General features: G+C 34.3%; 5 protein-coding genes across 5 annotated transcripts; 3 read left to right on the top strand and 2 right to left on the bottom strand.

Moving 5' to 3' along the window:
• The first annotated feature begins 22,234 nt into the window (after positions 1-22,234).
• On the top strand, positions 22,235-29,713 carry LOC133329368 (fibrinogen alpha chain-like). The gene is made up of 7 exons (XM_061537847.1): positions 22,235-23,196; positions 26,018-26,218; positions 26,363-26,534; positions 28,807-28,938; positions 29,001-29,188; positions 29,252-29,438; positions 29,501-29,713. The coding sequence occupies exons 1-7, from the start codon at positions 22,250-22,252 to the stop codon at positions 29,711-29,713; spliced, it is 2,040 nt and encodes a 679-aa protein (XP_061393831.1). The 5' UTR covers positions 22,235-22,249.
• A 4,078-nt stretch (positions 29,714-33,791) lies between these two features.
• On the bottom strand, positions 33,792-34,985 carry LOC133329320 (nuclear pore glycoprotein p62-like). Its single transcript, XM_061537812.1, has one exon. The coding sequence runs from the start codon at positions 34,983-34,985 to the stop codon at positions 33,792-33,794; it is 1,194 nt and encodes a 397-aa protein (XP_061393796.1).
• A 792-nt stretch (positions 34,986-35,777) lies between these two features.
• Positions 35,778-37,620, top strand: LOC133329308 (protein O-glucosyltransferase 2-like). Its single transcript, XM_061537801.1, has 4 exons — positions 35,778-35,924; positions 35,971-36,921; positions 37,141-37,440; positions 37,504-37,620. The coding sequence occupies exons 1-4, from the start codon at positions 35,778-35,780 to the stop codon at positions 37,612-37,614; spliced, it is 1,509 nt and encodes a 502-aa protein (XP_061393785.1). The 3' UTR covers positions 37,615-37,620.
• A 706-nt stretch (positions 37,621-38,326) lies between these two features.
• LOC133329297 (U3 small nucleolar RNA-associated protein 18 homolog) lies at positions 38,327-39,913 on the bottom strand. Its single transcript, XM_061537790.1, has one exon. It carries the CDS (start codon positions 39,911-39,913, stop codon positions 38,327-38,329), a length of 1,587 nt encoding a protein of 528 aa, XP_061393774.1.
• Positions 39,914-42,257: 2,344 nt separating this feature from the next.
• LOC133329356 (kinesin heavy chain) lies at positions 42,258-63,670 on the top strand. The gene is made up of 4 exons (XM_061537836.1): positions 42,258-42,498; positions 59,971-60,430; positions 60,506-62,385; positions 63,153-63,670. Exons 1-4 carry the CDS (start codon positions 42,352-42,354, stop codon positions 63,591-63,593), a joined length of 2,928 nt encoding a protein of 975 aa, XP_061393820.1. The 5' UTR covers positions 42,258-42,351; the 3' UTR covers positions 63,594-63,670.
• The last annotated feature ends 8,419 nt before the right edge of the window (positions 63,671-72,089 follow it).

The following is a 72,089-nucleotide window of genomic DNA, read 5'->3' as shown; positions in this document are numbered from 1 at the left end:
CGAAATTTTGTACAGCGTACTAAATTAAGCCTTGAATAATGTGTGCTAAGTTTCGTGAAAATCGGTTCAGATTTAGATATAGCTCCCATATATATTTTCGTCCGATTTCAGGTAAATAGTGCACCAAGGTCCCTATATATCTTTCGATTTGCACGAAATTCGGTATAGCGTACTGAATTAGGTCTGGAATGATGTGTCTTACGATTCCAGAAAATCGGTTCAGATTTACTCCCATATATATTTTCGTCCGATTTTAGGTAAATAGTACACCAAAGTCCCTTTAAATGCTTCGATTTGCACACAATTTGGCATAGCGTACTAAATTGAGTCTAGAATGAAGAGTGGTGAGTTTTGGGAAAATCGGTTCAGATTTCGATATAGCTCCCATATATATATTCGTCCGATTTTATGTAAATGGTGCACCAAGGTCCGTATACATATCCTTCGATTTTCACGAAATTTGGCACAGCGTACTCAATTAAGTCTAAAACGATGTGTGTTAAATTTTGTGGAAATCGGTTCAGATTTAGATATAGCTCGCATATATATTTTCGTCCGATTTTCGGTAAATAGTGCACCAAAGTCCCTTTGTATCCTTCGATTTGCACGAAATTTCGCATAACGTGCTGAATTATGTCTAGAACGATGTGTGTTAAATTTCGTGAAAATCGGTTGAGATTTAGATATAGCTCTCATGAATTGAGTCTAGAATGATGAGAGGTGAGTTTCGGGAAAATCGATTTAGATTTCGACATATCTCCCATATATATTTTCGTCCGATTTTATGTAAATGATGCACCAAGGTCCCTATATATCCCTCGATTTGCACGAAATTTGGCATAGCGTAGTGAATTAAGTCTAGAAAGATGTTTGTTAATTTTCGTGAAAATCGGTTCAGATTTAGATATAGCTCCCACATATAGATTATATTTTTAACAACGCGGCGTACCGAATAGCGTGTATATATTTTGCTATAAATCGTTTACCATAAATTTTCCCATGTTTCGCAGACGGCTCTAAAACTGCTCGAATGAAATTAAAGTTAGGATAGGTTGGATAAAGAGGGAACATAGACATGTAATTGTTTGGATACATATGTACAATATACCTAAGGGTCCTTTTCTTATTGGTCCTCAAGTTTCTCATGAGGCGTGGATTTTTAAAATAATTTTTTTCAAGGTTCCCATGAGGCGTGGATTTTTAAAATAATTTTTTTCAAGGTTCCCATGAGGCGTGGATTTTTAAAATAATTTTTTTCAAGGTTCCCATGAGGCGTGGATTTTTAAAATAATTTTTTTCAAGGTTCCCATGAGGCGTGGATTTTTAAAATAATTTTTTTCAAGGTTCCCATGAGGCGTGGATTTTTAAAATAATTTTTTTCAAGGTTCCCATGAAGCGTGGATTTTTAAAATAATTTTTTTCAAGGTTCCCATGAGGCGTGGATTTTTAAAATAATTTTTTTCAAGGTTCCCATGAGGCGTGGATTTTTAAAATAATTTTTTTCAAGGTTCCCATGAGGCGTGGATTTTTAAAATAATTTTTTTCAAGGTTCCCATGAGGCGTGGATTTTTAAAATAATTTTTTTCAAGGTTCCCATGAGGCGTGGATTTTTAAAATAATTTTTTTCAAGGTTCCCATGAGGCGTGGATTTTTAAAATAATTTTTTTCAAGGTTCCCATGAGGCGTGGATTTTTAAAATAATTTTTTTCAAGGTTCCCATGAGGCGTGGATTTTTAAAATAATTTTTTTCAAGGTTCCCATGAGGCGTGGATTTTTAAAATAATTTTTTTCAAGGTTCCCATGAGGCGTGGATTTTTAAAATAATTTTTTTCAAGGTTCCCATGAGGCGTGGATTTTTAAAATAATTTTTTTCAAGGTTCCCATGAGGCGTGGATTTTTAAAATAATTTTTTTCAAGGTTCCCATGAGGCGTGGATTTTTAAAATAATTTTTTTCAAGGTTCCCATGAGGCGTGGATTTTTAAAATAATTTTTTTCAAGGTTCCCATGAGGCGTGGATTTTTAAAATAATTTTTTTCAAGGTTCCCATGAGGCGTGGATTTTTAAAATAATTTTTTTCAAGGTTCCCATGAGGCGTGGATTTTTAAAATAATTTTTTTCAAGGTTCCCATGAGGCGTGGATTTTTAAAATAATTTTTTTCAAGGTTCCCATGAGGCGTGGATTTTTAAAATAATTTTTTTCAAGGTTCCCATGAGGCGTGGATTTTTAAAATAATTTTTTTCAAGGTTCCCATGAGGCGTGGATTTTTAAAATAATTTTTTTCAAGGTTCCCATGAGGCGTGGATTTTTAAAATAATTTTTTTCAAGGTTCCCATGAGGCGTGGATTTTTAAAATAATTTTTTTCAAGGTTCCCATGAGGCGTGGATTTTTAAAATAATTTTTTTCAAGGTTCCCATGAGGCGTGGATTTTTAAAATAATTTTTTTCAAGGTTCCCATGAGGCGTGGATTTTTAAAATAATTTTTTTCAAGGTTCCCATGAGGCGTGGATTTTTAAAATAATTTTTTTCAAGGTTCCCATGAGGCGTGGATTTTTAAAATAATTTTTTTCAAGGTTCCCATGAGGCGTGGATTTTTAAAATAATTTTTTTCAAGGTTCCCATGAGGCGTGGATTTTTAAAATAATTTTTTTCAAGGTTCCCATGAGGCGTGGATTTTTAAAATAATTTTTTTCAAGGTTCCCATGAGGCGTGGATTTTTAAAATAATTTTTTTCAAGGTTCCCATGAGGCGTGGATTTTTAAAATAATTTTTTTCAAGGTTCCCATGAGGCGTGGATTTTTAAAATAATTTTTTTCAAGGTTCCCATGAGGCGTGGATTTTTAAAATAATTTTTTTCAAGGTTCCCATGAGGCGTGGATTTTTAAAATAATTTGTTTTTTTTTGTTCAAGTTGCTAAAAGGCTGTTTTAACGTTTATACTAATTGTGTAATTCTTTTATATATTTTTAGGTAATTAAAATTCGTTCTTATGTTGTGTAAGTAGACTTATCTCCTGAACATTTTTCTTTAAAAATGTATACATATTTTCAAGTTCGTTTCTTAAGTCTTTTGTTTTGTTTCAATGACAACATCATAACATCCAGATTCTGTAAGCCATGGCATCATCCATCTAATCATATTTAATTAATGTTTTTTTCGACATTTTATCTTAGCCATAGATCTTGCTTAGCCATGTTCTAAGCAGTTCTTAGTGTACCACAAAAGAGACACAACTCTAATCATCAATCTTATTATCAGTGCGATGCAGTGCAATTCTGCCAAACAAGGGGCTCAACTCAAAATGCTACGCACGAGGCACATCCATCCATCCGATATTTAATTAATAATTATTTACGCCACAACAACAACCAGCCCCATGCCACCACACCACAGCAGCAAAGAGATTATTGTGGCTGTGGAGCTGACTAAGCGGCTGGCAGGTTGGCTTGTTAGCACTAGGCTAGTGGATCAGACTTTGCTTTGCATATCAGCACAGAGGCCCATACAAGTCAAACAAACACATGTTGTTGTTGTTATTGTTGCCGTTTTTGTTGTATTCTCTAACGCACATTTGATTTCTTTGAAGGCCTTAAAAAAAGCTGCACCACTTTTAATATGCAACGCTGTGCCGCCACAGACAACAGCCGAACATACAACGAACTTATCGCGATTGAAGATTTTGATTTAGAGGCTTCAGCAACAACAACAACCACAAAAAAAGAGTGCAACTTTTTTTTTTGTGCAAAAACAAACAAACTTACGCATTCATTGACTGACTACGAGCAGAATGCAAAAATGTCAGATATCCTCCTCCCCTTTTTTTGTGGCTCACATGAGCCGAATGGCAAAGCGTTAAAATAGCGAGGAATATTTGCTTAGCAAGTAATCAGACAACAACTACAACAACAACTCCAGCAACAGCTATAAAATTGATTTATCACCTCAGTTGAAATTATGCAAAATTGTAGAGTCGTCTGGATGGAAAAAAGAGCAGCCGAACAATATTTTTCCATTTTATTTAATGTAGCTGCTGTTTTGAGAGAGGATCGGTAGGGAATTAGGAGAAAATTTTTAATTCAAAAATATTATTCAACCGTAAAACCCCGTGTGGCTACTTATACCCTACAAAACTATGTTGTCAGGGTATTATAGCTTTGTGCAGCACCAATAGTTTGTAACGCCGCAAAATATCCTAGACCCACCTTTAAGTATACCAATAGTCATATCTTGACTAGCTGAGTCAATCTAGACATGTGTGTACGGCCGTACTGGCCACAGTCATGGACCAATCTTCCCGAAATTTTGCATGTAGTATGGGTTCTGCCCAATGTTTTTGGTAAAGATCGGTTAATATTTAGGGGGCGAAAGGGGCCAAATATTTAATTTTTGTCGGTTTTTCTGGTCGTTCCAGAGGCCGCAATTACGGCTCAAACATCGCGATTTATATGCATAAGGGTATCGGGCGAAAGAATAAGCAAAGTTACACGTAAATATTTACAGGTGCTTACGTATTCACATATTATTTAGTAACCTATTACCACACTAGAGGGTGGAAATATAGAGCTGATCACTTTCAAATTTGCCATGAGGATCCAGGTATGGTCAAGGAAAACGCCTATATTTTTCGGTTGATGATCAGATAATAATTTGGGGGTGAAGTGGACAGAAAACTTACTTTTTTGTGTTTTTTCGAGTCGATCTATAGGCCAAAATTGTAAGCCGAACATCACTACACAACCCTCGGTAAAGGGAATCTGGCTGTACTGAATATTAGTAATATTTGTTGGCCTCTGGTTGGTCAAGAGGGTGCAAATATCGCGAATTATTGCCCAAGCTAAGAATGTAGTACCACAGAATCTTAGATTTTCGTGGAAGTTGTGTAGGGAATCATATGGTCAGCTCCGTCCGAATATACTGCTCCGCTCACTGGTTTTTAAAATAGTTTTCCCCAGGCCATAAAAGGCATAGGTTTTAAAATATTTTTTTTCAAGTCCCATATAAGGCGAGGATTTTTTAAATATATTTTTTTAAGTCCCATATAAGGCGTGGATTTTTTGATGAATTTTTTTTCAAACGTGGATTTTTTTTCACTATTTTTTTTCCTTTTTCTTCCATACTCCCCTCTTATATACCTAATCATATCTCTAGTTTTCCGCCGAATATAAATATCGATGTTGTTGTGTGTATACATTTTCCACAGCTCATATAGGTAACACTAAAGTATTACTTGCATCTTTTCACGCCTCTGATAGCTTTGATATTTACCGCCTCACTATTTTTCGTCTTCTTCGTCGTTTTTTCTTGCAATAGATTGTTGGTGTTCGATTTCAGCAACAACAAAAACAACCTGTATAACAGGAGGAAAAAAAGCAAGCCAAAGCAATCGATAAGATCTTTAGAGCACAGGTTCAATTTTTATATCGGCTTTGGTGATAGATGCTAACCGACATCATCTCGGTGGTGGATGGTAATGCTGTGAATTTATTTGGAATTGATAAATAATGGTATTGGCGTCGCAAGGCGGGATTAAACCACCAAAAAAAGAGTGTGTGTGTGTGTGCTCCGAAAGAAAAATATAAAACATTGCTACAGATTCCTGCAGCTCCTTTTCATCTGAATAAAGTGCGTGGGGATTTTGGTGTTAATTGTAAAAAATGAATTTTCATATGCGATGTTATGAATTTCTAAGTATATTTTGAAGAAAATTTTTGTTTTGGCTACATAAATATTAATTGCATGTGCCTTCGAATCCAATGCATTGATGCACGTTTCTTGATAAATTTGTAAAGTTTTGTTAATTTTCAAAAACAGCTTTGTTTTGTTTTTTAATTAAAAACAAATTGTCAATTTAGCTGCTGTGTTTTTTTTTTCTAAAAGTATTTAATAAACTCTATTCAAGTTCATACCAGTATGACATCATTAATCATTTACTATCCGTGATCAATTAGCAAATTTACGCAAGAATCGTGAACTCAGCGTGATAAAAAATATGTCTATGGAAATAATCAAAGAAAAAAGTCGTAAAAATTCCATTTGCAGCACAAACAAATATTATTGTTGTATTTGAAAAAATATTCTTTTATAAATCCACGCCTTGTGGAAGGCTTGAAAAAATAATCTTTTATAAATCCACGCCTTGTGGAAGGCTTGAAAAAATAATCTTTTATAAATCCACGCCTTGTGGAAGGCTTGAAAAAATAATCTTTTATAAATCCACGCCTTGTGGAAGGCTTGAAAAAATATTCTTTTATAAATCCACGCCTTGTGGAAGGCTTGAAAAAATATTCTTTTATAAATCCACGCCTTGTGGAAGGCTTGAAAAAATATTCTTTTATAAATCCACGCCTCAGTTGGCCCTTGAAAAATATTCTTTTATAAATCCACGCCTCAGTTGGCCCTTGAAAAATATTCTTTTATAAATCCACGCCTCAGTTGGCCCTTGAAAAATATTCTTTTATAAATCCACGCCTCAGTTGGCCCTTGAAAAATATTCTTTTATAAATCCACGCCTCAGTTGGCCCTTGAAAAATATTCTTTTATAAATCCACGCCTCAGTTGGCCCTTGAAAAATATTCTTTTATAAATCCACGCCTCAGTTGGCCCTTGAAAAATATTCTTTTATAAATCCACGCCTCAGTTGGCCCTTGAAAAATATTCTTTTATAAATCCACGCCTCAGTTGGCCCTTGAAAAATATTCTTGTATAAATCCACGCCTCAGTTGGCCCTTGAAAAATATTCTTTTATAAATCCACGCCTCAGTTGGCCCTTGAAAAATATTCTTTTATAAATCCACGCCTCAGTTGGCCCTTGAAAAATATTCTTTTATAAATCCACGCCTCAGTTGGCCCTTGAAAAATATTCTTTTATAAATCCACGCCTCAGTTGGCCCTTGAAAAATATTCTTTTATAAATCCACGCCTCATCATAGGCTTGAAAAATATTCCTTTATAAATCCACGCCTTGTGGGAGACTTGAAAAAATATTCCTTTATAAATCCACGCCTTGTGGGAGACTTGAAAAAATATTCCTTTATAAATCCACGCCTTGTGGGAGACTTGAAAAAATATTCCTTTATAAATCCACGCCTTGTGGGAGACTTGAAAAAATATTCCTTTATAAATCCACGCCTCATCATAGGCTTGAAAAATATTCTTTTATAAATCCACGCCTCAGTTGGCCCTTGAAAAATATTCTTTTATAAATCCACGCCTCAGTTGGCCCTTGAAAAATATTCTTTTATAAATCCACGCCTCAGTTGGCCCTTGAAAAATATTCTTTTATAAATCCACGCTTCAGTTGGCCCTTGAAAAATATTCTTTTATAAATCCACGCCTCAGTTGGCCCTTGAAAAATATTCTTTTATAAATCCACGCCTCAGTTGGCCCTTGAAAAATATTCTTTTATAAATCCACGCCTCAGTTGGCCTTTGAAAAATATTCTTTTATAAATCCACGCCTCATCATAGACTTGAAAAATATTCCTTTATAAATCCACGCCTTGTGGGAGACTTGAAAAAATATTCCTTTATAAATCCACGCCTTGTGGGAGACTTGAAAAAATATTCCTTTATAAATCCACGCCTTGTGGGAGACTTGAAAAAATATTCCTTTATAAATCCACGCCTTGTGGGAGACTTGAAAAAATATTCCTTTATAAATCCACGCCTCATCATAGGCTTGAAAAATATTCTTTTATAAATCCACGCCTCAGTTGGCCCTTGAAAAATATTCTTTTATAAATCCACGCCTCAGTTGGCCCTTGAAAAATATTCTTTTATAAATCCACGCCTCAGTTGGCCCTTGAAAAATATTCTTTTATAAATCCACGCCTCAGTTGGCCCTTGAAAAATATTCTTTTATAAATCCACGCCTCAGTTGGCCCTTGAAAAATATTCTTTTATAAATCCACGCCTCAGTTGGCCCTTGAAAAATATTCTTTTATAAATCCACGCCTCAGTTGGCCCTTGAAAAATATTCTTTTATAAATCCACGCCTCAGTTGGCCCTTGAAAAATATTCTTTTATAAATCCACGCCTCAGTTGGCCCTTGAAAAATATTCTTTTATAAATCCACGCCTCAGTTGGCCCTTGAAAAATATTCTTTTATAAATCCACGCCTCATCATAGGCTTGAAAAATATTCTTTTATAAATCCACGCCTCATCATAGGCTTGAAAAATATTCTTTTATAAATCCACGCCTCAGTTGGCCCTTGAAAAATATTCTTTTATAAATCCACGCCTCAGTTGGCCCTTGAAAAATATTCTTTTATAAATCCACGCCTCAGTTGGCCCTTGAAAAATATTCTTTTATAAATCCACGCCTCAGTTGGCCCTTGAAAAATATTCTTTTATAAATCCACGCCTCATCATAGGCTTGAAAAATATTCCTTTATAAATCCACGCCTTGTGGGAGACTTGAAAAAATATTCCTTTATAAATCCACGCCTTGTGGGAGACTTGAAAAAATATTCCTTTATAAATCCACGCCTTGTGGGAGACTTGAAAAAATATTCCTTTATAAATCCACGCCTTGTGGGAGACTTGAAAAAATATTCCTTTATAAATCCACGCCTCATCATAGGCTTGAAAAATATTCTTTTATAAATCCACGCCTCAGTTGGCCCTTGAAAAATATTCTTTTATAAATCCACGCCTCAGTTGGCCCTTGAAAAATATTCTTTTATAAATCCACGCCTCAGTTGGCCCTTGAAAAATATTCTTTTATAAATCCACGCCTCAGTTGGCCCTTGAAAAATATTCTTTTATAAATCCACGCCTCAGTTGGCCCTTGAAAAATATTCTTTTATAAATCCACGCCTCATCATAGGCTTGAAAAATATTCCTTTATAAATCCACGCCTTATCATAGGCTTGAAAAATATTCTTTTATAAATCCACGCCTCAGTTGGCCCTTGAAAAATATTCTTTTATAAATCCACGCCTCAGTTGGCCCTTGAAAAATATTCTTTTATAAATCCACGCCTCAGTTGGCCCTTGAAAAATATTCTTTTATAAATCCACGCCTCATCATAGGCTTGAAAAATATTCCTTTATAAATCCACGCCTTGTGGGAGACTTGAAAAAATATTCCTTTATAAATCCACGCCTTGTGGGAGACTTGAAAAAATATTCCTTTATAAATCCACGCCTCATCATAGGCTTGAAAAATATTCTTTTATAAATCCACGCCTCAGTTGGCCCTTGAAAAATATTCTTTTATAAATCCACGCCTCAGTTGGCCCTTGAAAAATATTCTTTTATAAATCCACGCCTCAGTTGGCCCTTGAAAAATATTCTTTTATAAATCCACGCCTCAGTTGGCCCTTGAAAAATATTCTTTTATAAATCCACGCCTCAGTTGGCCCTTGAAAAATTATTCTTTTATAAATCCACGCCTCAGTTGGCCCTTGAAAAATATTCTTTTATAAATCCACGCCTCAGTTGGCCCTTGAAAAATATTCTTTTATAAATCCACGCCTCAGTTGGCCCTTGAAAAATATTCTTTTATAAATCCACGCCTCAGTTGGCCCTTGAAAAATATTCTTTTATAAATCCACGCCTCAGTTGGCCCTTGAAAAATTTTCTTTTATAAATCCACGCCTCAGTTGGCCCTTGAAAAATATTCTTTTATAAATCCACGCCTCAGTTGGCCCTTGAAAAATATTCTTTTATAAATCCACGCCTCAGTTGGCCCTTGAAAAATATTCTTTTATAAATCCACGCCTCATCATAGGCTTGAAAAATATTCCTTTATAAATCCACGCCTTGTGGGAGACTTGAAAAAATATTCCTTTATAAATCCACGCCTTGTGGGAGACTTGAAAAAATATTCCTTTATAAATCCACGCCTTGTGGGAGACTTGAAAAAATATTCCTTTATAAATCCACGCCTTGTGGGAGACTTGAAAAAATATTCCTTTATAAATCCACGCCTTGTGGGAGACTTGAAAAAATATTCCTTTATAAATCCACGCCTTGTGGGAGACTTGAAAAAATATTCCTTTATAAATCCACGCCTCATCAGAGGCTTGAAAAAATATTCCTTTATAAATCCACGCCTTGTGGGAGACTTGAAAAAATATTCCTTTATAAATCCACGCCTTGTGGGAGACTTGAAAAAATATTTTTTAAAAAATCCACGCCTTGTGGAAGAAGGCTTGAAAAAATATTCTTTTAAAAATCCACGCCTTGTGGAAGAAGGCTTGAAAAAATATTCCTTTATAAATCCACGCCTTGAGGAAGGAGGCTTGAAAAAATATTCTTTAAAAAATCCACCCCTTGTGGAAGGAGGCTTGAAAAAATATTCTTTAAAAAATCCACGCCTCATCATAGGCTTGAAAAAATATTCTTTAAAAAATCCACGCCTCATCATAGGCTTGAAAAAATATTCTTTAAAAAATCCACGCCTTGTGGAAGGAGGCTTGAAAAAATATTCTTTAAAAAATCCACGCCTTGTGGAAGGAGGCTTGAAAAAATATTCTTTAAAAAATCCACGCCTTGTGGAAGAAGGCTTGAAAAAAAATTCTTTGAACCATCCACGCCTTGTGGAAGGAGGCTGAAAAATAATCTTTAAAAAATCCACCCCTTGTGGAAGGAGGCTTGAAAAAATATTCTTTAAAAAATCCACGCCTGTGGGAGGCCTGAATAAAATATCCTTTTAGAAATCCACTCCTTGTTGGAGGCTTAAAAAATGTCTTTTATAAATCCACGCCTTGTGGAGGACTTTAAAGAATATTGTTTTATAAATCCTCGACTTGTGGGAGGCTTGAAAAAATATTCTTTAAGAAATCAAAATCTTTTTTAGATTTTTTTTTTAGTTTCTTGTCAAAACAAATTCAAAACACGTTGTTTTAAGCCAACACAGTCTGTCTGTCTCTAAAAATCTAGAATTATTGAGTAATCTCTCGCGAGAAATCTAGATACTTGTCTAACAACAGCCGGCAGCCGGACAGCATGGAAATTGAGGTGAACATATTAAAAGCATATTTTTATGTAATATGACAAACATTTATTTGCTTAAATTATGGCATAAAAATACTGACAGCAACAAAAATAATAACAACAACAACGACAACAGTTGTATTAACAAATTTTCATTAATTTTTAATTATTTTAATTGAGTAGCAGCAGTCGGATTGGCAGACAGCAAAAAAATGAAAAAAAATCGAAAATCACACATCTATTCATCCATTGCCACTGATAAGACAAAAATTGACACTCACAAACACATGAACACGATGTAAACAAACATTCCAGTACGTGTATATACTCATATAAGTGTTTGTGTGTGTTGGTAATTAGTAATCATGGCAATTTTTCCATGGAATGATTTTTCGTCAATTTTCATTATCTCACCGCCTATATGAAAATGTTATGGCAAGCCATTGAGCGCTAGCAAGCAAATGTCCAAAATGAGAACTGTCAGAGAGTGGATGTGTGTGTATGAGTCAGTGAATGAGTGTGTATCTATGTGTGTGCTTTGACTGAAATCTCCGTATCTTTATTTCCGTCAATTTTCCATTCATTTGAAATTTCCTGCATCTGCAGCACTTTTGCACGCTTAGCCACTAATGTGGCATTTAAGCCGAAAATTAGCTGCAACTGTGTAATTTGCATAATTGTTGATTTGTTTAGTGTTGTTGTTGTTGCTGAAAAACATGCATAGAAAATATGTTTGCTTGGCTACTTCTGAGAATTTTTTTTTGGTTGCAGATTTTTTTATCAAATTTCTTGTGAAAAGAGATCTTAAAGAGGTACAACGAGGTCCTTGGGTCCAATTTGGAATTTCTTCAGCACAATTGGACATTACACATTATCAAACGTGACAATTTAAGAAAAATCTATAACTCAGTTTGAAAAAAAGAAAATTTCAAACAAAAGACTTAAGACACAAACTTCACAATAAAGTTTGTATCTTAAGTCTTTCATTGTTATAGATTCTCTACAACAATTAACATGAAATAATTGTTTTTTTTTTTTTTTTTTGAAGCAGACAAGTGGTAGTATGTTTGTATGTCGTCTTACAAAACATTGTAACACATAAAATTTACAAAATAATTTCTTGTCCAATTCCATGTATTTCAACTGTGCAGACAGACTGTCTGTCTTGCTATCTATCTATCTGCCTATCTATGTCGAACAATCTCCCTCCGAAACGAAATCATGATATTCTATTTCAAATTACCAACAACAGTTTGAATATTTTATTTGTTTGGACGTTAGACTGTGTCAGTTACTTCGTTGTTGTTGTTGTCACAAATTAATCTAAATTGAAATTGCGAAAATCAAAATACTGTTTTGAAAATGAATGGCAATTAAAGAAGCATAAATGTTGTGGACTAAAACAGAAGTAACTCAATTGTTACTAATAAATTTGAAAGAACAAAGGCATAGATTTTAAAAAGAAATATTTTTTGAAATCTCCCACAATCCACATCTTTAAATCTCCCACAAGACGTTGTTTTTTTAAATAATATTTTTTCAAGCCTAACACAAGACATCGTTTTTTTAAAAAAATCTTTCTTTCAAGGCTCCCACAAGACATCGTTTTTATACCCTTCATCACACTGTGGTACAGGGTGTTATATCTTTGTGCATATGTTTGTAACAGGCAAAAATAATCGAGATAGACCCATGGTTCCTTTTGAGAATATGCACCGAATCACTTTCTGAGTCGATTTACGCATGTCCGTCCGTCTGTCCGTCCGTCCATATATTTTTGTGAAAAAAGTATAGGTCGCATTTATGATCCGAATTGGATGAAATTTGGCACAGCTCATTTGTTTGGCCCAAAGACGAACCCTATTGAAATTGGGAAAATCGGTTCATATTTAGATATAGCTCCCATATATATCTTCGTCCGATTTAAGGTAAATGGTGTACCAAAGTCCCTATATATCTTTCGATTTGCACGAAATTTGGAATAGGGTAGTGAATAAAATCTAGAAAGATGTGTGCAAAGTTTCGTGAAAATAGGTTCAGATTTAGATATAGCTCCCATATATAGTTTCGACCGATTTTAGGTAAATAGTCCACTAAAGTCCCTGGAAATATTTTGATTTGCACAGATTTTGGCATATCGTACTGAATTATATCATGAATGATGTGTGCAAAGTTTCGTGAAAATCGGTTCAGATTTAGATATAGCTCCCATATATTTTTTCATCCGATTTAAGGTAAATGGTGTACCAAAGTCCCTATATATCTTTCGATTTGCACGAAATTTGGAATAGCGTACTGAATTAAGTCTAGAATGATGTGTGCATAGTTTCGTGAAAATCGGTTCGGATTTAGATATAGCTCCCATATATAGTTTCACCCGATTTTATGTAAATGGTGCACCAAAGTCCCTGGAAATCTTTTCATATGTACGAATTTTGGCATAGCGTACTGAATTAAGTATAGAATGATGTGTGCAAAGTTTCGTGAAAATCGGTTCATATTTAGATATAGCTCCCATATATATTTGCATCCGATTTTAGGTAATTGGTGCATCAAAGTCTCTAAAAATCATTCGATTTGCACGAAATTTGTCATAGCGTACTGAATTAAGTCTAGAATGGCGTGTGCAAAGTTTCGTGAAAATCGGTTCAGATTTAGATATATCTCCCATATATATTTTCATCCGATTTAAGGTAATTGGTGCACCAAACACCCTATATATCTTTCGATTTGAACGAAATTTGGCATAGAGTACTGAATTGATTATATAATAATATGTGCTAAGTTTCATGAAAATCGGTTCAGATTTAGATATAGCTCCCATATATAGTTTCACCCGATTTTATGTAAATGGTGCACCAAAGTCCCTGGAAATCTTTTCATATGTACGAATTTTGGCATAGCGTACTGAATTGAGTATAGAATGATGTGTGTAAAGTTTCGTGAAAATTGGTTCAGATTTAGATATAGCTCCCATATATATTTGCATCCGATTTTAGGTAATTGGTGCATCAAAGTCTCTAAAAATCTTTCGTTTTGCACGAAATTTGTCATTGCGTACTGAATTAAGTCTAGAATGACGTGTGCTAAGTTTCGTGAAAATCGGTTCAGATTTAGATATAGCTTCCATATATATTTTCGTTCGATTTTATGTAATTTGGGTCACCAAAGTCCCTATATATCTTTCGATTTGCACGAATTTTGGTATAAGGTATAAAGTGTGGATTAATTAAAGATCATTTTTCAAGACTCCCACAAGGCGTGGATTTTTTAAAGAATATTTTTTCAAGACTCCCACAAAGCGTATATTTTTCCAAATATTTTTTTTTAATAATTGAGACTCTATCATATTTTTCTTAGCACTTCAAATAAGTAATAATTAATTGATCCAATTAAAAAATTAACACCTTTATTCCGACATCTTCATCTTTCAAATGCAGATCTTAATGTAATTCGCGACTAATCTTGTTAGAGTGTGTAAAAAAAAAAAAAAAATCCGCCTGACTGATATTTGGATATGGAAATGAAATTTGACACCATGGCTGTTGGTGGATTGGCAAGTCGCGGTGTTCAATGCGGGGTGTTGTTGTTTTTATCCATAAAAAAATCTTGATAAATTAATAGAAATCAATTCGAATCACAAAAGATTTCAAATTTCCAGATTTGTTCGATTACAAATCGCAACTGACAGCTGAATGAGGATTAACGTGAACGTATTACACGCGCAAACAAATTAATCTTCATTAAGACCAGAGAGACCGGGAGAGAGGGTGGGAGAGCAAAAAAAGAAATTGCACAATTTGTTAGTTAAGTCAGTTTGGTTGAAACAATAAATCAAGTTGGCGACTTATAATGCTATGGATGTTTTTTTTTTTTTTTTTTTTTTGAAGATTTTCAAGATAGCATTGAGTGAAAAAAACAGCTACAAAAATTTTATGAACGATACAGTAATTTGAAATTGGAACCATATTGACTTGTAAATTAGGTCATAAGGTCAACATTTGATTTTATTTGGAGTGTGACGGAACAGAAGTCTATCAAATATCATTAACTTAGATTCAGTTCAAGATTTCAACAGACATTTATCTGTCCACTTTCAAATCAATATCCTTTCATTATTTAATTTCAAAATTTGCACTTGAAACTCAGCTTTCCTCTTAACCCCATGCCAGTACTTCAACATCTCATTACTTTATTATTTCATGATCATTATTGTCTGCTCCGTTATAAATATACATATGTCTATGTGTGTGTGTGTGCACATTGATGTTTATTTATAACACATCATTAATCATCGTTTCATCGTTAACAAATTAATTTATTAACAAATTAGCAATTTGTCAAAGTTAGACGGACAGTCTTAACTATGGAGCTACAGCTGCATTGCACCCCAAGCGATAACACAGATACGCACTTTACACACACACACACGCGTGCACACTTACTCGAATCCATAGCCATGAATTGATAATAAGAGTAATTGAAGTTGGTCTTTGATTACTCGGTCAGAAAGCCACAATCGATGATGTTGTTGTTGGTGTTGTCGATTATAAACAATTTAGGTTAACACAATTTAATAGAAAGGCGAACAACAACTACAAGCCAACTAAATTATATATTCCAACATCAAATTACAACACTTGACCATTACTAAGAATTGTGTTTTGGTGTTAAAGACATTGGACAAAAACACTAACGGGACATGGCATTTTATGTACTGGATATGGTAATTGATATGTTATAGGGTTGCCAGGATTTCAATTTTCAAGGTTTGCACCCGTCTTAATGTAGCAGCAAAGGTACGATCTAATGTAACACGGAAACTCGACGTCGAAAAGCTGCAAACACTACAGGCAGCAGAGGCCTACTCCGCTCAACTTACCCACCTGCTTGACGAAAGCACTTCATGTCCCGATAGTATAGTATAGAAGCACAATGGCAAAGAATTGCCCACTCCCTACAAACTGCAGCAAAATCAACACTTGGGTACCAAAAACCACCATCAAGAAATCCATGCTACGATCAGAAGTGGCGTAATGCTACTGATGTGAAAAACGCAACACTGCAGACAGTAGCAACACGTAATGCGATGGAGAATTATCGAGAGAAAAGGAGAGAGATGAAACGTGTTTTCAGAAAAAAAGAAGAATGAACAAGAAAAACGTGAGCGTGAACAAATCGAGATGTACAGGAGTCAGAATGAAGTCCGAAAATTTTACCAACGAGTAAAACACCAAACCGAATGCTTTGGTGCAGGCACATCCTCCTGTAGAGATGAAGAAGGCAACCTGGTGACAGATACAGACAGAGTGCTGAGGATCTGGATGGATAATTTTAAAAAACTTCTGGTATCAAATAGTTGCGGCAAAGAGGATACCCCAGAACCAATAATAGATAACGGTATAGAGTGTATACCACCTAGCCAAGATGAGGTCAGAATAGCAATCAATCGGCTGAAAAATAATAAAGCAGCAGGTGGCGATAGGTTACAAGCCGAACTATTCAAGACTGGTAGTCAGATACTGGTAATTAGCATGCACCAGCTGATTAGTACAATTTGGCTAGAGGAATGCATGCCCAATGATTGGAACCTCAGCATCCTTTGTCCGGTGCACAAAAAAGGAGACAAGGCGATATGTGCCAACTATATAGAGAAATAAGTCTCCTTGCCATCGCATATAAAGTGCTATCCAGTGTGCTGTGTGAACGAAAGAAGCCAATGGTCAATGACATTATTGGATCATACCAGTGTGGTATGATCTGCGCCAAATTCTGGAAAAAACCCACGAAAAACACATCGACACATTTCACCAATTCGTCGACTATAAAGCCGCATTCGACAACCCTATCCGTTCAGAGGTGTATAAGGCCATGTCTGCATTTGGCATTCCTGCAAAATTAATACGGCTATGCAGGATAACTTTAACTATCACAAGATCAGCAGTTAATGTGGGAAAGGACCTATCGGAGCCCTTCAATACCGAACGAGGATTCAGACAAGGTGACAGTTTGTCGTGTGATCTTTTTAACATCCTGCTGGAAAAGGTCATACGAGAGGCAAAGGTGAACAGAAATGGCACTCTGTACACCGAACAACAGATGTTACTCGCCTAGGCCAATGACATCGACATAATGGTTCGAATGGATTGAGAGCGGTAACAGTCACCTTTCAACAAATTGAGAAGGAGTCTGCCAAAGTGGATCTGGCAGTAAACGGCGAGAAGACCAAGTTGATGGTATCAACGCGCAAGACGTGTAGTAGACTCAGACCAACTGTGGAACTACAGCTTCGAGGTAGTCAAAGATTTTATATACATCAGTTTTGAAATTCGGAGAAGGATAGTGTTGGCCAACAGAAGATGCTACTATGGACTGAGTAAGCAACTCAAAAGCATGGCCACCTCCCGCCAGACCAAACTCACACTATGAAATACGCTGATACCACCCGTGCTATTATATGGATCTGAAGCGTGGGTACTTACGCAAACAGATGAGGCAGCTCTTGGAGTGTTTGGGAGAAATGTTCTCCGAAAGATCTCTGGGCCGATCTGCGTTAACGGTGAATATCGCCGTCGAATGAAACATGAGCTGTACGAGCTATTTTCGGACATCGGCATTGTTAGACGTATTGAGCTGCAGCGACAACGTTGGCTAGGTCATGAAGATGCCCCAACCCAAAAGGCATATAAAAGCGAACCAGCTGATGGCTCACGCAGAAGAAGAAGGCCACGAATAAAATGGAAAGATCAAGTGGAAGAAAACTTTGCGGAATACGATCTTTCAAACTGGAAAAACTACACAAAAGACCGACGCGCCTGGAAATCTTAATACACTTCACCACACTGTGGTGCAGGGTATTATGTCTTTGTACATATGTTTGTAACAGGCAAATAGAAGCGAGACAGACCCATGGTTCCTTTTGAGAATATGCATAGAATCACTTTCTAAGTCGATATATGCATGACCGCCCGTCCGTCCGTCTATTCGTCTGTCCTTACGTCCATGTATTTTTGTGAACAAAGTACAGGTCGCATTTATGATCCGATTTTGATGAAATTTGGAACATGTCACTTATTTGGCCCAAGGACGAACCCTATTGAAAATCGGTTCAGATTTAGATATAGCTCCCATATACAGTTTCGTCCGATTTTTTGTAAATGGTGCATCAAACTCACAATATTGGTCCGATTGGGACAAAATTTTGCACAGAGTACGAAATTAGGCCCAGATTGATATATGCCAAGGTTTGGTGAAATCGGTTCAGATTTAGATATAGCACCCATATATAGTCTCGTCCGATTTTAGGTAAATAGAGCACCATACTGCCAATATTGGTTCGATTAAGACAAAATTTTGCACAGAGTACTTAATTAGGTCTGGATTGGTGTATGCAAAATTTTGTTGAAATCGGTTCAGATTTAGATATAGCTCCCATATATAATTTCTTCCGATTTTTTGTAAATGGTGCACCAAACTCCTAATATTGGTCCAATTAAGTCAACATTTTGCACAGTGTACTGAATAAGGTCCAAATTGATGTATCCGAAATTTTGTTGAAATCGGTTCAGGTTTATTTATAGCTCCCATATATAGTTTCGCCCGATTTTAGGTAAATGGTGCACTCAAATCCCAATATTGGTCCGTTTGTGACAAACGGACATATCAATCTGGACTTAATAAAGTCCAGATTGATATGTGCGAAGATTTTTGGAATCGGTTTAGATGACTACCAAGGGGGGGTAATTTTTAATGGTCCTTCGATGTTAATTAATTTTTTTTATCTTAGTGCTAGCATTTAATCCTTTAACACCTGGCAACTCTTCCTTTCACTCTTGTTCCATATTTCTGCATTCGATAACAACAACAAAATAATCCATAAGCCCCTTTCGCACCACAACAAAAACAAATCCGATGTTGCAATTACAACATGTGAATTTGGTTGATAGCTTAATTGGATGGTGGAGGCTTTATTGGCCAATAAAAAACAATGTAAAACCATGATTACACGACATGCCACCAACAAACTAACAGCAACAATATATTGCAAAAGACCATATTTTATATTGAGGGGGCCTGATCCACAAGAAAAAAATTGTATTATTAATTACTCCGATAACAAGTGGTTAATGAAAGTGGAGTAGCTGTGCACCATACCGCACCAGCACATCTGGTGCGGACCTGCCGAAATCAATCAATTGTTAATTAAATTGTATGAACAGCACACACGAGTGTCCGTGTGTGCGTTTGTGTGAGTGCGTACTCCTCCTGTCTATGCTGTCCGAAAAATGTAATTGTTTAATAATTTCATAAATATTGAACGATCATAAAACGATAGCAAATGGCAGCAACAACTACATTCAAACACCTTGTGCTGAAAAATGTGTTAAATTTGCAACACAGCTGTGTCTAAATTACCCCAAAATGATAAGTCCGAAAATTGTAATACCCAAAAATAAAAAAAAAATAAAAAAACCGAAATAAAATTGAGATTGGCCAATCTTTAAATGCTATGCACTGGTCTAATGTGCTTCATATCCACCAGTTCGCCTGAAGGCAATTTTGAAGAGGAAACAAGTCATTTGTATGGAAATTATAATTGAAATGCCAAGAGATAATTATGAGATTTGTTTCTTGGAACAATTTGTATTTGTTTTTTTTTTTTTTTTTTTTTTTTTGAATTGGTTAATATTTGTAACACTTATTAACAAATATTTAACAATTGCAATAATTCATTCAGAGTATTTCTCTATAACAACTCTATTATGGATATTATGAAGAGGTTGCTTTATCTTGTGAGGCTTTATGTTTGAACTGAAGGTCCGCAAAAACAATTGTTGGTCCTTGAATTACCACTGTCATGAAAAAATATTATTTAATAAATCCACACACCTTCCTTGGCTTGAAAAATCATTAAAAAATATTGAAAAAAATGTTTAAAGCAATTTATTCACTTTTAATGAAGGTGTGTATGGTGCCGTATAAGTCACTGCAATACGTATACGCAACATATAACCTCTATAATTATTAGACCCTTCACCACATTGTGGTACAGGGTATTATGTCTTTGTGCATATGTTCGTAACAGGCAAAATGAAACGAGATAGACACATGGTTCCTTTTGAGAATATGCATAGAATCACTTTTTAAATCGATTTGTGCATGCCCGTCCGTCCGTCTGTCTGTCCATGTTAAATTGTAAACAAAGTACAGGTCGCATTTTTGATACGAATTGGATGAAATTTGGCACAGCTCATTTATTTGGCTCAAGGACAAACCCTGTTGAAATTGGAAAAAATCGATTCAGATTTAGATATAGCTCCCAAAAAGATTTTCGTCCGGTTTAAGGGAAATGGTGCACCAAAGTCCCTTAAATCTTCCGATTTGCACGAAATTTGGCACAGCGTAGTGTATTAAGCCTAGAATGATGTGTGCTAAGTTTCGTGAATATCGGTTCAGATTTAGATATAGCTCCCATATATATTTTCGTCCGATTTCATGTAAATGGCGCACCAAAGTCCCTATATATCTTTGGATTTGCACGAAATTTGGTATAACGTAGTGAATTGAGCCTGGAATGATGCCTGCCAAGTTTCGAGAAAATCGGTCCAGATTTATATATAGATCCCATATATAGTTTCTTCCGATTTCATGTAAATGGTGCACCAAAGTCCCTATATATTTTTCGATTTGCACGAAATTTGGCATAACGTACTGAATTGAGCCTAGAGTTATGTCTCTCAAGTTTCGTGAAAATCGGTCAAGATTTAGATATAGCTTTCATATATAGTTTCATCCGATTTTATGTAAATGGTGTACCAATGGCCCTATATATCTTTCGATTTGAACGAAATTTGGCACAGCGTACGGAATTAAGTCTAGAGTGATGTGTGCTTAGTTTCGTGAAAATCGGTTCAGATTTAGATATAGCTCCCATATATATTTTCGTCCGATTTAAGGTAAATGGTGCTCCAAAGTCGCTACATATCCCACGATTTGCACGAAATTTGGCACAACGTAGTGAATTAAGCCTAGAATAATGTGTGCTAAGTTTCGTGAAAATCGGTTCAGATTTAGATATAGCTCCCATATATATTTTCGTCCGATTTAAGGTAAATGGTGCACCAAAGTCCATATATATCTTTCGATTTGCACGAAATTTGGTACAGCGTAATGAATTAGGCCTAGAATAATGTGTGTTAAGTTTCCTGAAAATCGGTTCACATTTAGATATAGCTCCCATATATATTTTCGTCCGATTTCAGGTAAATTGTGTACCAAAGTGTCTATATATCTTTCGATTTGCACGAAATTTGGCACAGCATACTGAATTAAGCTAGAATGATGTGTGCTAAGTTACGTGAAAATCGGTTCAGAGTTAGATATAGGTCCCATATATAGTTTCGTACGATTTAAGGTAAATGGTGCAGCAAAGTCTCTATAAATAATCCGATTTGTACGAAATTTGGCACAGCGTACTGAATTCAGCCTAGACTGATGTGTACAAAGTTTCGTAAAAATCGGTTCAGATTTAGATATAGCTCCCATTTATATTTTCGTACGATTTAAGGTAAATGGTGCACCAAAGTCGCTACATATACCTCGATTTGCACGAAATTTAGCACAGCTTAGTGAATTAAGCCTAGAATGACGTGTGCCAAGTTTCGAGAAAATCGGGTCAAATTTAGATATAGCGCCCATATAATTTTTCGTCCGAGTTAAGGTAAATGGGGCACCAAAGTCCCTATATATCTTCCGATTTGCACGAAATTCGGCATAGGGTACTGAATTGGGCCCAGAATGATGTGTGTTAAGTTTCGTGAAAATCGGTTCAGATTTACATATAGCTCCCATATATAATTTCGTCCGATTTTTGGTAAATGGTGCACCAAACTCCTAATATTTGTCCGATTGACACGAAAGTTTGACGACTCTAAATCTGCCTTAATGAAATGAAACACAGCATAGGTTACAGAATATATGTACGGATTGATGTTAGTCGGTTCACATATAGATAAAGATGACATATTTAAGTTCGTTCAATTTTATGTCAATATGCCTTCGAAAGATGACGACTATTATGATATATATGTAGAATATACCAAATTGGTGAAGGGTATCATATAGTCGGCCCAGTCTGACATTACTACTTTCCTTACTGGTTTTTATTACTGAATTATTTGTTTAAATTATAATTTTATTTATTTTCTTTCTTCCAGAGAACAACAACTCCTCAACATCTTTGAGGTTATCATCAACACATTGGAAGGAAAATTAAAGCGCATCGATAATCTGGATAAATCTGTTGAACATATGATGAGACGTATGGAAATTTTGGATAATCGTGTATCGGATAATTTAATAAAAACCGATTCGGTGATATCGAAATTACGCTCCTTAGATGTGAAAATATCCAATGATATAATTGATTCAGCCACAGCTGCAGCATTAAATACCGAAACAAATCGTAGAACAGGAAGTAGTGGTCGTTCGGCTCGTACCTCTTCAGCATCGTCGACCATTCAATTAGACTCTCGTCTTGTATTGTTGGATCAAAAAGTCAGTGACATTGATTCGAAATTGGAGGGATTGAAAAATCAAATTGACAATAATCTGCTACAAGTTGATGAATTTAATGCCGAGGCTAGCGAAAAGAAACCGATTAGCATGAATGTCATTGAAATTACCAAGGCCATGAATGCCGAAGTGATGTCACATGTCTCGAATGAATTAAGTGAACTACGCGACACCACCGATAATATTGATAAAAAATTACAATTTCACATAAATATTGTATCGGAAAATGTTGGCCGTATGCTGCGTATGGTGGGTGATATTCACGAAGCTGTTGTCGATCATCATGCCGAATATAATAATGTAAATGCCACCACCACAGCTATGCCTTTGATTAAGTCAAGTAAAATTGATGCTCTTGTCAAGAAAATAAGTCCAATGGTATCGGTATCGGAAAAAATGGATGAAGTATGGGATGTTGTAGTGGGCACCAAGTCATCAGTTGATCATTTACTACCCAAATCGGATGCTTTGCTGACGCAGACACAACGTCAGGAACGCGCCATCGGTGAGATACATCAAGATCTGAAAACGAAGACAAATTTAATTATCAATAATTTGGATATGGTTGAGAAACGTTTGAAGAAACAAGAAGATGATGTTCAGTTGCTGGCTCAACGTCCGGTGCCAGCTGAATTGCTGATGGATCCAACAATTGATCGTTTGGTGGAATATGATCCGAATAGGTGGGTTTGTCTGTTTTTTTTTTTAATTTATTTTTTATTTAGGTTTTGGTTTAAACAAAGGTTGGTTGAATTGGTAAAAAAAACGAAATTGGAAAGTCTGGGGAAAGTTCGAATAAAGTACTGAGAAGTCTTTGGTTTATACTTTAAAATTGAAAATATGTTTTAGAAGGAATATATCTGAATTAACTTATAAAGGAAGCCTTAACATATCCTCATTAAAATCCATGAAAATTAAATAAGTTCACCTATGAAGATCAGCTGTTTCTTAAAGTTCCTCTCAAAATGTATTATTTTGAATTGAATTCACAGTATAAAAATGAAAACATACAAGCGAAATGCGTAATAGGGTTACCCAATAAAATACACTATTGTGAATTGAATTCGCAGTAATAACAGCTGATTATTATCAGGATCTATTAATAAGTTCATCCAGCTAAAAACATTCAGCTGTTTTTCTCAAATCTAATGTCAACAAGTTTGGACTTTGTTTACGTTTTTTAATGGAAGTCAATTCACAATAATGGAATTTGACAGCCAACTTGAAAGGCAGTTGATATCCAGCTGATCTCTCTGGATGACCTTATTTATATGTCTTGATTATTATAATAAGCCTCCTTATTATAATCCAAGGCCTATAAACTATCCCTGAAAGTTCAGCTGTTTTTCACGTTTACTGTCAAAAATCATTATTTTGAATTGAATCACAGAATGAAATGAATGGAAACAACAAAGTGAGACCTGTTGATAGCCTTACACCTTTTTATATGGCAAATTCTTGACATTAAACATGAGACCAAAAAGCTGCTTTTATAATTCCTAGATGACCTTATTAATAGTCCTTGACACAAATAATGAGGCCAGCTGTTCCTCAAGTTGCCTGTCAAAATAATTTATTGTGCATTGTTACTCCATAAAAAGACCAGTTCTATAAAGTGTGCAATTGGTCTTTTCCAAAAAGTCTAGCTAGTCTTCTATAAAATATTCTGTTTTGTCACCCAGGAAGTTCCGATATTTCTCAAGTTTACTGTCTGAATTTATTATTGTGAATTGAATTCACAGTATGAAAGAGTAAACAATCAAATAAGGTCTAATAATAGGCTCACACCAAGGCATATTAAAAAGGTCACCCTGGAAGATCAACTGCTTCTCAAGTTTGCCAAATTGTTGGCCCAAAATTTGAGAATGAACTGTTGTTTTCGCTTCCTGGTTGACCTTATTAATAGACCTTGACTCAAACAACAAGATCAGTTGCTTCTAAAGTTTTCTGTCAAAATATACTATTCTGAATTTAATGCACTAGGCCTATTAATAAGGTCATCCTAGAAGATCAACGGCTTCTGAAGTTAGCCAAATTGTTGGCATTAAACTTCAGAAAAAGCTGTCGAAGACCAGTTGGTCGTCTATTTGAAGATCTATTTAATCGTATATTAGAGTTGATCCTCTATTAGAAACCTAATTGATCTTCTATTAGAAGTCCAGTTGCTCCTCTATTAGACATCAGATTAATCGTCTATTTGAAATCCAATCAGTCGTCTATTAGAAAATTATTCTATTAGAGTTATGTCGTCCGTCTTTCAATCCCAGCTAGTCTTCAGTTATAAGTTCAATTGTTTGTTTATTGGAATCTATTAGAGAAGTCCTGTTGTTTTCTAATGTAAGTCCAGTAAGTCTTCCATATGAAGCCCAAATGATATTCCATAGCAAGCTCGTTGACCTTCTATTAGTACTCCATTCAGATCCTTTATTATTAGGCCCTCGATAACTATAAATCAATACCTATTAGTAAGGTCCAAAGCCTACTAATAGACCAGCTGGATATCAGCTGACTTTTAAGTTTGCTGTCAAAAAGTCATTATTGTGAATTGGCTTCCTTTATGAAAACGTAAACAAAAGCCAAATTTTTGACATTAGACTTGAAAGGAAACAGCTGACTTTTGTTAGCTGGTTGACCATATTAATAGATCTTGGTCCAAATTTTTGACATTAGACTTGAGAAAAACATCTGACCAATGCCTATAAATAAGATCGTTTTCTAATGTAAGTCTAATGGGTCTGCCATAAGAAGCCCAAAGGATATTCCTTGTTTAATATAAATTATCAACCATTCACAATAACACATGAGAAAATGTATTAATTCACAATATACATTTCAAAGATTTAAAACTCTAATTACTTGAAAGAAAACAGCTGACATTCGTTAACTGGTTGACCATATAAATATATCTTGGTCCAATTGTATGACATTAGACTTGAGAAAAACAACTGACCAAGACCTATAAATAAGGTCGTCCAGGGAGACCAATTGGATATCAGTTGACTCTAAAGTTTACTCTCAAAATTCAATATTATGAATTGATTTCCAATATCAAAACGTAAACAGAAGCCAAATTGTTGACATTAGACTTGAAAGAAAAGAGCTGACTTTCGTTAGCTGGTTGACCATATTAATAGATCTTGATAAGGTCACCCTGGATGACCTTATTATTTATTAACTAAAAGCCTTGCCCAGAAGCAGCTGTTCTTCCTCGATTAGCTTATTAATAGGCCTTGAGCTTTCAAAAAAATCTGTCTTAATCTGAAATAAGAATCTCTTTTTTACTCATTCATATTTGACTTTATTCGAATTTTCCTTTATTACTCTGAAAAAAAATTCCAAAAATGTTACCCCTACACAAATCTCTTTTCTACCTCTACCCTAAACCTTGTTTTTTTGGGGTAACTATCGGTCAAAACAACATACCTACCTACCTTTAAACCACAATTTATACACAACAAATAACTGTATTTACATTTTGATCCAAAAATACCTATCCTATCGTAGATACTCCGTCATAGATGATTATACCGTACAAAGTAGTAGTTCCACAACAACAACATCAGCTCAAACAACACCCTCAACTGCTTCATTGGGAGCAACAACACCCACACCAACCTCAACACATTCTTCTTCTTCATCATCGTCCTCCTCGTCTTCTACTTCCTCTTCCTCCTCCTCCTCCTCTTCTATTTCTTCTTCGTCCTCATCGGTAATTACCACACCCTCTGTAGTATTGGCTTCTTCCTATCAATCCTCGGGTACATTTGCCTCTACCACCCCAATACCCACAACAAATGCTGCAGGTGTTAATTTTAATCAAACTTCGTCATCCTCTGCTTCTTCATCGACAACCACGGCAAGCAGTACATCATCATCTTCATCGTCAACATCGCAAACGACTTCGTCATCTTCAAAACCTCTGTCGCGTAAAGGTGGCATCATATTCCCCAGTGTCAAGAACAAACCATCGGTGGTGAATAATACATTCACCACAGATATATTAACCATAAAGGATGTTAAGGTGAGTTGAAAAAAAATATATATTTTTTTTAATTTAAGGGATTTCCAAAAAATATATATTAAAAATTCTATTCTATTGGGTGCAATTTTTACCAAAATTCCAGTTGGTATTTTATAAAAAACCAGCCCTCTTGGTATTCTATAAAGAAGCTAATAGATCATCTGGTATCTCATATTGCCTACTTTGACTTCCTCCATAGTCCTCTATGGGAATCCATGTTGGCCTTCTTCTTTATTAGGAACCCATTTTACACTCCCATTAGAATCCCAATCGGTGTTAAAATCATAATGCAATTGTTCTTCTATTTATGATATCCTATTTGAATCCTAGTTGGACTCTTATTTGAATCTCAGTTGGTATTTTGTTAGAAGTCAATTTGGTTTCCTATTAGATGTTTGGTTTGTCTTCTCTAGAAGTCCTTTTTATCCTTTATTAGGAACCATTTGGTGGTTCAATTGACCTTCTATTAGAATTCCATTTAGAGTCCCATTAGAATCCCAATCGGTCTTATACTCGTAATGCAATTGATCTTCTAGTTTTGATATTCTATTGGAATCCTAGTTGGACTTTTATTGGAATCTGAGTTGGTATTTTATTAGAAGCCAAGATAGTTTCCTATTAGACGGCTATTATCATTTCTCTAGAAGTCGATTTGATCCTCTATTAGAAACCTATTTATGTATCTATGAACAGCTCAACTGGTCTTCTATTAGAATTCCATTTAGTCTCCTATTAGAAGCTCAGTTGGTAATTTATATCAAATCCAATTTGCCATCTATTTGAGTCCCACTTGGTCTGCTATTAAAAGTCCAGATGGTATTTTATAAGGAGTTCAATTGGTAATCTATTTAAGTCCCAGTTCATATCCTATAAGAAATCCAGTTGCTCTCTTATTAGAATTACATTTGATCTCCTATTAGAAGCCCTGTTATATTCTATTAAAAGCCCAGTTGGTATTCTATAAGAAATCCAATTGATCATATATTTAAGTCCTAGTTCATCTCCTATTAGAATTCCAGTTGTTTCTATAAGGAATCCAATTAGTCATATATTTAAGTCTCAGTTGATCTATTACATTTCCAGTTGGTATTCTTTAAGGAATCCAATTGATCATCTATTTCAGTCCTAGTTTATTTCCTATTAGAACAATTGTGGATCTCTTTTTGGTACTTTATATGGAATCTTGGTCATCTATTTGAGTTCCAATTGATCTGCTATTAGAAGCCCAATTGATATTTTATGAGGAATTCAATTGGCAATCTATTTAAGTCCCTGTTCATATCCTATTAGAAACCCAGTTGCTCTTATATTAGAATCATATTTGGTCTTCTTTTAGAAGCCATGTTGAATCCTATTAAAAGCCCAATTAGCATTCTATTGGAACTCTAATTGGTCTTCCATTAGAATTCCCATTGATATCCTATTTAAAAGTCCAGTTGTTATCCTATAAGAATCCAATTAGTCATATATTTAATTCCCATTTGATCTCCTATCACAATTCCAGTTTGTATTCTTTAACAAATCCAAATACAATTGATCGTCTATTTCTTCGCAGTTTAATTCCTATTATAACACTAGTGGCCCTCTTTTCATAAGCATATTTGGACCTCTATTAGAAACCCACTCGCTCTTCTTGGTCCCAATCGGACTTCAGTTAGAAATACTGTTGGTCTTTGTAAATCCAATTGATCTTCTATGAAAAGGGCATTTGGAATCCTATAAAAAACACAGTGGGATATTCTATTAGATGTCACTTTGGTACTTAATAAGAAGTCCAATTGTGTCTCCTATTATAAGCCCAGTTGGTTTTTCTATTAGACCGCAGTCGGAATTTTATTAGAGACACATTTGAAAAATCCAATTTGTTCTTATATGAGAAACGCAGTTAGAATCCTTCTTCTATTCAATTTGACGCCCAGCTGATCTCTTATTAGAAGCTCCGTTTAACTTTCTTCCTTCCCATTTGAAGCCCAGCTGATCTCCTATCAGAATCCGATTGAACTTCTACGCAATTCACTTGAAAACCATTTTTGTTTTTATATCAGAAGTCCCGTTGGTCTTCTATTAGAATCCCAGCAAGTCTTCTATTGATAGTCCAATTGGTATTTTATTAGAAGTCCAGTTACTTTCCGATTAGAAAGCTGTTTGTCTTCATTTAAAAACTCATTCGGATTTCAATAAGAATCCCAGTTGATTTTCTTTTTTCCTTCTCTTCTTTAACCTCTACTACCACAGAGTCAATTAAATTTCCTCATTTTTTTCCTCCTTCCAGGGTTTCTCTTGCGTTGATTTATTAAACGCCGGCATGAAACAATCCGGGGTATTCTATTTGCAAATACGTGGTACCACCTATTGGTTTTTGAAGGTATTCTGCGAGCAGGAAATCGCTGATGGCGGTTGGACGGTAAGCACATCATTCTCTTAAATTATTCCAAAAAATATTAAAAATTATACCTCTCATTCTAGGTCATACAAAGACGTGATGATTTCGGTGAGCCACGAGAAAATTTCAATCGTGATTGGGCAGATTACAAAAACGGATTTGGCGATCCAGCCAAGGAATTTTGGTTGGGCAATGAGAACATCTATATGTTAACGAATAATGAAGATTATATCTTGAGAGTTGAGCTGGAAGATTTTGAAGGCAATAAGAGGTTAGTATAATAAATTGGTTAATATTACTTTATTAAATTTTATTCCTCCCTCCTCCTCCCCAGATATGCTCAATATGCCCACTTTAAAATCCATTCGGAAGCTGATTATTATAAATTGGAAATCGATGGTTATGAGGGTAATGCTGGTGATTCCTTAAATGATCCCTGGTATGGTTCGAACAATAGCCCCTTCTCAACATATAATCGGGATAATGATCGATCATCGTTGAATTGTGCCAGTATGCTGAAGGTAAGAGAGATATTTGAATAAAAATATGATTTGTATTTGAAATTAATGTTCTATATTTACAGGGCGGTTGGTGGTGGAAGTCATGCGGCCGAGGCTTGAATGGTTTGTATTTACACGATCCCCAAGATTTAACTGCCCGCCAGGGTATTGTTTGGTTCCGCTGGCGCGGTTGGGATTATACCCTCAAGAAGGCCACAATGATGATAAAACCGCGTGGTCCCCAACCCATGGGTTCAAACTCAGCATCGTCATCATCATCGGCGGGTTCAGCGTAAAAGTTATAAAGCTCGCCCTACTAACTACTATCCACTATTTAAACAAAAAGCGAAACAAGAGAAGATTATTATTATTTTTTTTAATTTGTAAAAAAAGGCACAAAACTCATACAAATCATCTTATTTTCGAAATCGAAACAAAATTATTATTATTTATAAAAACAACTCGCACACACTTTTCATAAAAACATTAATTCCATTTCGATACGAATTGTTAAACAATTGCGAAAAAAATCATAAAAAGAATTACAAATTCAAATACTCATTTCTTAATACCACTGCCGCAAACACCCTCCCCCATTACATACACAAAGATATAAACCAATCAAAAGTAAACAAAAACAACAACAACAAAACAAAAAACGTTGCTTGTTTCATAGCGAATTATTTTTTTAAATATGTTTTTTATTATAATTTTGTTTTTATTTTTTATTATTATTCCATTTTTTCATTTTGTTATGTTTTAAAGTTTATTAACTTATTATATCATTTCTTTTATACATATCCATACATATACATACACACAAAGGCATGCACACTTATTCTATTGTATATCCACTTGCACATTATTTAAATTATCTAAATTCGTATGTTTAAAAAATATCAATAGCCCTTCACTATATACATATATAAATTTTGAGAAATTCAGGAATTGGAATAGACGGAAATATACTTTTCATTACAACAAAAACAATGTGGAAGTAATAAGATAGAATTAAAATGTCAATGATTGAGTATTGCCACCTTCAAGAGAAGTTATGTAGAAGTCAATTTGGTCTCCTATTAGAAGTCCAGTGGGAATTCTATAAAGGATCCCAGTTGCTCTCTTATTAGAATCCCACATGACCATCTATTAGAAGTCCCATTAGATTTCTATTAGATCCCAGTCTATTAGAGACGCAGTTGGTCTTTATGAATCAAATTGGTCTTATATGAGAAGCGCAGTTGAAAACCTCCTTATTTTTCTATTAAAGGTCACTTTGGTCTTAAATTAGAAGTCAATTTGGTCTCCTACTAAAAAAAAACATTTGATTTTCCATTAGTATCCAAATGGGATTGTCTTTGAGTACCTAGATGATCTCCTTTAGAAGTCCACAGCTCATATCTTACTAGAAACACATTTGGTCTTCTATTAGAAACCCTGTCGGTATTTTATTATAAATTCAAGAGGCCCAGTTGGACTTCTATTAAATCCGAGTTGATCTTCTAAAGGGAATCCAATTGGTGTTCACTTTGAGTCTCAGTTGATCTTTTATTGGATGCTCATTACAGCTTCTACGAGAGGCCCAATAGGCATATTATTATATCTAATTGGTCTTCAATTGAAAACCATTTTGGTCCCCCAACAGAAGTCAACTTGGCGCTCTATTACACTCCCAGCTGGTATTTTATATTTTACGAATATTCCAGACATTCACAAATAACTTACAAGTCGTCCCATCAATCAACAGAAATTATTTAATCTTCAATGAAAATTCTAATTGATCTTCTATTGAAAAATCAGCCAGTACTCTCTTAGAGTCACATTTGGACTACTTTTAATATAAATTTGACATCCTATTAGTATTCTAGTTGAAGTATTATTAAAATCCTAGTTGGTCTTCTGTTGGAAGGGCCCCTTGGTTTATAAACTAACTTGGTCTTCTGTTAATAGTAAAACTTGGAGGAAAATCTTAAGTAAATATATAAAAAAGCCTACGTATAATTAACCTTCTATGAACGGACCAATCGATCTTCTTTAGAAGTGTACTTGGTTTTTATTAGAATTAGAGTACCATTTGGATCCAACTTGGTCTTCTATTTAAAGTTCACTTGGTTTGTTATTAGCTTTGCTATTGTCTTATATATAAAAATACCTATTGACCTTCTTATAGAGATCTTAATGGCAATATATTTACAAATTGACTTTATATTTAAATTATTTAATAGGCTATTAAATATTTGAAGTATTTTGATGGATTTCATTAAATTTTTTAAGATCTTCAGCTGTAAGTAAGGCTATTACAAATTTTCCACATTTAAGTCCAAGTATTCTAGGACCAAATACTTTTCAGGTAATTTGGAGATGGATTTTCAAACATTCGACCGATTATTTGTCCGTCTTGTTGGCTGTTGCCCAAAACTCAGTGCATTTCTTATAATGTTACCAAATCTAGATCGAGTCCGAATATGTCAACATCGCTATATTATTTTGGTACCTCCCTTACAAAGGGCCAACACTTTGATCCGATGTGTCTCAATCTGTGTATATCATTGTTATTCTAATAACTAATAGCCTTCGAATCGCAATCCAATAGAAATACTACAGTCCTCTTTAGAATGGACTAATGAAGTTCAAACTTAATCCTATTCAAAAGTATCTTGCAAAGCATTACATTTTTTTTATAAAATATACTATGATATAGTCTGATTTGCTTTTTTATCGTTTTTTGTAATTCCAATTCTTTTCTTTTTATTTAACCGAATTCTATTAGAAACACAAAAAATCCACACAACCCTTTTTCCAAAATGCAAGCCAACACTTACACCCACACAACAAAGCTGTAATTATTCGTTATAAATTCATAAATTATTTGTAAAAAAAAACACAAAAATCGATATTACATTAATTGTTAAATGATTTCAAAATTGCATTCATTATTATTATGCTACTATTTTATTATTATCATTATTATTTTTATTTTTTTTACGCACATTTTTCCCCACAAAAAAAAAATGATTTCCCAATTCTAATGTAAATATATTTTTTCTTCGCTTTTTATTTTTGTTATTTACTACAACTATATTGTAATTGGAAACAAACAAAATGATATGAATAACAAAAAATATATATCTATAATTTTTTTATTCATATATACAAAACTGTTGTCTTCCAGATTTTTGATTTTTTTGTTTTGTTCATTAATTCATATAATCATCATCCGCATTACAATCATTCAAACACAAAAATCAAACAACAATAACAAGAAAAACAAATCATAATTAGTAGTTAAATTCTGTATAAAAAAACATGATGTGAATAAGAGAACCCAAACAACTGCAACAACAATAATCACAATTTGTAAAACAAATTAGTATTCTTAAGAGATTCTTTGTAGTTAAAAACAACAAAAAGAGGTTAATACAAATAAAATAAAGGAAAAAAATATTAAAATTTGTTTTTATTTTTAATATAGTTTAATTTTTTTCCGCGCCTTATGTTTCTTTTGAATTCTTCCCAAATATATTCGTTTAAAAATCCAAGCCTATGTTTTGAAGCGCCTAAAAATAGGCTTTGAACTTCAACATTTCTAGATTATTGATTTATTTCAATGTATGGCGGCAACACTGGCAAATGCATGTGCATATCGCCATCTATTGATATGCATAATTAAAAATCTATTGATACGCATAATTAAAAATCGTATGGTAGCTTTAATGTGATATCGAGTGAATCATATTTGTGTAAGCTTTAGCAATACAAATTGTATTAGAATTGTATAAATTCTGCGCTTTAAATCAAAGACTGTTGTGCATAAATACAGCTTATAAATATATGATCACATTAAGGCTGCAATAAACGTTCATATTTTATATTATGTTCCAAATAAAAATTCCTACAAATTTATCAACACAATGGCTTCAGATGTGCTTCAAACAATACCATTCAAATCCGAATAAAATCGGCCTTGAATTGTGTGAAAATATCGGTTTTTATTATTTAAAGACGTGAGAAGTCGAGACTTTTCAGCTTTCGCTTTGCGATTTTCAATCATGCGTATCAATAGATGGCGCTATTCACATGCATTTGCCAGTGTTGCCGCTATACTTTAAAATAAAGGGCTGATTTAGAAATATTGAATTTCAAAGCATACTTTTAGGCGCTTCAAAGCAAATCTGGTTGGACATTATTTCACCCTCAGAATAATATTGACGATAAACTTACTGTTCGTTGCTGACCTGAACATTCAACCCTTTCAACATTTTCCATATTAATTAATATATTTTATTGAAATCAATTACATATAAATATACAATTCAAAAACACAAAAAAATGTAATACGACTTCTCGCACAAACTCTGCCGTCCGTCACCTATCCTAATTATAATAAGCTGAACGGAATGACCTCTCCGAATCTCGTTTAAATGTCTCGTGCATTTTTGTTATATCTTCCAGTTTGTTGCCAATATTCGATGTACTCTGTTCGATCCATTGCAGAGAACTCATATGGGCATTTAGAATTTTACCAATCTGTATAATTGGATCTGTATTATCCTGACACTTATTGGATTCATTCAGATTATCAATAATCTCTTTGAGATCTTCCGACATTTGCTTTAGCTGGGTATCTAGATTTTCAACCATCAGGTAAGTTTGTGATCTTTCAACATCAACTTGTGGTATTTTCATGAATTCCTTTTGCAGTGGTACAATACTTTCTTCCAATTCCTTGTGTTGTGTTGCAATAAATTCCAATTCTTGTTCTAAGGTCTGCTGATCGGCTTTTACCTTTTGTACTGCATCATTTAGATCCAAAATCTTTTGATTGTTGCTGATGAGAACCTTATCCCAGGCATTGATTTGTGTCGCCTGATCGGTAAAGACTTTTTCTTGTTCTTCCAATTCTAGGGTCCATTTATTGATGTGTTCTTCCAATTGATTGTAGGTTAGCTGTGAGGCATTGGCCACGGCCGAGGAATCTGTGGTTTTTGTGGCGGTAGTTAGACTGGCAAAACCTCCGGTTGCTGGTGGTTTAGAGGTCACGGTGGCCGTTGCAGCTGTTGTTGCTGCGGCTGTTGACAGGCCGGTTCCTGTGGTACTGGACGACTGTGCCGTGGTTGCGGCTGCCGTTGGAGCTCCAAATGAGAAGCCACTTGTTAAAGGCGCAGCTGCTGCGGGTTGTGTTGCTGCCGCCGTCGTTGTAGATGCTGCGGATGTGGTTGTTGCAGCTGGGGCCGCTCCAAAGCCACCAAAACCTCCAGTGCCAAGGCTTGGAGTGGCCGCCGTTGTAGTTGCAGATGCAGCTGGTGGAGTACCAAAGCCAAAACTGGTACCACCTCCTAAACCACCCAATGATGGTGTTGCAGTGGCTGGAGCGGCGCTTGTTGCTGCTGTTGTGGTGGCAGCTGCCCCACCAAATCCAAAACTTAATGGTTTTGCAGCTCCAGCATCACCACCACCAGTCGCGCCAAAACTAAAACTTGGTTTTGCTGGTTGTGCAGCGGCGGTGTTGGCACCAAACGAAAATCCTCCAGTTGTAGCCGCTGTTGTGGTTGGTAATTGAAAACTCATGGTAGATATATTTTCTGAGTAATTGTAGTTTTATTATCTTTAAATTTTAATTAAATCGATCCGGCTTCTAAGTGAGTTTCGCTGTTGTTTTGCTATTGACAATCGACACGAGCAGAGTGACAATGTTGCCAGATCGCAGGGGAAGTGAATTTGCGAAATAGTTTTACAAGCACACATTGAAAACGCCAAGCGTTGAGCGAAATTCATGATATGGCGGTTTCCACAAAATCATAATTGGGGTCCTATAAAAATAGGTTGTTGGTGCAATGATGAATTAATTTAATTAAAAATAAATTTATAGGCGCCTTTATATGTCAACCAAAATGTTTTTAAAATTTCCACGCTTTGGTATTTTCATTTTATTCCTTCCTTTCTCCTTCACTCTCTCTCTCAGTGAAAATAACTGACAACCCGAACTGGAAATAAAAAAAGAGGCACATCATTCACAGTGCATGGTTAACACAAAAGAAGAATAATATACAAACATGAATTAATACTTCAAAACTATAATATATAAACATGTAACAAGTTTTTAGAAAATTAAATAAATTAAAAAATCATTACATCTTACTGCCAGCCACACTTCCACTCTCTACAAATTGTTTTGTGTAAATAACAGTTGCAATACCACCTGGCAATGCTGACACTAGTCAAACACACCATTCATTGTGATTAGCTGCATAGGTTAAGAAAGAAGAAGAATATGTAAATAAAAAAATACATACTTTTTTCTTACGAAAAAAATTCAGTTTTTTCTAACCGATCCACCGCTCTAAACATATTGGCTATATCATGAAATTACTCATATTTATATTAACTATTGCAATTGCACAATGTCACGCCAGTCCCAAGCTGGTCGACCCCACAAAAACCACCGTTTATGGCAGCGGTTTGGAACCGGATAAAATTGTATTACCGGCTAGATTTTTCTATATACATGCAGCTGGAGATGATGGAGTAATGTAAGTGAAATCGCCAACATTAGATTTTATTTTTTAATAATTTCAATTCTTCTAGGTTCAATGAATCTCCGCCCCTAAATTTTGATGTACAAATAGATGGCAAATCACCACACGGCCCATGTCGTTCCAAAGTGGATTTGATTAATCGTGGTGATGGCTCTTTCATTGCCCGTTATAGCATTATCAGCGATTGGTGTGATAAAATGATTATCAATGTACGCTATAATGGTTCCCATGTAGCTAAATCACCATATTATATACGCGACTTGGTCTATTCGGAAAAGTGTTATTGTCCAAGAGATCTGAATATTTGGCTAATCGATAATGAATGTAAATCGGCCACTCAGGAAGATCAAATTGTAAGCGATTTACATTCCTTTAAGAGGGTCAACTTTAGTATGATCCGCGATAATCTCATTAAGAGATACAACCAACCGGAGAGCGTATCGCTGTGCCATTATGTCGTGAAGGATCAACAAATTTGGCGTAAATGTTACGGCAAATATGATGGCTTTAAAATGTTTATGGATGCCACACTCTTAGCATTAGGCCGTGTTGTTGCCTTGCCCGATATGGAATTCTTTTTGAATTTAGGTGATTGGCCATTGTCACGTAAGGGTGGTCAACAACGTACTTCAGGGCCGTATCCGATATTTTCATGGTGTGGCAGTGATGATTCTTATGATATAGTATTACCCACCTATGATTTGACGGAATCGACGGTGGAAAATATGCAACGTGTATCGTTGGATGTGTTGTCGGTGCAACGTGAAAAATATCCATGGTCGAGTAAAGTTGATAAATTATTCTGGAGGGGTAGAGATTCGCGTAGAGAACGTTTAGATTTGATTGCTTTGGGCCGCAAACACTCGGATAAAATTGACGCTGCTTTAACGAATTTCTTCTTTTTCCGCGATGAAGAACATAAATATGGACCCAAAGTACCGCATATCAGCTTTATGGAATTCTTTAAGGTGAGAATCGGGAAAATATTTTCAAAATGAATTAAAATTGAAAGAAAATATTAGTTACCAGGTTCTACGTGGGATCGTTTAAAACAACTGTGGTTTTAAATCTTGTAATGTAGACAAATCCGTAATATGAACCGTTCAAAAATATTTTTTTCGCTACTTCAATGACCCATAGATCTAATAATTTCTTTAATAATTATATTCTTCTTTATTTCCTTTCAGTACAAATATCAACTCAACATCGATGGCACTGTGGCTTCATATCGTTTACCCTATCTTCTGGGCGGTGGATCCACAGTTCTCAAACAAAGCTCGCCATATTATGAACATTTCTATCACAAACTAAAGGGTCATAAACATTATCTACCCATTAAGAGGGATTTATCTGATCTCGTTGAAACCATAACATGGCTAAGAGAAAACGAAGACAAAGCTTTGGAGCTGGCAAAAAATGCTCGAGAATTTGTCAACTCAAATCTTACGCCCAGACACATTTATTGTTACCACATGGCTCTGTTTAAGGTGGGTATTTTCAAAACAACAACAAATTTAAAATAATATTGAAATAAATGTATTCTTCTACAGGAATGGAGTCAACGTCTAGTCTCACCTGTCATGGTTCTACCCGGCATGGAAAAACTTGAACAAACCCACAGTTGTAGTTGCAAAGAAACTCATACTCGTGATGAACTGTAATCTCGTATTTTAAATAATTAAAGTATTTATTTCAAAACATCATTCCCATCCATTATCAAAACGAAAAAAATACTCTTAGATGAATATACATTGATTGCTTTTATGAATCTATTTTATATACAAATGATATTTATTTATATATAAAAAAATATATGATGCCATATACACTCAAATTCACTCTATATAGAAAATAGGCAAACAAAAACGAAACATTGTAGAACGTGTTTTTTTATAAAGTCTAGCAAAAACTAAAAAAACAAAAAATGAACGGTAAAAAACTCGAATATATTTTTGAACCATATAAATATATTTGTATTTAGCACACTTTTTGCACAAATTTTAGATTTTGAGAATCTCATAGTTTTTTGTAAAAAAAAAAATAAAGTGAATATGAAAAAAATACCTTCTTTTTATTGTTTTAATACTATTGTGGAATTATGAAACAGTTTCAAATTAAACAGCTATTTGTTCCAAACTTTAGGTCCAGCTCAAAGTATTAACCGCTAAAGTGGCTAGAAATATTACCAATAAATTTGATGATAAGTGAGTATAATATTTCTGTTGATTTAGGTAACTCTCCTTTTCTAATAAAAGACTTCCACGCATTTACTTAACAAACTTTTATTTTAAAAAATAATGATAAAAAATACACACACGCAATATATATTTCATTAATATACATAATTCCAATTTCATTTCACTCATGATTTCACTAATAATTTTTAAAATGCTTAAGTCTAAACAGAGGACACTCCTTATTATTACCCATCGCCAAATAGGCAGAGTGTGGTGAAAATTCCATACATCTAACATTACCAATTTTCGGCATAAACCCGGGGAAATTAGCATATACCGTACCGGATGGGAAATGTGCCAATTTCAAAGCATTCGGAACGCGACTTGAAGCGAATCCCAATAACTCCGAACTATGATTGAATTTAACACAGCTAATAGCAGTGGTTAGATTGAGAAAACTTTTTATGGGCAACGGTGTCTGAGTTTGCATAACATTTTCAAAATCATAAACATTGACAACACCTTCCATACTGCCGGTGGCCAAGAGACGTTGATTTGGTGCCAAATCCATTGCCTTGCCGGCAATACAACCATCATCGAGGAATCGATGTTCCAAACGCTGTTGCCTCATTGAAAATACACAGACATTGGCCGAATCACTGCTCACAATCAGTCTCTGTGAATCGTTCGTGAAACAAATGGAAGCAACATTATCGTTTTGTTTCAGGGAAGCAATAATTTCAAAGGTTTTGGCTTCTTGTATGTGGATTTCACCACAACGTCCGGCCGATACCAAATAACGACCGCAAGGAGATATTGTAAAATTATTCAGATTTCCACTATTCTTACGCAGACTATAGCGGGTCTCCTTTGCAGTCATTAGGTCATATAAATAGGCATAGTGCAACGTTGAACCGAACACAGCCTTTGTGCCGCAGGGTAACAGACGGGCACACTTAATGGGGAAATTGGGTATGTGAATATTATGGAGCTTATCATTTTGTGTACCATCGATGGCATAAATGGAAGCTATACCCTTATCACCTGCCACCAAGGCGGCCGTACTGGTCGGATGAAATTGTATACTATTTACGTTACCCTCAGCATAGGTGGCACGATTAACATCTTTCATCCTTTTGGCACTTATATGTTTATCCGGTAAAATGCCTTCTGGTGGTTTATTGAGAAAACCCACTGTCCTCAGTAGATCATCATCATCTCCCTCATCATCCGAGTGTTTGGCTTTATCTTTTTCATCCAAATTTGCCCATTTCGGTTGGTTGACAATACGGGTAAAGCGTGCAGTCAAATGTTCCTTATATGTCTTATCCAGCTTCAAATGATCCAAGGGACCAGTGTGTTTGGTTTCCTTTTTCACGTCACCCAATTGTATAGCTTCATCGTCTTCATCAACCCATACTGGTTTACGTTTTTTCTTTTTGCCGGTACTACTCTCGTCCTCCTTGTCATCACCTTCATCATCGCCTTCTGATTGTGTATCACTCTCCTCTGCCTTGGCCTTCTGACCCACCGCCCTTTTAAGATTCTTCAATAGCTTATCTTTATCGCCAAATAAAACTTTATCCATGGGAACCTCTAAAGGTCCACTTGTTTCCACATTGTTTTTGTTCTTTCCGTCTTTATTTTCACTGTTTTGATTGGACTTCTCCTCCTCTTCGTCGACATCTTGTTCGTTGGTTTCTTCCTCTTGCTCCTTTTCACGATATTCAGCAATGAGTTCATTTAACTCTTGCATATCATCACTAAGCTCATCGTCACTCATTTTTTATTCGATTTTTTAATAAAAAGTTATAGAAAAAATATTAAATAAAACCGCACCAATTCAATCACTCAGTCACACGTGTAGCACAATGTTTACAAGTTGAATGTTGCCAGATGAAAATAATTGATATGCATCCCATTAAGATATTTATATTAAAGTGGGTACACACCATGCAAAAAAAAAGTTGACAGTTTTTATTATGTTAATTTTTTACACGGAATATCAAGGTTTTTGAGATGAATAATAACAAAGTAAGTATATAGACATGGTCCATTTATACAATATAGTTTCAAGAAATCATATTTTTTATAAATTCAGTTTTAAATGTATTAAAATTTTAGAATTGAAAATACCTTCCATTACAATGGAATTTTTGTAAAATTAAAAAAAATGAAAAGGTGGGTTTCTTTATTGGGGACGCCTATAACCTAAAATATCAAATAACAGTCAATTCGGGCAAAACATTTAATTATAAATGCATTTTATGTACGTTTCTTAAACGGCATATACATTAGAACTTTTTACCGGATTAACCTACTTCATGAGGATTTATTTGAATTGACACTGGGTTAACTAAATCCGGTTAAATGTAAACGGTTTTTGCTGCTAAGATTCGAAACCCTTTTCTAAATATTTCACTGAAATTTCATAAAACTTATTTATTAATTTGTTTAAATTAAAATATTGATCAAGAAGACATTTTCTATTTCAGATGACACATAGATGACAAAAATTTTATAGATGACAGCGAGTTAAAATAAATGATTGTCCTCTAAAAAAGAGGATGTATGGCCACCTTAATATTGAAAACGATGTGCAGCTTCAGAAAATATGAATAATTAATTGTTGAAAATATGTCAATCTACATACATACATTTTTTTGTCTTCATTTACTTTGTAATTTAATGGACAATTTATATATAATTACAAAGAATCCACCTCAAATCATAGCTATTCTAAAAAAAAAATTATAAACATAATATATTTGACATTAGAAATATGTTTAAATCTGCATTATATAATGGTTACTCAAATTTAATACAAATTATTTTTTATATTCTGCTCAGGAAACAACGATAATAATTTTTCCTTTTTTTAATTTGGCATTTGAAATCTATTGGATTTAGTAGTCCAACAGCCATGATTTTCATTTCAATTAAATTTGAATATATTTCAATTCTCAATTTTGTTATAATTACTTATAATTACGTATTCTATGAAAATTTCATTGGTTTTTCTAATAATTTCCTTTGTTTACTTTATATATTAATTAATATTTTTATATAATTTCTTTTATTTTTTTCTTCAAAGTTAAAGCACCTATTTACACCCCTATTAAACGTACTTACACTTTGCAACTCTGTGGCATTGCCATACACAAAAATGGTATTCTGCACCAAGTAACCTCAAAAAAAATACAACCTGACTACTGACAATTGCAAAAAGTATCCATCCATTCTGGCAATCGTCGGTTGTCATTGAGAGTGACGAGAGTGGTCGTAAAGGAAAATTTTCGATTTCTATCAAAATCTCCAAAATTCATGAAGTAAAGCAAAAAGTTTTTCTTATTTAATAGTGAAAAAATGTTATAAAAATCTATAAAAAATAATTCTCAACAAAAAGATCTCGAAAATAAAAGTTTTATTTAACGAAAAATATTAGTTTTCTAGTGAATTTTATATCTATATAATTTTTTTTTGCTTTTCCGCATAGTTGAGGCAGTGTGTGTACGTGCGTGAGTGTATGCCTGTTTATGTGTGTGTGTGTGCAAATGATGAGCAATATTTGTGACAGCAGCAGACCATTCCCAAAATCATCATTTTCCAATTGATTTTTTTTTGCATACACATATGTACGTATGGGAAAAAGTCTAACGTGTTGCGATAAACAAAAAAGTGTTTTTTATTGAGAGAAAAATCATTTCTAGGAAATAAAGTTATTTACATTTTTTATTTTGCCACACCAAGAAAATAGTGGAAAGAAAGAAAAAAGTATTGAAGTGTACATTTGTCAGACATCTTCGTTCATTTCACCTTTTTCTTATTGTTGGATGGATAGTCGTCGTTGACTCCACTACAATCCACATTGTGTTTGTGTTAGTGAGCTTTGTGCGGCAGCGAAAAAAATACAAAAAACGAGTGAAAAATTGTGTTTTAATATTTTGATTTTTATTTAAATTATTTTCGTTTTTTCTGCACTCCCAATCTAGTTTCGCAAGTGTGTTAATACAAAACAAAAACCCTAAGAAAAATTTTGGAAATAAGAAAAAAGTGAAAGGTGCAGCCTTCTAATACAGCTAGCCACCAGCTATTTTATTGTGTTTTCATTTGCAATAATTAAACCAAGGGGATTTGAACTTGAAGTCTGAAAAAACAATAACAACACATCATTTTCCATCATCACACCACCAGCTGCCGCCACAAGAAAATTCTAACAAAATGTCTGCGGAACGTGAGATACCAGCAGAGGATAGTATTAAAGTCGTGTGTCGTTTTCGTCCATTGAACGATAGCGAGGAAAGAGCCGGCTCCAAGTTTATTGTGAAATTTCCCAACAGTGCTGAGGAAAATTGTCTTTCTATAGGGGTAAGTTGCAACAATTATCAAACACAACAACACACACCCACACATTCTATATGGACGGACAACATTTTAATTTAAGAAATTACATGGTTTTGTGCTTCACCCTCCTGATAGAGAACTATTTATTTTTGCTAGTTGTTCAATAGCTATATTTTCTTTTTTCGAAGATTATATTTGCACAGCAGCTGGTATATTTTTGGGGTTAGGTTTAATTGTCAGATGACGTCATTTTGTCCATAACCCCCCTTTTTCTTGATGTTTCTTTCGTTTTGCTTTTTCGTTCGTAGTAAAGTTTTGTGTTATTCTCTCATCATTGCAAAACAGAAATTGACAGAAATATGTATCAAAAAAGTAGAAGAATGAGAAGTAAACAGCTCTCTAATCAACAACAACAAAAGCAGCCGCAATAACAAATGACATTAACTAAAAGCCAAGCAACACCAACAACTTTAATGTATAGAAATTAATAACAATGTGTTGCCATTTTGTTTGTATATATTTATATTTTTTCTTGTTGTTTAATGCAATCATGCCGCCCGCCCTATCAACTGTCATTTGAGAGTCGTTGAGTAGAGTAGAAGGCGACTGAACAACCCCCACATTACTTGAAATTTGTATTGGTTGAGTAAGACACAATAGCAAAAACAAACACATTACCCACGGTATCAAACAAAAATAGTAGAGTAGCAATAAAAGTGCGAGAGAGAAAACAGTTCAATTACCTGAGAGTACCTAAGGGAGAAATAATAAATGAACTGAAGTGTAGAGAATGCACAAGCAATGACAGACAGGTGATGGTGTATTTGGCAGTTAAATAATGAAAGTTTCCCTCCATATCTTAAATTACTTAATAAATAATCGAATTTATGTTGGAATTATATGTAAAATACCAATGGATAATTTTGTGGAAATGCAATTATAACATTTTGACCTATTCTATATACAGTAAATCAGCAATTCTTTATTAACAGCAAGTGGCCAATTAATTGCAATTTGCCAAGCATTGATAGCTGTAGTTTTTTTTGCGATTTCAATAAGAGCAACTATAACCTTGTTCCAATTAGTAATTGTGAGCTAGAATGCTTAATTAAGTAAGAAATGTCCGACTTTATTTCAAAGGATACAAAAAGAGAAGAGGTCAAGGCAGTTAATACATATTTCATCATGAAACAACATATTAAATTTAGTGCCAGAAGGCAAAGTGCAACTAAGTGGTTTTATTTGGCAGTTCATATAAATAGTAAGTAGTTTATAGTTTTATTTATAAAGTGCCAATTTATAATTATAATTTTCATTACAGGAACCATCTACATTAAAAACAAAATAATTGGGTAGTGTAGGGACTGCAAACATAAAATATTTTAATTTCACTGTAGTAAGAAAGAAGTAAACCACATATGAGATCAAGGCAGATATTTGTTAAACCACATGAAGGGCTACAAATATATTACATTATATATGCATAATATCTGTTCGTGGAAATAGAAAAAAGACTATTATAGTTTTATTTATTATACATCAATTTATAATTGCGATTTTGATTACAGGTCTTTTTGAAATATTGCTAATACCTTAGATTGCAATAAATATGAACCAGTTCTCGTATAAATCACTTAGGGATACTGTATGTTTCAATATCTTATTAAAATACGAGGGATGAAATGAAGGGATGAGGTCAAAGCAGTTATTTGTTCACGATGAAGGGCTACAATAAATAAACAACTATATATTTCATTATATAGGTATATTATCTGTTCGGGGTAATAGTAAGTTAGTCTATTATAGTTTTATTTATTATACGCCAATTGATAATTGCAATTTTGATTACAGGTACAAAAATATCAGTGTAGGGATAGTAGATATATATAGAAACCAATTCAGATATAAACCACATAGAGTCGAATTCCTCTTACATTCCATGCGATGTGACACTGAAGTAGGAAGGATATAGAAAAGAAATGTGACCAAGTCAGCGAAGATGATTTCAGTAGTTTAATTTAAAATTCAGATAAATAGTACTTTTCCATATGTTAACTTATTATATGTCAATTAATAATTTTAATTTTGAGTATAGCAAACCAATATGTGTAGGAGCTGATTGCAGAATACGTTAAAAGGCATACATTTGAAATTTCCTATGCCAAAAGGAAAAACATATTTAATAATTTGACTTTTACAAAAGGGGAGTATCCATGTTGAGATATGGAATGGATTGACATTTTTTAAGTCATTTTTTTCATTCAGATATATTAATAACCATTAATTAAATGCTCTTCTGGAATTAGCTGGCACGGAACTAGGTCATTCTTCCAGTTCCAAAGGGCCTTTTAGTCCATATTGTATCAAATGAAATAGCCCCGTTGAACTCGTTCTTTTGCAACGTCAACAATGATGAATTGTAAAATCCAAGACCTGTATTAACCATAAAGTTTTGCTTTCTGACATCATTGACTACTCTAATCGTGGAAGAATAATTTAAATATTTTTTCCAATATCTTTCTAGTCGCTTGTTATATGTAATTGTTTCCAAATTTGTCTCTCGGCTTAGATTTTTTAAATATTTATTCTCCAAGAATTCTCTATTTTTTATTAAATTTATCTAAGGATATTTTTGTCTTTAATATTATTTATTACTAATATCCGTTATATTCTATTATGTATAGATTTTTTTCATATCTCAAATTCAATTGAATTTTTTTCTGCTAGACAAATATTTGAATTTCCTTTTTGCAAGAATTATCAATTGTGCTTTAACAATAAACTTGGCCAAATGGTTTTGTGTGTGTAGGAAATGAATTAGCATAACAAGCTATTTTTTATGGCCATTAACCAACAACGTGTTCATAATAATGGCAAACAAAAAATTCTATTTTTTTGAAAGTAAAAAAATAAGATATGGAACAATTGCTAGAATATGAATAAGAATAAGCGTTTATATATTCCACATTTTAACGAAAAAATATAAAAAATGTGCTTTTCAAAAAACGAATGAGTTTTCCACATTTCATAAAAAATAGGAAAATTAAGCATTTGTTAAATCACATCTAATTTTTGCGATGAGTAAAAAACATTCACAATTTCCTTGTATATCATCACAAAAATATATTCCATTCATCCACTTTTTTTAGCATATGATTTAAATCACATTGTCGTCTGGTCGTTATTTTTCTGTTTGTTATTTTTGGTGATGGCACACGCTTGCCTTCCAAAAAAACAAAACCGACAAACGATGATCATTCTTAAGCGCATTTATGGCTGGAAGGAAATTCTTGACACTCTGGAAATCAACACCCACGCACACAAACGTCTTTAATACAAAAAATATTGTATGCCATGTTTTATTATTTGTTTCTTTGCTTGGTCGCCTCAGACATTGTTTTACTTGAACTTCTTTACTATACAACAAAATTTTGCAACAACCACATACAAACACACGCATTATACGAATAATTTGCTGTTGTGTCTGACTACCCGCCTGCTCGAATTTTTTTAGTATATTTGCTTTGAATATTCAAAATGCTCCCCTTGCGTTATAATACCGGCATGTTTCGGTATTACTAAGCGTCGTATATGGTATATGACTCATTGGCTTCTTTTTCTCTTTGCATATTTGTTTGATGGAATGAATACTTATGGTATGGTTGGTCGATGGTATACATTTTTTTCTTACTGAAAATAGTAAGCTAGAGGGAAGGTTGTGAAGCAAATGGCTGGCGGACTCGTAATTGGTCTAATTTGTGTGTTGGATTGCAAATGTTATATTCGTTGTTAGCTTAACCAATATTAGCTTTAGCGGTGGTGTATTAATAGTAGGCTATTCAACAAAATGGTTTAGTTTCAAAGAAATTGCGTTGCAGTGTAGAAATTTGTAGGGAAAACATGTCTTGGAAAGGGCCGGAAGTTATTTTTAACCCCCATCATTAGTGAGTCAAAGTGGTCATGTGATAAAGCCCTCTTCTTTTGAACATTATATCGTTTATAGAAGGATTTGAGACCTCATATTGCCTAAAGAAACCCTGATGGTACTGACCTGACCTTAAAATTATCAATTATGGTCTATTGTCTAAGGAAGATATAGATTTCTTGTATTGACTATATAAGATTCGGAGATCCATAAAAGACCAAGTGGTCTCATATTGCCTTTAAAATAATTAGTGTGCACCGATTGCCTATAAATGATCCATCTAGAGATCCTCAAGGCTTTGAGACCTCATATGGCCTAATGAAAACCTGATGGTACAACGCCTCAAGGCTTTGAGACCTCATATGGCCTAATGAAAACCTGATGGTACTGTCCTTACCATAAAATGACCAATTATTTTCTATTGTATATGGAAGATATAGATTTCTTGTGTTGACTATATAAGATTCAGAGATCCATATCAGACCAAGTGGTCACCTATGCCTTTAAAAGAATTAGTGGTCACCGATTGCCTATAAATGATCAATCTAGAGATCCTAAAATTCCTATAGAATACCAAAATATTGTCTATATCGCGCTTACAAGTCTTCTAATACAAAAGGGATCTGGAGAATACAGAATCCTGTATAGTATTGAGAGAGCAATCTATAGAAGTTCTGCTGTATATATAAGGTATTGAGGTCTTCTATATTTTATAGACGATCTAGAGGTCTTCTATATTTTATAGAAGATCTTGAGGTCTTCTATATTTTATAGAAAACCTTGAGGTCTTCTATATTTTATAGAAAACCTTGAGGTCTTCTATATTTTATTGAAGCTCCTGAGGTCTTCTATATTCTATAGAAGACCTTGAGGTCTTCTATATTCTATAGAAGACCTTGAGGTCTTCTATCTTTTTTCTGAGGTCTGAGGTCTTCTATCTTTTTTAGAAGGCTTTGAGGTCTTCTATGTTTTATAGACGATCTTGAGATCTTCTATTTGCTATTATATATCAGCTTGAGGTCTTCTACTGTCTATAGTAGACCTTGAGGTCTTCTGTTGTCTATAGAACACATTGAGGTCTACTATCGTCTATAGTAGACCTTGAGGTATTATGTTGTATATAGTACACCATGAGGACTCCCATTGTATATAGTAAACATTTAGGTCTTCTATTGTCTATAGTAGACCTTAAGGTCTACTTCCATTTTCTATAGAAGTCTATGGGAAACCTAGAGATTGTTTACTGTTTATGGAAAACCTAGAGGACAATGGGTTGTTATTTTGTCTGTAGAAAATCTTGAGGTTTTCTATTGCCTGAAGAAGACTATAGAACACCTTGTCTAGAGTAGGCTTATATGCCTCCTATCATACACATACGATAATAAGGTATTCTATTCTCTTTACAACTCCACTAAATTTTTTAAAGTATTCCTTTTCCTATTAAAATTTCGAGTGGCTAATTCCACCTACCTCTCAACCACAATTTTTATTTTTAAAAATATAATATTTTCTTTAACACTGCAGAAATTGTGATAACATCATCGCTAGGAAAAAAAAAACAACAACAAATATTCCAAAGTCTTTAACAATTATTACGCATTGATGCCGAACTCGTGTTCGTTTTGGTTTTGCTCACCATTTTATTTTTTTTCTTTTTTCTCATTAATTATTCTGTTAAAGACTTTGAATTAGTGGAAAATTGTTGTAGAGTTTTCGTTTTCTTTCTTTCTAAGCATTCATCATCATTCATATATTTCACCGTTGCCAATGTGATTTGTTATTGTTGTTGTTGCACTAGTTGTTGAATCTTTGAATGAGGGAAAACTATTTTCGTGTTTTGTTTGCTGATTTGAGTTATGACTTTGAAATATGGCACCATATTGTGTGGCGTACCTATAAATGTGCGAATTTTTAGTTAAAAAAGAAAATCGATGATGGCATTTGGCTTAAAATATTCTTTAAATATGGGCGATTTAAGGGTTTTATTAGTTATTATTAGCAAATCTGAATCAAGGTAAATAATTAAAATTCTATCTCCAAATTTTAGAGAACGAAGGAAATTATTTTCTATTTTTAATAGAATCGTGGGCCTACACGATCAAATACTTGAGAAATAACCAAATATGCAGTAGTCTTCATTTTCAAAAAAGTTAACTGTGGAAGTAATCTTTGCCACATCATTTGAACCCTTTCCGTGTATGCGGTGTATTCCATTCCTCAGTACATTAATTCCATTTAAATTCTTATTTATTTGGTAACCCCGCCCTACATATTATTCATTGTATCAACTGCTCTTCTGTTAATTTGTATCAATATCTTTTTTTGTGAACTTTTATTCCGCTGCGATGAAAATGATCTAATTCTCCATGTACACGAGGTTGTTAGTTGCTCTGGACTATTTGGAATGACTACATATGAATCATATTGTATTCGAATAATTGTCGTAATTATTTTATTATTTTTTCTTTAAACACACAAGCAGGCAGGCAACCCATTTTTCATGTGTATGTGCGTATTTATTTGTTTATGCATATTTTATAATTGAGATCATTTACGATGTGTTGTTAAATGGATAGATATACTTTGTAATGAAACTCTAGAAATAGATTAAAAAAAATTACGGAGAAATAACGGCGTCGGCCATATGATTCCGTATCCAATTACCACAGAACTCTAACATTCTGTGGATCTATATTCCAAAATGGGGCAATATTTCGCTATATTTGACCGATTAATGGTCAACAGCTCCTATGTCTTACCCTGGCATATTTTTCGAATTTCGTTTTCCCGGGATAAAGGGTCTTAGTTGAATTTGAATATTGACCGATAATTATCAAAACAGCCAACTAATTAAATTGTCAAGTTTTCTTCCCCAAGGAAAATTTACGATGTTCGGATTATATATGTGGCGATTGGAGCGAACAACACTTAATTGTTTGATCCATTTCATCCCCGTAATATAATCTATAATCTATCGACCTAGACGATAACCGAAACCTCTGGCGAAATTTCCTTGTCATCAGCGCTACATTTCCGCCCTTTATTGTGGTAATTTTAATACTACGACGAGTCTTTGTCCATCTGGAGTAAATATATACGCCATAATCGGGGTCCATTTGACCCGCTAAATATTAGGTTGGGGAAAAAGAAATTCATTATTTGTATATGAAACATAGGACTTTATTTAACATGCTTCGAAATGTCCGATTTGGGCCAAATATGCACCGTTTTGTTGTATGATTTGTTGCCATTTTTGTGATAACTTCACTCTCTATTATATCCTCCTCAGGTAGCAATTTTTTATCAATAAGAAATTTTGCAAATCAAGAAACAAATGATAATCCCTTGGTGCCAAGCCCGGACTGTATGGCAGATGCATTAAAACTTCCCAACCAAGCTCCCGAAGTTTCTGAAGAGTCACTGCAGATGTGTGTGGCCTAGCGTTGTCCTGGTGGAACAAGACACCTCTCCTATTGGTCTATTCTAGCCGTTTTCGGGCCAATTGCTATCTTCAGACGGTCCAGTTGTTGACAGTAGAGATCAGAATTTAGCGTTTGGCCATATGGAAGCAACTCATATTAAATAATCCCCTTCCAGTCCTACCAAATGCATAGCAGAAACTTCTTCGCTGTTAGACCTGGTTTGGCCACAGTTTCACCGATCTTTGACCACGATCGTTTTCGCACAGGGTTATCGTATGTGATCCATTTCTCATCTCCAATCACCATTCGTTTAAGAAATTGGTCTATCTCATTCCGTTTTGGCCAAGGCATCGCAGATGGAAATTCGATCTATCTTATTTTGAATCCAGCTTAGTGTAAATTGTTTAAAACTGTTTTATGGTCGATTTTTAGGTCCTGGGCGATGTTACGTCTGCGTCAACTTCGATAATTTCTCCGATTTTATCGACATTTTCGACGACCGGCCTAAGGGTTTCTTTTTCCCCCAACCTAATATTGACCGATCTTTATCCCAAAAAAAACATGCTTATTCTTTAGTCAGATTCCCTCGTCCCCTCGTGCAAAATTTCGCGTTGTTCGGGTCAGCACAGTAGCCACTAGAGCGAACAGATAAACAGACAGACAGGTGTCTTCTTTGGTGAAATCCACGGGGTTACAAACTCTTGGGCCACACAAAGCTGTAATACCCTGACAGCATAGTTGTGTAGGTTATTAAAAATCAAAATATTTTATCGTTAATCAAATAATAATTAAATAATTATTATAATACTTAATACTGATTGGAAATATTCCGATATTTCTCAGTTCAATTTAAAAATTGAGTCCCTTGATATTATTTTTCTCCCATACAAAAGAAACAAAAATTTAATAATTTTTCTTTCTTCATCTTCTTTGTGTCTTTTGAAACAAGCAAGTCCTACCTCTTTTTGTCGCTTTACAAAATTACCCTCTTGAGATTTTTCATTCATACCTTAGCTTTATGAAAAATGTGTAATAACCAAAAATCCTTGGTGAAATTCAAATATGCAAACAAGAACAAAAAACCACAAAAAAAACAACGAAATGGTGGATGCATTGACCTAAAATAGAATTTTTCCTCTCTTATCAGTCATTCATGCATAATTCAATTTCATTCTTTTGAAGCATTCAACTGATGATGATTGTTTCCCATACAACGCTTCTTTCTTCATATACATGGGCCTTAATAGGATCTCTTCTCATGCATACATACGTTTTTGATATAATCACATGGTGGTGTATTAATATTCATTCCATACTGAAATCAAACCATGGTTCTTCTTCTTATGAGTGTTGTTTGTTAATATGTAGTAGTTAGTCGGAAGAAGCAGTCATTCAGATTTCCTTCTTTACATTCTTTTGAGCTTTGTCTAATGAAAAATTAAAAGAAGCGGCAACGCGAAGCACCAGTACTAACTTTTGAAGGAGGAGGTGAAGTGTGCTGTGATGTACATGGAATTTTCTTTCTATCTATATTTGGTTATGATTTATTCGCATTTCGTAAAAAGTTAATGACGACTATGATGTTGTTGTTTTCATGTTTCTATTGTTGTTGCGTTGCTTGTTCTTCACTCATTAAAAATGAATCTCACTTTATAACGTATATTGGTACGGTGGGTTTTGAAAATAAAAACTCAACTAGTCTACCACAACCCATTGACTATTACTTGTCGAAACTATTTTTAATAGGGGTTTCTTTTGCTTCGAAAAAGGTCACCATACATCAGCCATTCGAATACAGTCCACCAATCTAACCGATGCTATCCCATTGGGCTATTAACAATTACTGGTCGGAACTTTTTTAATAAGGGTTTCTTTTGCTTCGAAATAGGTTTTAGCTTTGACGATCACCATACATCTGCCATTCGAATACAGTCGATACACTGACTGGCTGGAAACCGTATACAAGATCCGCCAATCTATGCTATCCCATTGGACTTTCCGCAATCTTTCAATTGGTCCTTTAGCATTCAGTTCTAACACTCGTAGGTCGATCTGCACTATCAATATGTATTGTTAGTAAACAAAGAATTTTGTATTTTTAATCAAAATCAATTTCTTTGAACCCACAGTCCAAAATTTGGTGTCGAAAAATTCACAGACATTTCGTGATACCATTTCGCCATTTGCTGTCTGTCTGTCCATCCGTCAGTCATGCACCTAAATTTTTATTTTCATTCTCCTTATTCTTGTATTTACAACTTGAAGCTTTTTTTCTACCTGTTTTCTTTTACTTTTATTTTTCCGTCGTCTTACTTCGACGTCAGGCTGTAGTTTTGTACATTGTTAGCTATTCTTTTCATTCATTCGTTTCGAAAAAATAAAACATGATTTAAACATTAAATTGCTTTTGGCATAAGGCCAACAAAATTAAAGTCGTTGTAGTTGGTCGTTAGACACGCTCTTCTCTTATTCTCTTTATAAATTCACCATCGTCATCAACATCATCTATTTTGGCAGTGGTTAAAGTTAAGGTTTTTGGGCGAAACAAACAAGATAATAGAAAATGAGAAGAGGGTAGAAGGAAAGTAAACCAAAATAGAACCCAACAATAATCTATTCAAGCTGTTTTTAACCTAAATTACGAAAATTTTGAAATAAACAATAGAAGCAGAGAAGGAGCGGGAGAGCAAGGAAATAAAACAAACTGTTGATGTCATTGTTTTCGGTTAACTATAAATATTTACATTTTGGATTTAATGGAAAGCACATTTGTGGAGGATATTACTTTGGAGTGAATTAAATTTGAAATTCATTGAAAAAAATAATGGATCTTTGCTATAGAATTCCTATTTCAAAATCAATGAACCCTTCCTAAAGGCCCATCTGTAACACATAATTGCTCTCAAATATATTCTTCTTCTTCTTCTTTAATTCCAATGAAATATGAGAATTAATAGCTGATACAATGTGAATATCAGCCGTATCCTCCGGCCGGGTATTAAAAATTGCTGCATCAAAATTCAACATGTATGGATTGCTGACAGAGGAATAGGTGCAACGTGTCAACGTGAGATCCTTCTATCAAATATAATGGTCAAGCCCTATTGAAGGTACATTATCTAACCCAGTAGTAGCAGTAATTTGGGTTTGCGGGTTTTTGGAGGATGAAAATCATATTTGCAGAAAATGTTCTTTCGATACAGGTTCATATTTTCAATATAGTCCATATATAAATTACCTATATTATGTTTTTCGATGCTTACAACCACCTTTAAACGATGGGTCTGTATTTTGGCATTCCGAGTGTATTGGTGGGCGAACTATTAGGGTGTCCCATAAGTTTTTTCCGCGCCACGCTATGAATGAATCTGACTGGATATGCTTATATAAACATGCAGGCTTATCTCTTAGCCGTTTATGACATCGTCCCAGAGCTCTTTCATAGTACGTTTCGTTGGTGACAAAAGCCTCTTTAAAGATTGTTTCTGCCCCGTTGAATATGGAGAACCAAAAGAAGCATTTACGGCATGTTGCTTTAATAAAGGCAATAGTTCAAAGGACACGGCAGACGAGATTTGTACCGTTTACGGGAATGGTACTACGATCATTAGGAACGTCCGCAATTGGTTTAAGATATTTAGAACCGGCAATTTTGATTTGCAAGAAGAAGACAGCAGTGGCCGCCCAGTAACGACGGATGCGAAACTTTTCAAGACTGTGCTCGCTGAAAATCAGCGGTATATATTGCGCGGGATAGTGGATGTCACTAACATTCCCATGACAACGGTAAATAGGCATTTGATCAAGATGGGATATGCAAATCAGTATGAAAAGGGAAGAAACTTATGGGACAAACTAATACATCTCTTCATACCACATGCTGGCAAAGTGTTAGTCATCGAGCCATCAATTTGTGTTCAATATGAATTGAGGTGGTTGAGCAAACCTGATTTGATCTGTAACAAAACTACTCCCGTTTGTCTAGGCAGCTATTTGTTCAATGCTGATTCATACGTTATTGTTCCACTGCCAGTGCTACTGCATCTGTATGAATTATATTCAGACTTGCTTGATAGGACTGCTGAGTTTTAGAGGTTCATGTTTTTAACTTTGGACCTATCACTCTAAATCATGAAATTCGCTCTTGAGGTGACTGAGCGACGGAAGTCAGTCCACAAGGTTATTCTCGAAGATAACACCTAAGCAGGTTCTGCGTTGACATCATTTGTTTGTGTCGATGGACGGGTATGATTTTCTCCTCTCCATAAAGGTGGTTTCATGAGGAGGTACGGTACCTTTTACAATTCAAAATTAAGAGGCCTTATAAATTAACAAAAGAGAAGATGTTTATGTCAGCGTCCAAGTCCTGCTGGACCTTGCACGCATGGCTCTCTTCTCATCTTATCACAAATAATAGTCTCATGATTGCGCAGGCGATATTAAAAAAACCGTCGAACATTACACCCAACACCATAGGGCTTTTGGTGGTCGAAATCTTTAGAATTTTGTCAGGGCCCCGCATAGCTTATAATTGTCAGCGACCCAAGTGTTGCTGGCCAGCGACTCGAGAACCTTTTTCACCCTGTTCACCTCATTGCAAATATTATCCAGATATTTGTCCCCCCACATACTATAATCATAGTCCTATAGGCAAGTAGAAGGTTCTTTTTTTTAGTTGCCTATCTGATTGTTGTGGGACCATGATTCATGCAGTTTTTTCATTAAAAAATAATAAAAATATTTTTGGAATTCGCCTCTTTTTGAACACAAACCAATTTAAAAAATAAGGAAAATCTTCACCGTTCTTCACAGTTCATACGAGAAACGTCCCAAAATTTGAAATCGATTGGATTTGAGATTTTTGAAACCGAGAATGGGGGGTCCCATTAAGTTGGGTGTCTATAATTTTTGGATTTTGGGTTTTTTTTTTGGGATAAAAATATTTTGGGAGACAAGCTCTCATTGATCGCCAACAAATATTTAAATCTCTACCTAGCTTGCTTATTTAATTCGGAGCAAAATAATTATTGGGTTTCTGAATATCAGCAGCTTTTGGGTCCATCAGATACCATCCAACTTTATTCTCCGTAGACATATCTGCATCATGTAGAAGTACGTATGGCTCTCCCAGCCCGCTATGTATGGCCTGGAAATTTTAATTTAATTTAATTTATTTATTCACATTAATTTCAAAGTCCGCCGACCACATTTAAGAAATTAACAGTCTACAAATCTCATAATTACACTTATAATAAACAATAACGCGAAAATCCTCGAATATAAAATAAAACAAGAACATCTTAACAATCACGATAACAAATTGCGGGCCAAGAATAATACATGTACTTTTCACTAATTAATTAAATTCTCACACACGAAAATGAATGGAAATTGAAATAATTCAATATATTCCATTTTTTAAGTTTTTTATTTTATTTCCCAACTTTTTCATCTTTCATCAACTCAATAAAAACACCCATAACCTATAAATTCGTATTTCATTAAAAAACAATCACAAGTTTTTTTTTCTTTACACTCAGATTAAATTTCGAAATCCATTTCGAGTTTAAATGTATTTTACAATCATGTGTTGCACCCAAACGGCATATTGTTATTTGCATATCCACTTCAGTCAGTCAGCATCACCATACATCCTTCAAACACACCGTGGGTGTGTGAAATAATCTGCCAAAAAATGAAACAAAAATGACCCAGACCTAGCTGGATACATTCCTAGTTGTTATTTGACCCAGATAAACGAAATAAATATATACCAATACATACATATCTCGTTACTTTTTTTTGTTTCGAGAAACTCTATTGGATTCCGCAAGGATATAATAATAAATACACACACACCCACACTTACATACACTTGTGTATTTGTGAACATATTAAATGTGATACCTAACAAGAGTAGTAAGCAAAAGAACCCATGACTCATTGTTTGGGGAGTATTGAATTGAATTTATTGTATGTTACATATAGATTTTTTTACATACGTACATACAAATTAAAACAACCTTTTGACGCCCCCACTCACTCACTCAACCAAATAACCAAACCACTAACAATATACATATTTATTTGTGGGAGCAATAAAATTATTGGTCTATGTAGTATACGAAGAAAAATAACCATGTTGGTGGAATGGAAGCTATTGCAATGGATGTGTCGTCGCCGTCTTAAAGATGTATGAAATCGATAAGAAATTATATAAAAATCGATTGATATTTAATAGAATTTCTGAATGATGGGTGTGGTTCAGTCCTTCAGACTCATTAATATGTTTTATAACCATGAAATTTTATTGATAACAAACTGCAGATATAGACGAGAAGAACACGGACAATTAATATGAATAATGATCCGAATATCAACAAATGTTCACGTCGGGAGGATCTGTATGTGATGGGAGATTGGATGGATTGCAAAGATAAGGAATATGTCGCTAATTTTTGTCCGAGTTTGAAATTAAGGTGTTTGGGTTTGTAGCAACTAAGCCACAAAGTAGTACATGTTTGTTATTCGTTGCTTGGTTGTGACTCCTCTGCTGCTATATTCAGGAAGGTTGCAGATAAACAAGAACAAAGATTAAAACAATACGATATTCGTCCACAGAGTTTGGGATATTGACAATTCGCGCCAAAATGGAATTGAGGCGGCTACATCATCCAGATAAGACTGCTCGTATTTATCTTGGCAATTGCTGATTCTACTCTGCTTTTGGGGTGGTCTTCAATTCGAGCAGCATGCTGATGCACCAAAGGACGAAAATATTAGGAAATTTGCTCCAAGTCACATCCGGGCTTAGTAATAAATTGTTGTTGTTCTTGTAGGAACTGAAACATAAGATTAAAAATGTATTATATGGTTCCGTCTTGTCAATATCCGGCAGGTTAGTAGGCTGAAATGTGATGTGTAGTCCACCTGTAGGACATGTGTTAGGTTGTGTCGATGGGAGACTATGATATTAATCTCTTCGGAAACAACTTTTGCGGTTCACATGGTAGCGTTCTGGCAGATCCTTATGTTCTTCCATCCTCTGGGCCTCTGGATCTCAGCATTAAGTGTCAGGGCGCACATTGTGCCCTAGGGCTGCATGAACAAAATCTTTGGCGAAATTGTACCTTTAGTCATGGTTATATCTTGAACGCACCAGGTATGACATTGGACTAACGCGTAAAACTAAGCGACTATATATCTTCAGTCCTGACATTTGACAATGTAGATGTTGTTATTCCTAGTAAAACCGACTGGAACCACCGGAGTAACCCTCCTTTGGACGGTCTGGCTTTCTATACAGACGGATCCAAGATGGAAGAAGGTACAGGGGCTGGCGCCTACTGTGAAAGGCTAGAACTTGAGCTTACCTACAAGCTGGAGAGCACCTGTAGTGTTTACCAAGTTGAAATCTTCGCGATTTAGAAGGCAGCGTAATTGAAAGCGCAGACGAGGATCTGAATCTACAGATCTAGCAATTGATGGCTCTATCAAAACATCCACATGTCATCTTTATCGGAACTTTGAGGCGTTCTTCGACGAAAGAGCCTATGAACTTTGGCACAACAAACCTAGGTGGCCGACACTGTCTACCAAAATGATACACTCTCTGTTGAACCTGAGCAAAACTGAAATAAGAGTAATGACAGGAATCGTTACTGGTCATTGCAATAGGCCTTTACCAGTAAATGGGGCCATGATGTTACTGATTACTGTAGACTCTGTGCTGGAGACGAGGAGGAGACGGAGACAATTGAGCATCTCATGTGTCGCTGCCCAGTCCTGAACCTGCTCTAATCTACAGCATCATTAGAATCCTAAAGTGGTTGGGAAATTGCAACCTTGGCACGTAATATATTTTCTGTCCGATCTCTATAGCCATCGATACTATCACATACTTTCTTCCTTTTCACACAATCGACCCATAACTTACTACTGATTGATTATAAGAAACTAGGTCCTTTTTGTCTCCGTCCCAAGTGATAAGGTTATCGATTAAGAACCTGCTTTTAGGGGAACCCCCCCCCCCCCCATTCTCGATTTTTTATTTTTAAGATTTTAAATGGGCTGGTAAATGAATACCAATGCTTGTTAAGGTTTGTAACTTGGCACATATATATTTGAAGATTTAAAAAGGAAGAAAAATAATTTACAAAAATTTTTTGTTGTTGTTTTTTGGGTGCAAAGAAAAGTCCACATTTTCGATGGCGGGCATGATAACTCCTCACTGGAACATCGGAATCCGAAAATTCCAACTGTGTTAGAAAGAGGACATGTCTGGCTCTCGTATGAACTAGGATTATTGACTTCGCTCTAAAATTAACAAAATGGTGGACCCATGTTAAAAAAATAAGGAAGATCTTCACCGATTGGCTTTATCCTAGTTCATACGAGAGCTATACACTCTCAGAGAAACGCTGCAAAATTTGGAACCGATTGGATTATTGGTTTTTGAGTTATCGTGCCCGCCATTCACAAAAAAATGTTTAGAGTAAAACGCGTTTAAAGTTTGAGAAGCCCTTTAGCCGTCACTTAATGTTGATACAATAAATCGGATATATCTTCAAGACTTCTTGAGATTTTCACTTGAAATTTTGTAGAGACATTCCTTAATCAGTGTAGATTCGAATTATATCAACAAAAATTTTGACACCGAGAATGGGGGGGGGTCCCCTTAATTTTATCGGATTTAGCTAGTATATTGTTATTGGAATGTGTCCTCTATAGACTATTAATTGGAACGGCTTCATTTCAACCGCTCCAGGTGGTAAACAGTGTAGTTGTCGGAATATGTTCAGCATCGACTATTATCTTCAGTGGGAGATCCCATTACCTCCTTCCAAATGGTATACAGGGTGGCTGTGGGCCTAATGTCGGATATGTTCATAATTCTCTGATAGAAGAATCTCACAAAGTAAGCTATCTAAATATTTATCCTCTTATATATCGCTCTTCTGCCGATCTTGCAGCAAATGAGCGATATATCATCAATGATGGAGCCCATTTTTAAAACACGGCCGGTTTATTCCCTTTTTTAATCCTTATATGGTATTCCATATTCACAATGCTTCTCAGGACAAATCATTTTGTTTCCAAATGGATTTTGAAATTTGGAGCCCTGATATTTTATATTTTAAATTAAGTTCATGTTTAGTCATGTAAACACCTGATACGTAGTTATATCACCCCACTTGTAAAACCCTGCCTTTCCCATCTAAATGACGATGACAAAATGATGACGACAAAATAACAAAACGGACTGTAACTGCTGAAGCCAATGAAATTTGCAACAACAAAACATCAACATATGAATGAAGTGCCGTCAAGAGACACTTCATATGAAGTAGTGAATGTCATCGCCGACCTCCATTATTATTAAATGGGCGCGGATGGGAGTAATGGAAGGTGAAGTACTTTAACAAGTTTTATGTTTATTTAATCATTTCCATTCCGTTCCGATAGTGTTGGGAATGTTAAAGAAAATACGGAATAAAACGAAATGTAAGAACTAAAATGCTGCCGGTTATATGTACACTTTTCCTAATGGCCTTGCTAAATGAAATTACATACATCTTTAATTCTATTTAGCATACATATATGTGACCTGCATTAATTATAAGGAAAAGTATTTATGTAAAAAGAAACTTAGACTAAAGGAGGAGGTATTTTCTTCTTCAATGGAGAATAGCTTGAATTTAAGAAGACATTCGACAAAGGACAAAAGACTCAGTCCTCTATATAGACAGAAGATTTCAAGTCTTCTATAAAGCTAATTTCGGAAGGTTTTATGTGGAGCTCTTCTATCACAATAAGGACCTTTTGAAGATATTCAGTGTGTCTATAGACATAGGACTTCTGCAGGTACTACGTCTATATACGTAAGATCTTCGAAAGGTCTAATATAACTACTGATGGTATTATGTCTGTATAGGACCTTAAAAGCTCTTTTGTCAAGATAAAGATGTTTTGTCTATAAAGGTAAATAATACGTTTTCTTTGAGGTCTTGTGTCTTTGGAAGACTTTTAATTCGTATATCTCTCAAATTCACTATTTTCGGACAGAAAACATCATTTGAAATCCTCATTTTTATATTAAAACTCAAATTAATTTCAAATCAATTTCTTTTTTCATTTTTTTTTTTGCAGGGTAAAGTCTATCTCTTCGACAAAGTATTCAAACCAAATGCATCTCAAGAAAAAGTCTACAATGAAGCGGCAAAATCCATTGTTACCGATGTCTTGGCCGGTTATAACGGTACCATATTTGCCTATGGTCAAACATCTTCCGGTAAAACACATACCATGGAAGGTGTCATCGGTGATCCCAATAAACAGGGTATCATACCACGTATTGTCAATGATATTTTCAATCACATCTATACCATGGAAATGAATTTGGAATTCCACATTAAGGTTTCGTACTATGAAATCTATATGGATAAAATTCGTGATCTGTTGGATGTGTCGAAAATCAATTTGAGCGTGCATGAAGATAAGAATCGTGTGCCGTATGTAAAGGGTGCTACGGAACGTTTTGTGTCATCACCAGAAGATGTGTTCGAAGTCATTGAGGAGGGTAAATCGAATCGTCACATTGCCGTAACAAGTAAGTTTGAAAATCCACTAAAACTATTTTCAAAGTATATCTAAAATAATTTTTTTTTCTTTCTTATCCTTACAGACATGAACGAACATTCATCCCGTTCCCATTCAGTATTTTTGATTAACGTCAAACAAGAGAATTTGGAAAATCAAAAGAAATTATCGGGTAAATTGTATTTGGTCGATTTGGCTGGTTCCGAAAAGGTATCGAAAACCGGTGCCGAAGGTACCGTACTCGATGAAGCCAAGAACATTAACAAATCTTTGTCGGCATTGGGTAATGTCATTTCCGCCTTGGCCGATGGCAATAAAACGCACATACCCTATCGTGACTCCAAACTGACGCGTATTCTTCAAGAGTCTTTGGGTGGTAATGCACGCACAACCATTGTCATTTGTTGTTCACCTGCCAGTTTTAACGAATCGGAAACCAAGTCCACACTTGACTTTGGTCGTCGCGCCAAGACCGTCAAGAATGTTGTGTGTGTCAATGAAGAATTGACCGCCGAGGAATGGAAACGTCGCTACGAAAAGGAGAAGGAAAAGAATGCCCGTCTCAAGGGCAAGGTAGAGAAATTGGAACTCGAATTGGCTCGCTGGCGTGCCGGAGAAACTGTCAATGCCGATGAACAAATCAATGTCGACGAACTTATGGAGGCTAGCACACCCAATCTGGAAGTGGAGGCCGTCGCTGCACCCAATGCTGCTGGACCCATGCCCGCCACACCAGCTGCCGGTCTCATGTTGGGCTCCATCAGCAGTGATGAACGTGCCCGTTTGGAGGCCGAACGTGAACGTCTGTATCAACAATTGGATGAGAAGGACGAAGAGATCAATCAACAAAGTCAATATGTTGAAAATCTCAAGGAACAAATCGTTGAGCAAGAGGAACTCATTGCCAATGCTCGTCGTGAATACGAAGCCTTGCAGTCGGAAATGGCTCGCATTCAACAGGAGAACGAATCGGCCAAAGAAGAGGTGAAAGAAGTCCTACAAGCCTTGGAAGAATTGGCTGTTAACTACGACCAAAAATCTCAAGAAATCGACACCAAGAACAAGGACATGGACAGCCTTAATGAAGAGTTGCAACAAAAGCAGGCCTTGCTCAACACCACTACCACAGAGTTGCAACAATTGCGTGACATGTCCTCCCATCAAAAGAAACGCATTAATGAAATGCTGTCCAATCTGTTGCGCGATTTGGCTGAAGTGGGTCAAGCCCTATCCTCAGCCGATTCCACAATCGACATGAAAATGAACAGCATACCCAGTGCCGGCGACAGTGGCAAGGTGGAGGAAGATTTCACCATGGCCCGCCTGTACATTAGCAAAATGAAAACCGAAGCCAAGAATATAGCTCAACGCTGTACCAACTTGGAAACGCAACAAATCGATTCCAATAAGAAACTCTCCGAATACGAAAGAGATTTGGGTGAATATCGTCTGCTTATTTCCCAGCATGAGGCTCGCATGAAATCCTTGCAGGAATCAATGCGTGAAGCTGAAAATAAGAAACGTTCACTGGAGGAACAAATCGATTCGTTGCGTGAAGAATGCGCTAAACTTAAGGCAGCGGAACATGTGTCCGCTGTCAATGCCGAAGAAAAGCAAAAGGCCGAAGAATTGCGAGCCATGTTCGATTCACAAATGGATGAGTTGCGTGAAGCACATACCAAACAGGTGTCGGAGTTGCGCGATGAAATCATTGCCAAGCAACATGAAATGGAAGAAATGAAGGATTTGCATCAAAAACTAATCCTCGCCCATCAACAAATGGCTGCCGATTACGAGAAATTGAAACAAGAAGAGGCTGAGAAATCAAATAAATTACAAGAAATCATACTCACCAACGAGAGACGTGAACAGGCTCGTAAAGATCTCAAGGGTTTGGAAGATACAGTGGCTAAGGAATTGCAGACATTGCATAATTTGAGGAAATTGTTCGTTCAAGATTTACAGGTGAGTTGGAGGAAATTTTTTATGTGGAGATTAAGAAGAATCGCGCTTCTATATATAAGCATATAAATAGCTCAAAAACCTACAAGACTAGAAGAAGAAGATATTTAGATGACCCCTAGAAGGTCTTTGCCGGCCTTATTTATATAGAATTTTTTTTCTTATGATGAACTCTTGATGGTTGTCTGTATATTGAATACCTTTTGAAGGCCTTCTGCCTCAAGAATATAAGAATGAAGGTGTTAACACGTGAACGTCTTCGATCTCTCGAAAACGTCTAAAGCAAAATTAAAACCATTAAGATGTCTTATTTTTATAGAAGACCTCTTGACAGTCTTCTGCATATAGAAGACCTCTTAACTGATTTTGTCTCTAGAAGATTTTTGAAGATCAATCTTCGGTCTCTAGAAGAGCCCTCGAAGTACTTTTTTCTACGGAAGATTTATTTAATGTCTTTTATTTCTAGAAGACCATTTGAAGTTATTCTGTTTCTAGAGGAAATCTTGAAGATCTTCTGTGTCTAGAAGATCTCTTAAATTTATTCTGTTTCCAGGATAGCTCTTAATGTTTTTATCTCTAAAATAGCTCTTCTGGCTTCAAAAGACCTTTTATTTGTACAAGACCTCTTGAAGCCCAATTTCTACAGAAAACATATTTTAGCTTTTAACCTCTACAAGGCCCTACATTTATAGGAGACGTGCAGACAATTTACAAATTAAAAATTGGTATTGATTTCGTTTTCTTTACTACCCTTTCCTTATTTTTTAAAGGCCCGCATTAAGAAGACCGTTCTAAACGAGGACAGCGAAGAAGACGGTGGCTCATTGGCCCAAAAACAGAAAATCTCCTTCCTCGAAAATAATCTGGACCAACTCACCAAAGTGCACAAACAATTGGTGCGTGACAATGCCGATCTACGCTGTGAATTGCCCAAATTGGAGAAACGTTTGCGCACCACCATGGAGCGTGTCAAGGCCTTGGAGACAGCGCTGAAAGAAGCCAAAGAAGGTGCTATGCGTGACCGTAAACGCTATCAATACGAGGTGGATCGCATCAAGGAGGCTGTGCGACAGAAACATTTGGGACGACGTGGTCCCCAGGCGCAAATTGCTAAACCCATTCGTGCTGGTCAGGGTGCAATTGCCATTCGTGGTGGTGGTGCCGCCGCTAATCCCACACAAATGCCTCAAGCAAGTGCTGTTAGTTCGTAAAATGATTTAAACTGTAATTTTTACAACAACTATTATTAATATTATTATATTATATTATGATAATTATAATTACTATTATATTTTTTCTTTAATAATTTCTTTTTTTTATAATTTTCCCTTAATTATTTAATTATTATTTTTTTCAATTTCTAAAATCAAAAAACAAAACAAAAAAAGATTAGTAGTTTCAAAGAAATTTGATTATGAAAATACAAAACAAGAAAAAAAAACTATTGTAAAACATGAAAAAAAATCTATAAAAAATTAAAAAAAAAAATGAAGGCAGACTTTTTTTAAATATCTGATACAAGCAGAATGAGAAAAGAAACTGCCAAATTCCGTGCATGATGATAAATAAGGTAAGTCCCTATTTTGGGACTCACCTTGTTGTTTAAAAAAACGAGCATTTCAATTTTGTTCAATTTTCACGCGTTGTAAATTTTACATAAATTTTTATTGTTCGTTCAAAACATACATTTATTCAAGCCACTTAAACCAACCAACTTCCCACCCATGCCCACTTTTCCTTTTTTATCTATCCACTACCGCGCTGTGCTTTCTTTTTTCCAAATGATGACTCCACCATTATTTTAATTAGCAAAAAAATGCTCTAAGCAAATTCAAATTTATATAAATCCTCTAAAAACCATGATGTTCTTATTTTCATTTCCCTTTTTTTACAAAACAACAAAGAACTACTTTATTTAAATTATTTATTATTAATAAAACAAGGAAATTTTAAATAAAATAAATTGAGAATAAACAAATGATACATTTTTGCAATTCAAGTATCCACCCCAAACTCACACACAGATTATTATTTATTATTATTATTTAATAATAATATTCTTATTCTTATTATAAAAATAATGTGAGTAATTAAAGCAAAACATGAAAAACTAAACAACTTAAATTGAAATTCTTAATTAAGTGAACAATAATAATATAGCAACAATAACAATTTGAATAATAATAAAAAAACAAAATTCATTTTAAATGCAATGTCCAGTCATTTTGATGACAATGAATGTTGAAAACAAAAACAAAGAGCTCTGTTTTTTTTTATTTGCTTTCGTTCCTTGGTTTGTGTATCAGCTTTAATGCTTGGCGTTTATGTTTCTTTGATGTATGTATATACGGATTTATTTATTTTTTTTCTTATGTGCTGCCTTTTATGTTATCTTTTTTAATATTTACTTTTTTTGTAAGGCGACAAAAACACACATCAAAAGAGGCCCGCGTCAGTATACTAATTCTGATGTAATATGACAAAGTGTAAATTTTACTAATGGAAAAAAAAATTATTTTGCATTACAACAAAGTGTTGCCGGTAATTGTTAACACTCCAAAACACCCATACAGATAATCTGACCTAATATTTAGCAAATAAGAGGTATAGAAAAGAGCAAGATGAAACATATTCTATTCTTTGTGTTCATTTTTTATTTCAGTTTGGAAGCTTTTGTATAATACAACGAAAAATGTTCTTGGGGTCACATTAAGCTATTTTAGGTCAGATTTGTTAAAAAATCGACAGATAAAAAACAAGGAAAAGACAAAAACATTTAAGGCGCTATACCTTTTATCGACGACGAGCAGTTGCCAGTAGCCCAACATCAACTGTTACAGTATCGGAACCATAAACACCATTCACAATTATAGCCGCTTGGCTTGCATTTTCGACTTTGTCAAAGAAAAACTGTAAAATGTACCGAATTTTCTCATTGTTCACTTCCATTTTTAATACCCTGTAACTCACAACTGAATGCACCAAACAAAACAAAATAAGGTTTTTACTGCGAAATGTCAACCTTCCAACGAGCATAAATCTGAAATCGTTTGATCGATACTTTACAAGAAATCTGTGAGTACAGTCATCTGCCGCAAAAAAATAATGGATTTCTTTTTCCCCAAACTAGTACCATGCACAATGCATGTTAGTAATGACGGTTATTAGATTTAAGAAAACAACTTTAACTATTCTCATATATTCTGTAAACACCGGGTGCCAAAGAGGTGCGAATGAGTATACGATCGAGGCATTGGGTCCCATTATTAATTAGGGATATGTAGAAGGGGGCAGAAGTCCACAATTTTCGATTTTTGCCTCTAACCAATAGTCGATTTTAAGACTTACGATTTTTGCCTTTGACTGAAAAGTCGATCTTTCGATTTTGTCGAACCTGTTCAAAATCGATCTTGAAATCGACTTATTATCAACCGATCAAAAAAAGTTCTGGAATGTATATTTTTAGGTAATTTGGGGCTTGTGATAGTAAACCAAGTATTTATGAAAAAAAAAACAATCAAAAGTCGACTTCGACTTTTCAACGCAAAAAGACGATTAATCGATTAGTCAAAAGCCAATTAAATTGTCTCTATTATTAATTGACTGTAATATGGATGTTTGGGTTCCAATTGGGTAGCAAATCTCAGTACCAAAAATCATTTTTTAAATAGTACCCATAAAACGATATCCCATATTTTTGGATAGTTTGGACACGCTTTCAATCAAATAATTTAGTATTTTGAATTTTCAATATTCAAGATAAGTTACTCCGAAGTACTCTTCGCAAAAAAGCTTTCAAAATAGGATCCATTGGTCTTTACAGAAATTTATGGAGGTATGACATTTTTATTATAGCTCCAATTTTATTTTTCCTCATTGTGGATGTTATGAAAAGTTTTTTTCCCGGTCGAAGAAACTTTTGATTTCATTTGTTCTTATTTTGAAAAATATTCTTGTAATATCTACCCCAGAGGCTTAATGCCTTCTTTAATTTATTAGAAGATAATCCAATTTGGATAGGCCAAGTTTATTGAGATCTTTCAGCCCATTGTATTTCTCTTGGAACGTACTTCTTCGGCAGAATTTGGTGAGCTGACAAGGAATTCTATTATGAATGGGAGTTTCCTCCTCACATAATCTTAAAGACTGCAGCCTGTAAAGATTGTGTCCATAGGTTTGGCTGGGTAGTTAAAGAGGTGTTGGACAGATATTAACCACCATTGGTACCCAATAAGAATTGAAACGCTTACACCACCCAGATTGCACTAAAACCTCCGGGGGTCGGCAAATATTCCTATTAAAAATTATCAACATTAAATTAATGAATTCTCACACTTACTCTCAGGACCATTTTCATGAGATGGCGAGGATCATACACTACAATCGACACAACAAAATCTTGTCGAACACACTTGCTTGGGTGTTCCTAATGGTTTTCTATCATTTAAATTATTTGTGTATTTATATTGACTTTGCTGTATTTCTTTTTATTTAATTTCATTTTTATTTTTAATCTATCTATCAAAAACGTTATATTTTATCTAATGTAAAATATAAATAGTTTTTGCCTACCTATAATAAAAGTTTAATAATTAAAAATAAAACTTTACAAAACTTTTTTTGTTCAACTTGTGCCTTTAATGAAGGAATGTAAAAACTCTACACATATATTTACTAAAAATATTAGAAATTTGCTAAGCTCAAAATTATGCTAATAGTGCATAATACTATTAAAAATTATAGATAAAAAAGTTTTGTAAAAATATTAAATATTTTCAGTTACTTACACCCAATTTTATGGAGCTCAATGTTGTGTTTATGGCATTCGATTTTAAGTCATACTTTTGTAGTAGGTGAGAGGATTCGCAAATAAATCTTTAACGATATATATCAATTTTTATTGAATCTGTTTTTGTCCCATTTCAGATATTAGATAAATATTTTCGAATTTCCAAACTAAAATTTGACCCGGATCTCATTCAATCCATTATGACTCAATCCTCGGAGAAAAAAATCTATTTTCCAATCAAAATTCTGAAGAAGGTATCTTTAGAGGTTTAGTTTGTATAGGAGAAATTTTAAAGATAAAATAAAAAGTAGACAATTAACGCTCTCTGTGACATGCCAGTCCATTTTTACGAATATACAAAAAATCAATGTAAAGAAAACATATGCGTGTATTTATAAAACCAAGTAATATTAATTCAATCGCTTTTGAAACTGAGCGGATCTCTGTTGAAGTAATAAGTTAGAATTGGGACTTAAATCACATGAAGTGCAGTGGGAAGAAGGGATATCAATCGTTAAAATCGAAATTTGTACCAATAACGGCGGAGGAGACGTCCATCCAGTTATCCATCAATGGTGTACACTGTCCGTTTATAAGAAGAGGATTTTCTATGCTTAATAAAAATTAGATTAAGGGTAAAGAGTTTAAATTTGAAACCAAGGGAACTGACAGTTGTTGAGCACTCGTGTATTCGACAAAAACCGTATCAAAAGTTTGAGAAGAGCAACGGCTACCTTAAAAATTGAGTTCATCGACTCGACATAAACTCTTTAATACAGCAAGTGATGAAATTTTTAAAATATTGCAACACTACTCCACATGTTTTTATGAGAGTATTCACTTCTTCATCCATTCACACGGACTTAATCATAATACGAACATTTTCAACATTTTTAGAGGGGAAAAGAGAAACACAAATAAATTTCTACTTATAACAAAAATACAATTGTAGATGAATTTTATTCATACAATTAAAAATAAAACTTTCAAAAGAAAAAGAAATATATATAAAAAATGGAAATAAATACATTTTCCATAAAAAAGAGGAATGTATATGTATAAATAAACGAAGGCATATTCGATAACTGAAATATGTATCATATTTGAAAAACAAAACAAAAAACTACAAGTTTTATAATAAAAAAAACAAACAATTAAAATAAACAAAAAAATATAATAGATTTATTAAGTAAGCTTTAAAACTAATTTGCTTTTCATGTGCATTTTTTTGATATATAAAAATATAAATGTGTTTTCAGTGTATAATTTTTGGTAAAGATTTAGTTTTGATATTAAAAAAAACAACACGGTATTCAAAATGAACAATGAAATTTGTAATTGAAAAATTAAAAGGAAAACAAAATCATAAACTTTAAATCTCACCCAAGCAGCATTCGCTTTATTTGTGAATATTTACTAAATACAATAATGAATAAAATGCATAAACAATAATACTACTATATAAACCAAGAAAAAAAACAATTATTTATTTAAAATATGTGCAAATACAATTCCGTGCTAAATTAAGCAACAATACTTATAAAAACAAAATTATATATATAATGAAAAGAAAATACAGCAAATAATTCTTAAATAACTAAATAGATCATTTATTCCCACAATAATTCAACTCAAACAGAAAAAAAGTACACACAACAGCATCCATATGAAATATTCTAAAACAAATATAACAACTGCTTAATTTTACACCATCACCTAATTCAGTAAAGAAAAATACGCAAGTGAAATAACAAAAATTAAAAAATAATAATTCTTTAAATTAATTCTAAGTTAAAGAGAAAACAATATATTGAATAAAAAAAATTACCGAAAATATGAAGATGAAGAAAAAAGAGGTCTATATAATAAAATAATAGTGAAAAAATATATAATTTTAAAAACTACAAAAAAAAACTCAATGTTGTTTTAATTCATATAAAAAAGGAATCCACTTTTTCAGGGGTGATTTAATAATTATTGGATCAAATAATTAATACTTAGTAAAAGTTTTATTTGGTAATTCACTTTTCCCCCATATTTTGATAAAAGGGGGTGTTTCAGATACTACTGTCCGAGCATAAAAAATATAAACATTCAATTGATTAGGTATTCTTCTGAACTCTATGTAGAAAAACTTTCAAAATTGGACCTATTGGCCTTTTTTTGAAATTTTTGTAGGTATTAGATTTTTATTCTAGCTCCAATTTTACATTTCCTAGTTGTGGTGTATATGAAAAGTTTTTTTCCCGGTCGAACAAACTTAGTTTTATTTAATCTCATTTTGAAAAATATTCTTGTAATATCTCCCCCCAGAGGCATAATTCCTTCATTCATTTATTAGAAGATAGTCAAATTTAGATAGGTAAAGTTTTGAAGGTTAAATTATAGAGAAATTATTCAAATAGTCGGAATACAGTTTGAAGAACAACAGTCGATTGAACAATCAATCGATACAATCATATTAACATGAGCCATAACGAACATTTTCAGTATTTCTTGCTATGGTTTGAGTGATACCGGGAAGTTGTGACGATTTCTTATAAACATATTTCAGCCCATTGTGTCTCTTGAAACGGACTTCTTCGGCTGTATTTGATGAGCTGACAAGGAATTCTATTATTCAGAAATAAAGGCTGTCGATAAGTTTGGCTGGGACGTTTAAGAGATGTCGGATAGATATTCACCCCTATTCCGTATGTCGTCGTCGACAACGTTTCTCTTTCGACATCACTTCGACACTGATTTGGTATTCTGTAACACTCATGCGACGATGTCGACTATTTATCGATAATATCAATAAAAACAAAAAAAAAAACACATCTCTAAAAATGTGGTCAGCAGTTTATTTTGTTGCATATTTTTGGGCAAAAATGTGTTTGTATCCTTCACCTACCAAGACATAATGCCCTGTGCCACAGCATTATGCCTTGGTAAATGTGTTTGCAACGACCAAAAAGAAACGAGATAGACTCATAGTTATTTTTTAGTATATATATGTGCATAGAATTATTTTTCAGTCGATTTATGCATGTCCCTCCATCCATGTATTATTTTAAACAAGTTACATGCCACCATTATGATCCGAACGGGATGAAATTTGGAAAATTGCATCTAATTGGGATGACATTTTATTTGGCGCATAGACGATTCCTGTTGACATTGGTCAAAATCAATTCAGATTTATATAGATCCCATATATTTTTCTTTATTTTCACTTTATTTTGCATTACGTATTGAATAGATTCTAGAATGATGTATCCTGTTCTTGTCCGGTCATGTTCTTTTTTTAAAGTTCTTAAAAAAAATTGTTCAAACACTTCAGTCGTCAACAAAAATTATGACGAAGAAATCTTCGACATCGTCAAACATTGTTACGGAATACCAAAAATGTTTCAATAGTTATCGATAAATGTCGACAACGACATAGAGAATACCAATTTGCAAAAGACGATAGTCTTCGACGTCGTTTTGTGTCGACGACGACATACGGAATAGGGGTGATTAACTACCATCCGTGCCGAATACGAATTGAAACGGCTCCTTAATCGACCGATTAAACTTATATGAAACATTCGAATGGTCAAAATAAAATTGCCATTTTTTTATTTAATATTTAGTTCTTCCGTTGCTAACTTTTTACAGAATTACATTAAAAATCCCGTTTTTTGTTTTTGTTATAATTTTTGGTGTCATTAACAATATATATTTATTTATTGTCATTACTTGATACCTTCAAGTAAATATAAATATATATTTAACTTAAATTCTATACTTATGTATATCGAGTAAAATTGTGTCAACTATAAATTGTTAGTTCTAGAAATGATAATTAAACATGCCATGGTATTTAGTTGTGGTCCAACTAATTTTCCCCATAAAGGCAATGGAAATTTTTAATTAACAAAATATATAGAGCGAACCTTAAAATAAATAAGGCATTTTTAAACATAACAAAAATTGCTTAAAATAAAAAAAAATAATAATTATACACCATTTAGAGTCAACAAATTGGGCAAACCGTATCTTAACCCTTTCAGTGCCACAAAAATTTTTTATCGGCATAAAAATCTAAAATTTTGTACTTAACATCATATAAAGGCACAGAGTTTAGAATAAAAAGCAATTCTTATTTTAAACCTCGGACTGTTTTGTCTGTCTTTCAGCAAAAACAAAGACATCAATTGTAACGGTACGTAGGATAACCGAAAAATTGCAAAGGAAGAGAGTAATTTTAAATGTCGAATATATTCGACAAAAACACTGAAAGGGTTAAAGAATACTAAATTTATAGGATAGAAGGAAAAGAAAATCTTGAGCCTTTTCACCTATAAACTATTTTATCTTTAATGGAAGCTATGGTCATCTGTATAGTTATAATAAACGAGGTATTCCATAATTGAAATCAGTTGCAATGAAAAAATAAAAAAAAAATGGTCAAGTTAAACATACTGTATAAAAAATAATTATCGGCCATACGAAATATAATCTCCTTTAACAACTATAAAGCTTCAACTATAAACAAATAAATTCTAAATGGAAGTTTTTTTTTTGGGGGGATGGCGTATTTACGTGCAATAAATGGGACAGGAACGGCCACCCAAGTTATGAACATGTGTGGTATGTGGTGAGGCCAAACACCATTCATACCAAATTTTTTGTTTGGAAACACAACGCCAAAAATGGATTTCCAATGTTTGGCCATTTTTCACATTCATGGGCTCCTGGAAGGAGATGAAAAGAAATATAAAAATTGTGGTATGGGCAATCAGAACAATTTTCATAATTAAATTCTTGCAGGGCAGCCAGATCTTTTCGACAGTGTTCCTTAAACTCTGATTCTTCCTTTTTCAGTTCGTCGTGTTGTCTCAGAAGACCTTGGACTTTTTCCAATAACCTACAAAATTTTGATACGAAATTT

Source organism: Musca vetustissima, unplaced genomic scaffold (genome assembly GCF_032173495.1).
Source record: "Musca vetustissima isolate MV318-11 ecotype Yass unplaced genomic scaffold, APGP_CSIRO_Mvet_v1 utg6274, whole genome shotgun sequence".
Lineage (NCBI taxonomy): Eukaryota > Metazoa > Arthropoda > Insecta > Diptera > Muscidae > Musca > Musca vetustissima.
This window is presented reverse-complemented; position numbering and strand designations above follow the sequence as displayed.

Excerpts from the sequence above, each read along its gene's own strand:
- LOC133329368 (XM_061537847.1), top strand. The coding sequence starts at position 22,250 with ATGATGAGACGTATGGAAATTTTGGATAATCGTGTATCGGATAATTTA. Across the intron at positions 23,197-26,017 it reads GTGGAATATGATCCGAATAG|ATACTCCGTCATAGATGATT; the intron begins GTGGGTTTGTCT and ends ATCCTATCGTAG. Across the intron at positions 26,219-26,362 it reads TCTATTTCTTCTTCGTCCTC|AACCACGGCAAGCAGTACAT; the intron begins ATCGGTAATTAC and ends TTCTTCATCGAC.
- LOC133329320 (XM_061537812.1), bottom strand. The coding sequence starts at position 34,985 with ATGAGTTTTCAATTACCAACCACAACAGCGGCTACAACTGGAGGATTT.
- LOC133329308 (XM_061537801.1), top strand. The coding sequence starts at position 35,778 with ATGAAATTACTCATATTTATATTAACTATTGCAATTGCACAATGTCAC. Across the intron at positions 35,925-35,970 it reads CTAGATTTTTCTATATACAT|ATTTTATTTTTTAATAATTT; the intron begins GCAGCTGGAGAT and ends CGCCAACATTAG. Across the intron at positions 37,441-37,503 it reads ACCACATGGCTCTGTTTAAG|GAATGGAGTCAACGTCTAGT; the intron begins GTGGGTATTTTC and ends ATTCTTCTACAG.
- LOC133329297 (XM_061537790.1), bottom strand. The coding sequence starts at position 39,913 with ATGAGTGACGATGAGCTTAGTGATGATATGCAAGAGTTAAATGAACTC.
- LOC133329356 (XM_061537836.1), top strand. The coding sequence starts at position 42,352 with ATGTCTGCGGAACGTGAGATACCAGCAGAGGATAGTATTAAAGTCGTG. Across the intron at positions 42,499-59,970 it reads AAAATTGTCTTTCTATAGGG|GGTAAAGTCTATCTCTTCGA; the intron begins GTAAGTTGCAAC and ends TTTTTTTTGCAG. Across the intron at positions 62,386-63,152 it reads TGTTCGTTCAAGATTTACAG|GCCCGCATTAAGAAGACCGT; the intron begins GTGAGTTGGAGG and ends TATTTTTTAAAG.